Consider the following 68,819-nt stretch of genomic DNA (forward strand, 5'->3'; position numbering starts at 1 on the left):
TTCTGTCAAAAATCCTCAGCACTTGGTTTTCCGAGCTTGCGAGGGGGCAGTGAAGGCACCAACAGGGCTCCGTCACCAAACTATTTAATTTCTTTACAAAATTTTCACGTAATTTTTTTCAACGTAAGAAATCTAAACAAACACCATACCATAAAATAAAATAAAATAAAAAATATTAAACTAAAAAAAAAAGTGTAATTTAAAATAACGTTTTACACAGTTGGTCACGTGAGCTTTACGTCATCGTGTCACAAGGTAAACATCATGGCCGCTTCCTTCGCTTTATATTTTCACTCGTAGCTGTTGTCAGCTGTTAAACGCTCAGTTTCAATGTTTACTGACTTAAAACAGGCGCAGACCGTTTCACTCCTTTTCTGTAATTGTCTGTTTATTATGTGAGTCTGGAGATAAACGTGTTTCAAAAGCTGCATCGCGTAAAATCCGAGTCACGTCTCCTGTTAAAACCATGGCCTCGTCATTTGTCGTCGGTGATCGGTTCAGAAAGAAAGCGACACATTTACTGGAAAATAAAAACTCGTCTCTGCCTCAAAGTCTGAGAGAAGAACTGGAGCAGGTTCTGGAAAAACAGGAACCAGCAACTCTGTCGTTCAGTACAGCGAGAAAGCTCAAGAAATACCTACAGGATGAAGGTAAATATTAAATAGCCTACTGAGAAAGAGAAACAGACTGTAAAGATGCTGTGACTCTGTCTGCAACGAATTTATTGATATTAATCGATATTAATCTGATTAAAACACTGCGCAAACCACAGGTGTTGTGGTGCATTCAGGGACAATTGTGTCATTCAAGTGTCGTAAAGGCTTGTAGACCTTGTTTTTGATCATTTGAGCTGTATTATTTAAATTCATTTACCCGGTACGTAATATTTAAAGTTGACTTGTTGTCTTTTTAAGTAAATGCTGCTCATCATTTATATGTATGGTTTGTTTATATTTCCTAAAATATATATTTTTTAATGGCAATGGTAACTTATGGTACTGCACAATGTACTTCCTCCCGTTCTTTGTCAGTTAATTTTCTTAATTGTCATTTGGATTATGTGTCTGAAATAAAGGCTTATTATTAGGCCTATTACTGTGTTAAAATGTTTTTGTTTTTTTTGTTTTTTTTAGGACATCCCTTCTACCTACATGAGCTGCTGGAGGACAGTTCACTGCACCTGCCTGAGGTTGTGAAACCTCCCAGGGTAAGTGAACATATCCGCCCTCATATTTGTATGTTTACTGTTGGATATTTAATTTCACAAAATGCGAGTAAGTGTTCAGTATTATGTGTGTCTTATTTGTTATTGTTGCAAAATCCTTGTATTTTAGTAGATACAAATACATATCAGCTTTATTTATTTATTTACTTATTTATTCATTGGCTATCAGCTGTTCTGCCCTTTAAATAATAATTGTCCTACATAATAAACACATTTTTATCCATGATTTAACTCTGGAGTCTTACGGTTCAAATCTAATCAGTCTCAGGCCACATGTGAAGGTTTTTACTGTCCAGTCCAGGTCTGATACTAGTGCTGTTAAATCCTGGTAAACTCAGGGAGAGGGAACATCAGGAGCACAGCTGGAAGCAGGTAACAGTAGATCCAGATGTTTTCTGTCTCACCTCAGAACCCGCAACTGGTCGCACGTCTGGAGAAGATCAAAGCCAAACTGGCCAATGAGGAATACAACAGGATCACACGTAACGTCAACACTCAGGTAAACACACACATTTATTTTGTTGATTATATTTATTTACTATTATAATAACTGCTCTTTTTGAATATTTCTGATATTTATATCCATATTTACTTATTTTATATTTCATACACTTGATACGGTAGCAAGACATTGCTGCTAAACAAAGTTTCGTTGTATCTTGTGCAGTGACAATAAAGCTTCTTCTTTTTCTTCATATCTTTTTTTAAATGAAGGACAATCTGCTTAAACCAAAACACAAATAGAATAATTTTCATGCTTTTTTTTCTCATAAATTTGTCACTTTAAACTTTATAATTTCTTTATTTTAAACTCAGAAATGTATTTTGTGTGTTTTTTTGTACGTTTCATGTGTATAAGTTCAGATCTTTATGACTAAATTTTCCGTCAGACACAATAAAGATCTGCTCATATAATAACAAAGTGATAATAAAAAAAATAATAATAACAAAGTGTTGTTTTTCTTTGTCTCCAGGAAATAAACAGAAGTGGAACATTAGCAGATTTTGGACGAGAAGGTTCGTCACATGTCCAGATTCATAACAAACACCTGAGAACGTTTTGTGTTTCTATATCTAATCATACGTCATATTGATCTCTTCTCCTCCTCCTGCTCTTGCTGCAGTTCGATCGGTCAAAGCCGTCGTAGTGACCATATTCAACTTCCTGGTCACGGTGGTGGCTGCGTTCGCCTGCTCCTACATGGGCAGCCAGTATCTGTTCACAGAGGTCACAGCGGTAAGAGAGCGTTTTTTTTGTTTTGTTTTGTTTTTGGTTTAACTCTGTGCCACTTTATTAGGAACACCGGCAGCCAGGTGGTTAAATCTGTGTTTTTCCAGCATAATTAAAGATAATTTTAATTATTGTGTCATTTAAAGGACAATTCTAGGCAAATTCAACGTGGGGCTGTATGTTCCTAACATTTTAGGTCTAAAAGAAGGAATCTGAAGATTTTCAGTTTAATCGCTCCTGTTTTGCGGTAGTTGTGTCTGTCCCTGCATCGCCACGGCAGCGATGAATGGGAGTGGATGCAAGTTCTGCTGTTTAGGCTGTTTCCAGCCCTCAAAGCCGCAATTTTTTTTCCACAGACAGTGTTAGGTGGCTACTCAAACATGCACCGAGAAGTTTATTTACTTCAAGCAAGCCGACATGTTTGTAAAACTAGATCTAATTCAAAGTCTCCCAGAGTCTCGCGCGAGACCCAAGTTGACGTGCTCGGTGTGTTCACGTGCAGTCGGAAGCTCCTGTTTGTGTCATAAACACAGGAATATCAACTCTTGACTTGCTTGAAGTAAACAAACTTCTCGGTACATCTTTGAGTAGACGCTGTCTGTGGAAAGAAATCACGGTTTTGAGGGATGTAAACAGCCTAAGCAGCGGAACTTCCGTCCGCTCCCATTCATCGCTGCCGTGGCGACACGCGGACAGACACAACTAGCGTAAAACAGGAGCAATTAAACTGAAAATCTTCAGATTCCTTCTTTTAGACCTAAAATGTTGGGAAAATGCTGAGTTGAATTTGCCCAGAATTGCCCTTTAACTTTGTTTTGTGTGTGTGTTTCTGATGCAGCGTGTGATCTCGGCCGTGATCGCTGCCTCTGTGGTCGGCCTCGCTGAGCTCTATGTGCTGGTTCGGACCATGGAGGGGGAACTAGGGGAACCGTAGCAACCATACACACACAACAACAACAACAACAACAATGAGGGAACTAAACAGAAGCAGAACTTCCATCGTCACTACTGATCCAAGACAAAGATCTCACTTTGCAATGAAACAAACAAACAAACAAACACTTTTTGCCTTTAATTTGTCAGAAAAACAAGTGGAACATATTTAAAATGACTGAATTTACAAATGAACGATGAATTAAATGGAAGCTGGATCTTTAAACAAAAAAGTGTAAAATGACTGTATGTCTGACGTTCCACCAGTTCAGTTTCTTTTTGATTATTTATTGACAGTTATTTTGTATTTCACCAGACTCTTCAGCCTCCAGTGTTTCCCTCCTCTTCCTCTTTGTCTCCATCACTGCACTATTAATACATGATGTTGGTCATTTTCTTATGATTTCCTACAACTGTTCTCAGGTGTAATTATATTTTTGTGTTCAATAAAATTGTCTGTGCTGACTTAAGATGATCCATTTAGTTCACTACAAAACTTAAAAAAAAAAAAAAGGGGGTAATTTTAGATCCCTAATCTCTGATCTTTTAACTTCTGTTTACACATTTTAATTGATTCTTTTTTTCTTTTTTTTAATTTGATGCCCTGGTTTGTTTGTTTTGTATTTTAACAATCTACTCAACATCATGAGGACTTCAAATCTATAATCTCTTGTTTTACTGATTTTTAACTGCATAAAAACAGCCAAATCCACTAATTCCTACTGAAGTTGTAAATGTCAAAATGTACATTAATTAATATATATATTGTATTAAATACACGTCCCTCTGGTTGAGACTGAAAATGTAAATTGAAACAGATCCACGATCCTGTGGTGATCGATGAGGAGGAGCTTGACTTGTTTACACATCAGCCAGATCACTTTAGTTTAATTATCCAGTTAAGCAGCACATAAAAACTAATAAACAGTTATTATATCTACAGACCAATAAGACCTTATTTCTTATTTATGAATAACTACAGGACACAGACACAGACGCTCGCTGGTCTGATCCCTCCTCCTCCTCCATCATCTATGAATTCATATTTTATGTAAACCATCCTCATCCTCCTCTTGTCAGCTCCCGTCATATCAGTGGAAGGATTAAAAGATGTAACTACATCTGGAATACACAATAAAAAAGTATCGTCCTAAGATCTGAGATTTGACACCCGGATTAAAGGTTTATTGAAAGATTATTTGGTATTAAAGATGATTATGATATGCAGAGATCTCTGTCCAGCGCTGGACGAACAGTGGGCGCTGCCTGTGTATTATACCTCTCATGTAATATTTCAAAAAACTTAAATCCAGGCAGAATTACAGAGCCTGTAAGCTGATAGACCCTGAGCTCTGGTTTTAATTTACTTCTTATTTTTCAATTTTATTTATTTTTTCCCCCTTCCCCTCTGTCCAGCTAACCCGGCTGATACTTAACATGAAGGGAGATATGAAAATATATATATATATTTTGACTTAGAAAATAATTATTCCTGTCATGGTATCTTATCCCACAAGGAATCATTTTAATCAGGATGTTTTGAAGGATAATACTTGCGGGGTCGCAGCATTAAACATGCAGCCGTTCAGCTCAGAGCTGCAAAAACAAGAAACCAGGAACATGAAGCAGAGAGTTTCCACAGAGGAGGAGGAGGAAAGGATGCAATATTAGTCACTTATTTAACTGACTAATCATCATCATGAGACTTAAACATGTCACCATGCGCACAGACCCAGTCTTCACTAACAGAAATAACCACCAAGTTAAGTATTTAAGGAGCATTAGTCCTGTTCATGTTCATTTTTTTTTGTTACATTATGCACCACACTACTGCGGGATATTGGGCCTACTGTAGAAATGCACTAAAACCTTTACAGGTGAACTTAATTTGACCTTCTCTAAACTTTTGAGTGCACATGTCCAACTGTTCAGTGTGTCAGTACTTATAACGTAACATGCTGTTCTCTAACAAGGTGATCAACCACAAAAATCACAACAAGAAATTGTCTGATCCATTGTGTTAATATAAGTCTTAAATAGTTATATCTTCCGACAGCAATCACTTACATAGAGTGTTTGGACCAAAACACGGGTCTGTCAGTCACTCTGCTCTGCTCTGAGCCGAGGAGAAAACTTTTCTCGTATCCTACAAGTTTTATCCAATGAGGAGAGAGAACGGCATGAAGGGCTGTGTGTGCAGCCAAGGGATGCGCGTGAATGTGGTGACGTAGGGACGAGGACCAATAGATCCATGATGAGGGCGGGGGCTGCTAATTCCATCGTCTGACAAGACGTTATGGTGCATTCAAGGCAACCCGTAACTCGTGTTTTTCCGACCTGTGAAGTCGTACCAGTTCGATCTGGTACGAGTTCACGGGGCAGAAGTTACGAGTGGCCGTTATAGTGACTTTCACCGGTAAAACAGGTCGGAAAAACACGAGTGGGTTGCCTGGAACGCTACAAAGTCGTAAGTTGTGATGTGAAGCTGTAATTTACGGTTTCAAAAGCCGGCCTGGAACGCAGCATTAGCCAAAACGACCAAATTGCTTACTTCTGCTTTAAGTTAATTTAAGGTCTAACAGTGGTCTTCATCCTGCTGTTCACATTCTGACATCATGAGACCAAGACCACTGTATAACAACCCATCAACGACAGGACCTGGAGGCTTCAGATGATGGGATGTCGCCAGAGGGAAATATCCACTGAGCTCAGGGCGTCATCAGCAGGTTGGGCAGAGACACAGAGAGACTGGAAGAGACGTGGACGTCCTCTGGTCACACGACAACTTATTGACACATGGACATGTTTTTGTTGTTGGTAAATACACCACTGTTGTTAGCTTTGGTTTCAATTCATTGTTGGAGATGAAGAAAGGACTTTTCCATAGTTCTACTTTAAAATGTTATATTTTCATGACGTAATATCACTATAGCATCAACTTTTTACATTTTACATAAATTTCATATCCCTAACTTTTTGTGAGTAGTGTAGGTATCTGCTTCTACTCTGGTGATTTCCCACCATGCACCTGTGCCCAAATGGACTGTAACTGAAACTAAAGTTAGCTAACGATATAAAAAGGCGAAACATTTAGCAGAAACATGGCTAAAAATCACAAATAGAGGATTGAATTTGAAAACGACTGATGAATAAATGGTTAGAAAGTAATGAATGAATGGATGAAACGTCCAGTGTTGAAAGCAGAGAAAGTTGTGGATCAACGTAGCTAACTGATGTTAAAAGTTTAGCATTTTACTCTGCACATTTCACTTTGCAAAATGCTCCTCAAACCATGATTAAAGCAGAAGTAAGCGATCCGGTCGTTTTGGCTAATGCTGCGTTCCAGGTAGGCTTTTGAAACCGTAAATTACAGCTTCAAGTCACAACTTACGACTTTGTAGCGTTTCAGGCAACCCACTCGTGTTTTTCCGACCTGTTTTACCTGTGAAAGTGCACTATAACGGCCACTCGTAACTTCCGACCCGTGAACTCGTACCAGATTGAACTGGTACGACTTCACAGGTCGGAAAAACACGAGTTATGAGTTTCCTTGAACGCACCATAACAGTCCTTGTCCCTACGTCACCACATTCACGGCGTCCCTTGGCTGCACACACAGCCCTGCATGCCATTCTCTCTCCTCATTGGATAAAAACTGTAGGATACGATAAATGTTTTCTCCTCGGCTCAGAGCAGAGCAGAGGGACTGAGAGACCCGTGATTAGACCAAACACTCTATGTAAGTGATTGCTGTCGGAAGATATAACTATTTAAGACTTATATTAACACAAATATATCACTTACTTCTGCTTTAATGTAAAAAAAAAATATGAGTCTAATAAAACAATCCATTGAAAATGATCAGATACTCAGAGCTGCGATGAAATAAATCATTTTATTCACAAAAATGCGCAACACAAAGACAAAGACGAGCCGCCAACATCAACAACATTGTGACAACATTTGTATTTTACAAGGTTGGTTGACACACACAGGGGGTCCATGACCAAAATATTTGGTTGATAAGACGATTATTAAATTATTAATAATTATTTAATTTCCACATTTATCTTATAACGTCCGTTTGAATGCCATTGGCAGACATTGGCGATATTAGCATTGGTATCAGTGAACCAGGTCTGTTTATAGCAGTGGGACAGCCGCTCTATTTGGCCTCCATGTTTAAAATAAAAACATGGATATATGAACTTGTGTATTATGTGAACAGCTTAGTATCCAATGCACAAACCCATGCACAGTTTAATTTAAAACTCAATTTCATACAATCTAGTTGGGGGTCTCCGTTCCATCTCTTCATCAGTTTGGGGGTCCTTTGGCATAAAAAAACGTTGAAGACCCCCGGTATAAAGTGTAAAAAGGGAAACACACACACACACACACACATGATGTGAGACAGAGGTTTAAAGGGATAGTTCAACATTTTGGCAAACTGGCCCACTGCCATAATCCCTATAGTTTCAGCAGTAGGTTCGTTACCTTTAATTGTCGGTGCAAGCTATTTTTAGAACGGCAGAGCAGAGCCGCGAGCTGCTCAGAGCTACGCTACAGAGGCTAATGGGATTTCTTGGTTTCCTCATCAAACTCATCAAATACACAATCCAACAACTCCAAAACGCTCTGGTGGACAAGTTGTGACGTTCACCACGCTGAGATAATAACAGAACGTTACAACGAGACAGAGTCATTTTAGAGGCAAATTCATGCAAAACCGCTGATGCGCGTTCCCGACGGAGGTTGTTTTTCAGCAAACAGTCTCTGCATTTGCCTTGAAAACAACTCTGTCTGGTAACGATCTGTTATTATCTCATAGTGTGGTGAATGTGCAGGTCACAACTTGTCCACCAGAGCGTTTTGGAGTTGTATTGTGTATTTGATGAGTTTGATGAGGGAAACCCAGAAATCCCATTAGCCTCCGTAGCGTAGCTCTGAGCAGCTCACGGCTCTGCTCCGCCGTTCTAAAAATAGCTTGCACCAACAATTAAAGGTAACGAACCTACTCATAAAACTATAGGGATTATGGCAATAATAATAATAATGGGCTAATTTACCAAAATGTTGAACTATCCCTTGAAGTCCAGTTTTGTCAGAACTCGAGGAAGTTGGTGACGATGGCAGCGTTGTAGATCAGGTCTGAGATGTAGCCCATGGACGTCTGAGGGCCCATCTGTGGGTGGTGGGTGTGGTGGTGTCCTTGCCCCTGCGTTACCTCCCAGTAAACCGGCTGATGAGGGTGTGAGGGAACCACCTGGTCCACGCCTCCGCCTCCGGAGCCGACCTGATGGGCCAAACTCTGGGGCTTGAAGTTCCTGAAGGCCTGGTAGGAGCGGGAGGAGGCCGGGTGGGGGGTCACGGTCTGGGAGAAGGAGCCGGGGAGGAAACCAGGCGGCCGCGGCGGACCGAGGTGCTGCTGCTGCTGCCGGTGGCGGTGGTGGTGGTGGTGAGGACGGAGATGCTGCTGCTGCTCCTCCTCCCAGGGACGAGTCTCTGAGGCTTTAGAGATGGAGCCCAGTGGAGGAGGCTGGTGGAGCAAAGAGGAGGAGGAGGAGGAGGAGGGAGGAGGTGATGACACCGGGTGGTTACTGTAGATCTGGATCCAGTCGGAGTAAAGCTGCGGAGCGTCGTCATGGTGATGGTGGTGGTGGTGGTGGCTCTGCTCCGGCCTGAACAGGTCCTGCAGGGCAGCAGGGGTGGGGAAGGAGGAGGAGGAGGAGGAGGTGATGGGTCCAGGACAGGACTCCACCACCACCGAGCCCCGGACCCCCAGGACCGACTTGGGGGACTTGGTGGGGAGTCGGCCGGTCTTGATGCTCCTGGCTCTCCTGTTCTGGAACCAAACCTGTGGAGAACAAATAGTTTTCAAGGCGAGAAAACAATGTTTTTTTTTGTGCACTGATTTTGAGATTTTGGGCTATTTTGGTTCATTAAAGCAGAAGTAGCCTAAGCGATCCGGTCGTTTTGGCTAACTTCTTGTCAGCCGATGGAGTTAGCAGTCCCCGCCCTCGTCCCTACGTCACCACATTCACGCGCATCCCTTGGCTGCACACACAGAGAGGACCGGCCCTTTATGCCGTTCTCTCTCCTCATTGGATAAAGGTTGTAGGATACAAGGAACGTTTTCTCCTCGGCTTACAGCAGAGGATAATAATGATTGCCGTCAGAAGATATAACTATTTAAGACTTATATTAACACAAATATTCCGCTTACTTCTGCTTTAACATTTCTTCTTTCAGTCTAGTGGAAAGAAATGGTAGAAAATCCACACTAAGGTTTTTCTTATCTGTAGATTTCTCCTAAATTCACTAAAAGTTACCATCCATCCTAACCCATGTCATATCAGGTATCATTATAAAACTCTCTCTCCTGAACAATGATCTGGGCTCCACAAATTGCCATTTCCTTTGTATCAGCAACAAATCCTAAAAGTATGGAATTTTACAAGTCTTTAAATGCCGTTTTCACAAAATGAGTTTTTCCTTACAGACACCAAACCTTCCAGTTTGATCCCTTTCTATATTCTGAAGGTTTTTACAGAGGGGTTTGTTGATATATCATTCACAGCCTGATTTATACAACATTTTATTCCTAAAAACATGGCGAAACTTGATTTTTTTTTTAGGGCTGGTGACAGTATTTTCTCATTTACAGAGTGATAAAAAGAGATATCCAAAGTCCACAAAACTTCTGACTCTAACATGTCAACAAAATAAAACAAGAATTTTATCCATTGTTCAGATTTCTGTTCTGGAAATGCATGCAAATTAGAGCATATTCCTCATTTACATATTTAAACATAAACTTTGACAAAACTTGTGAGTGATAAACCTGGGAAGTTTCATGGTGGTATCTGTTAGTTAACAGTTTTCACCCTACAGTGTCTCACCTTAATGCACTTTTCTTTTTGTTTTGTTGTTTGTTTGTTTTGTGTTGTGTATCCTCAGATTCTTTAAATATTTTTAACTTTTTCTTTCAATACCATGATATGATCATGATAATTGTAGTGCGGTTTTAGTTTGTTTTTTCATGTTTTATACTTGTAGACTAATTGTAGCCTATGTGTGGGACCCCAGGAGGAAGAATAGCCACTGCTGCTATAATGAAGGATTGGCTAATGAGGATAATAAATCAACAATAATCTATAAATCAATATCTAATCTAATCAATAGAGTAGATATTGATTTATAGATTATAAAGATCTCCTGGACTCACCTGGATCTTGCTCTCGGGCAGGTGTGTGTGTGCGGCCAGCCGCTCGCGCAGCGTGATGTCCGGGTACGGAGTGACGGCGAAGGCCTGCTCCAGCTCCGACAGCTGCGCGCGGCTGAAGATCGTCCTCTTCCTCTTCCTCTGCCCCTCCATCAGCCCCGGCCCGGCCCGCTCCGGCTCCGGCTCCGGGGAGGACACGGCGCTCTCACCGCGGGGGTCTGAGCACAACACACAACCGGGGGAGGGGGAGAAACTTTCAAAATAAAAATCATAAAAGCATAAAATGAATGAATTAGAAGGAGGAGAAGAGATGAAGGCGAGGAAAGATAAAACAAACAAACATTTATTTAGAAAACTAGTCTCAAAAGCACCATGTGTGTCTGTTTTGGTTATTTATCTTTTTATTTTATCTTATTTTATTTCATTAACATGTTCTTGGTCGTTAGAATAAAATCACACAGGTCACTATAAAAATGTTGTTGTTGTTGTTTTTTCATTTAATCATTTATATTTTATTTTATAAACACACCAAGACACAATTCGTATTAATTTATGTTTTCAAATACTATTTTTTATTTACAGTAGAATAATATTAGCATTTACTCATTTGATTTTTGATTTTGAAATCATTTTGACTTTAATTTCAAACTGAAGTTATTTCCCCCCATTATTTATTTGAATGAACAAAATCAAACGAATAATAGAATTTAATAAGGACATAAATATTAAATAAATATCGAACTCACCTTTACAGTGATCCTGTTCTCCAAACAACGCTCTGAAGTCCATCAGGTCTTTGTGCTGGTTCTGCTTCAGTAAAGTGAAATCCGAGTCCATGAACAGAGCCATAACCCCAACACACTCTGATACACACTCATATATGTTTATAACACACACACACACACACACGTACACACACAGAGATGCGCTGATCGGCCTTCACTGATGCTGAGGAGGAGTTTCCACCTCTTATACTCCAGATGAGACGGGACACCCCCTCCCACACCCGCCGCCCCCCACCCCACCCCGGCAAATCCAGGTGTTTGTTCACCTCTGGATTGGATCTAATCCTACAGTTCACTGAGAGCAGAGATGTTTTCATGCTGTGAAATATATGGCGTGATCTGACTTTAACGACCTTTAAGGAAATAACTTCATGTTTATTTATTTTTTATAACAGAATAAAGATCAGGGGAAAATAACAAAAATATAATAATATAAAAATCTGTATAAATATAATTAATTGATATTATTTTTATTTATTCATTCATTCATTCATTCATTTATATATATTAAATAATTTAGTCCCATTTTTATATAATAAATAGATAATAGAAACAATAGGCTAAATAAATAGATATATACTATACGTACAGTATATCACTATAGCTGAATAGCTCAGGCTAACACATACAGTATAACCAATAACCTACAATATATATATAAAATTTTATGTACTTAGGCATAAAGGCATAAAATGGACCAGATGCTGCAGTGAATAAAACAGCAGTAATAATATCTCTTATGGAAGTTGTAGTTTCCGTGTCTGTTTAAGCCAAATGCCCTGATGACACAGAACAATTATCCCTTTATTCATAACTCAGCCTGCCTCTCTGAACATGTGTAACTGTTCTTGAACGCACCACGCAGTTAATGTTCCTGCAATAAACTTACAAGTAGGTCATAGAGCTATTTAATCTCATACAGCACAGTTCATGCAGAGAGAGAGAGATTATCACACTCTGTTCCTTGGTGCAGAGAAACTGCATCACGACAGTGACTGTTACAAAAATACCTGCGGTGACGTCAGAGGCAGGGGGCGTGGCCTCAGCAGTGCAGCATCAGTGTTTTGTTTTTAACATTAGTCACTAAATGGATTGAAGCTTCAATTAGGCTTCACATGCATGAGATAAACAGTCTGAAGCTGCACATGTTGATGTTTACATCGTTCTTTTTCATTTTTTTCTTCTTGTTTATTGTGTTTTTTTTAATGTTAGAGTTACATTTTTTTCTCTTTTTTTGTTTTATCCTCTGTAATAAACTCAGTCTCTATGTTTAGGTGTCAAACAGCAATATTTATTGGGTTTATTTCCAACTTCTCACTCTCAAAAACACAATATTACAGCATTTGTGGGTGTAAATATCACTCATCAGCTCATCATCCTGTATTTGTGGCTGTAATGTTATCACATATTCAGGCTCATGGCCTCATTGGTTTATGAAGGTGAGCATCAATCACACAAATAGTTCCTCAGTGACATTCTGGTGCAATAAATTCATGGTGATAATGAAGATTTAAGATTTAACACAACACGACGGCAACATGTCCAATATATCTCAACTACAAACACACACTGACAAAAAAACAATTGCTGACAGACCAGCCCTGATGAATGTGTGTCAATAGCACAACAATGTCTGAGCTGTGAGCACTTCTCCTGCAGCGTTCGAGCAGTAATCCACCACCAGGGGGCAGCAAAGTCTTTTTCAAAGTGCCACCAGGTCAGTCGGGTCGGCTGTGAGTCAGTTTGCACACAAACAGTGAAGAACCTGCCGAACACCTGGACACAGCAAAAATAAAAATCTTCTGAGTCTGAAAGCAGAAACTCATCGATCCCAGATGTTTGAGCTTCACTCGAACTTGCGCAGGTGGTTGTAGAGGGACTGGACGTAGGTGAAAACACACATGGGGTCTGGTTTACGGCCCATAATCATCATGTCGTCCACCTCGATCAGCCGATCACAGCCGGCCTTCACCCTGGAGACACAGACAGAGAAACACTGATCAGGAGAGAAGACCTACAGACCCACAGCTACAAAATCCATAAATTCATTGTTGTGAGGGCTGAAATAAAGACTTTATGGACAATGAAAGAGCAAATACTCATGCAGACTTGTCTGTAATGGATCTGAAGAATGTGTGTAGGCTACTATTTATCAATCGATAAAACATGAGGAATGCTGTTTTTTCCCTTTAAAAATGCAAAAAAATTCATTTTATCATCATATATAGCCTAAACACAGAAAACCCAGTAAAGTATAGGTGAGAAACTGGAACCAGAAAATACATTGTATTACGTAATTAGTCACAAAGGCTGCTGATTGATTGATTCATTGCACCTTGGAGAGCTCTGATGAAAACATAGCTTCTATATTTCCTTTACATTCAAACAAACATGTTTTGAGGAGTTCAGGGAGGTTTCTATATGTAATAAATATCATATATTTATTGTCCTATAAGTCTCGGCTCTGTGATCTCCTTAAGAGGTCACATCTAAAGCTGCCACTGAAGCTATAGAAAGGATTGATTCTGTGACCAAGTGAATATTGTTTTTCACTCAAATCAGCTTAATTCTGCAGCAGTGTCGTGAAGAATAACACGTTCATAAATCAAGTGGTGACTTTAAGCCCTCTGCGCGCCGCTATAATGTCTGATGTAGCCTATAGCTGTAGGTGCAGCATGTGTCTGAGGAAACAAGAAGAAGCATAAGAAGACAGACAAGGCCTATAAAATGTGTATGGTGTCTTGTGTAAAATAACAACTTCACAAGACGACAGTAAAAATCAAAGCATAAAAGAAAACAAATTAAGAAACACTGAGCCACAACAAAGTAAAGACTTTTCATTGTTAATGCTGTCGAGGCTCATAAATCTTCTGAGGCCGATTCAGCAGATTTTCAGAAACCACAACTAACTCCCTGTTGATTAACGTCTGTTTGTGTTGTTGCATAATGAGTCTGAACAAGGAGAGGTGAAAGGACTAGTTTGACATTTTTGAATTATGGAAAGCATTATTCACTTTAAGATTGATACAACTCTTTTTCTGTGTTTTTTAACCACAAAACGACGCACAGTAGCGGGCAATTAGCGTAACATAGCCTGCTCAAAGACAGGAAACAGCTATTTTAGCAGCTATCCACAAATTTAACACTTCCGACTACCAGCATGTGTTAAGTATCACTTAATGAACAAACTGTCTAATTTGTTAAATTTGCACAAAAAAAAGAAAGAAAAAAAAGGTTGTTTGTCCCTGTTACATTAGCATAACAACAGGAAGGCTAACTCTTTTTTAGCTAAAAAACTATGCTCATTAGTCATTTTAAAACACACAAACACAGATCTCTTCACACCTCAATCACAAAAAGAAAATAAATATGTGAATTTCGTAAATTTATAGAAAAATAATCATGTTAAATCATCGTATTTGCATGCTACCGTCCGCTAATTAGCATAGGCTACCAGCTAACATTTACGGCGGAAAATACGGGAGATCTTTGACTTTGTGGTGTTTTCTCATTAGATGTGACTTAAACTTAAACTTGTCTGTTAAACTTGTTGATTTAACGATGATGATTAATTAAAGAGCTGCTGCACCACCACCACACCACTTCAATTTGTTTCTGGGTTTCCAAACTGTGGTGACAGATTGGTTGCAGTTGTTGGTACATGTGTGGACTGTGTGTTTATTTCGTGTTGCATAACCTGGTAACTTGGAAAACATCAGGTAAACATACAAAATATATGGATGTGGATGTTTATGCTGATTATTTAATGATCTTTTCATTTTAACTAGGCTACTGTAGCTCCGAAATTATGTAGACGCCCTATTTAAGCTCCACTTAACACTTATTTTAAATGCTTTGTATTGCTCCTACTTTTTTAAAGGTTTAGGCCTATGTAATTACTTATTTTATGTGTTATTACAATTGATTTTAATATTTTTCATTTCACAGGAATTTCTTTTTATAGATCTTTTTGTGTGATGGTGCATGTCATTCTTTGTTGTAAAGCACTTAATGCTACACTTCTGGTTTGAAAGGTGCTATACAAATAAAGTTTAATTATGATTAATGTTGAGGGCCATACAAAGAGCTTTCCAGTAAAGACAACAAGATGTCATGTGATCATCTGGAAATATGGGAAACTCCCTGGTGTGAATTGCACAAAAATCAACAGTCAACGGGCCGGTAGGAGTGTCATTAGTTTTGCAGATGTTTGATAAGAAAACATTAGGAAACACAAGAACTGGACAAATAAAAACTCTATGTATTACGCAAGAAAACAAAAATGTCAAAGTAGTGGTGCACATTATCGTGGGCCCTGACTGTCTGTTCAAAACTTCTTAGCAATCCAGATGATGTATGAAAAACAAGCGCTGCTTTTAAAATTGTGACATCACCACCACTCACTCTGCCGTCCCAAAGGCGAGCTCGAAGTTGTGTTTGCGGTTGGCGGGCGACAGGGTGGTGTAGTCGAACTCGGTGGGGAAGAAGGAGTGGACGAGAGCACAGAACGCCATCCCATCACTCCAGCTGGACGAGAAGTTCTGGATGTCGATGTTCTGCAAGGAAACAAAGAAAAAGACGTGTGTTTGAGTGAGTCGTTGTCAGACAGACGAAGGTTAGGTTAGGTAGACGAACACGACTTGTAAAAAACTGACCGGCAGCTTCATAAAGTCATCTCCACAATTTACTGTCTAGCCCATAATTATGATGCACAAAACAGACTTTCCCCTCCGCTCTCCTGCTCTTTGGTCTCTCTCATACATGCTTTTGAAATCATGTCATTTCGAGGTTGCCCTTTATTAGATTGGAGTTCGCCCTTGAATGAAACGCAACATGTGAAGCCAGCGGACGAGTGTGTGAGAGCGTGTTTGCTCCCAGTTAATAAGAGACTGTCGGCTCTGAGTGTAATCAGAGCCACATGGAGCAGCTGGCACCAGAGGCCGCGGAGAAAACAGTCCCAGAGAGCAGCGATGTGTCGGGGGGTACTCACCCATGACCTGAGCCAACCCCCCCCCACACACACACACCTTCACATATACACACTTATATACACACTTCCATATAGCTCTGAGAGGTAGATAATTAACACATTAGCACTGAGCTGTGTGCTGACAGGTTAAAGCTGAGAAGGACAGCAGCTACGCTAATTTATAACAGATTCCTTGTTATCTCTCATCCAAACACATGAAGCAGTGTCCTAATGTAGCAGTAATATATTGTTTATATTGTGTTATAATTACACAAAATCTATGTATATAGTTATAACCTGGCATGTTAGCTTGAGTCAATATTTCTTAGTCCCTGCGTGCACTGTCTCCTGCCCTGACCTCACCCCATGTGTGAGCAATGACACTGTGGTCTGAAATATGTTCATGCGTTAGCCTTTCTGCAGGCTAACATGCTGCTGGCTTAGTGCAGAGTTTATGTTTTTGCAGTTGACCTCTTTTTTAATAAGTCGAGATCACAACCAAAGGTCTTGACCTCTTCATCAAACATGACACACAAACTGGTTACATATGGGATATTTACAGTAGCATCATTAGCCCAACTGCAAACATTTAATCACTGCTAGCCACTTCAAAAAGCTTGTTTGTTTAAAATGTTTTTCCAACTGCAACACATTTATGCAAATGTTATGCAGATTTTTTTTCAGATTTTAGCATAACAGGGAGAATTACTGTAAGGGGAAACAGCTTCATTTGCACTATGAGAGCTCCATAAATTACATTCATCTTTGTAGGATTTAACCTTTTTACTGAAGAAAGTTAGAAAGGCTAAAGTTTGTGATTTTAGAAGGATAGTCGGTTATTGGTGAGCAACAACTAAGCATGCATTACTGTACTTTCACTGTTTTCATTCATAGGCCTATATGATTATAATTAATGAGATATAATTGAGTTTTCAGGATGATGATTGGATTTATTTTTCCTACGTTGAGTCAGGCTAGCTAGTTTCCTCTGCTTTTAGTCGAATGCTCTAGGCTATAAATTCCTTATTGCATGTGAAATCTAAAAAAAGAAGAAGCAAAAAGCAAATAAGTTTTCAAAATATTTCTTAAGATCAATCAATCACTATCTACAAGACAGCTACTTAGACAATGTCTCTACAGTATACAACGCAAATCAAGTTGGTCAACATCGATCGCTAAACTTTTAACCTTCAACCCTCTGATTTATCCATTCTTGTCGGGGCGGCACAGTTAAGCCACAGCACTGTGGTTGGAAACCCACACAGGACTAACAGCTGGAAGACATCTGGAGGAGCATAACATGGATTTATTATCTTCTTGCATTAACATGGATGCTGCTGTTGTATCACTGGGTTTCAAACTTCCGGGCAGGACACGAACACACTGTCAGTTTTTCCGCTACATTACCACCTGACAATAACACTTTGACGGTGACTACAATAGAAGCAGACACGCTGGGTTACCTTCCTGAAGCAAGTCTGTGCCAGTTGATTTTCATACTATTGTGGAATGAAAACACTTGGATGAACTGGCACAAAGGTGATAAACTATGATCTGTTATGGAAAGCACTGCAGTGGCGTAATGTTTATGGAGTTTGTGGGAAAAACTTTGAACATATTTGGATCTTACATTAAGACCATATGTTAGAAAATATGGATCTATGCCATTTTATATTGTATTGTCTTGAAATATTTGTAATAAAATGGCCAAGAAAACGTACCTGGTAGCCTATGGTCTTGGAGCGGCACCATTCAAGAAGGATCTGTTTGATGCTGCTGGCGCTGGACACACCGAAACTCTGAGAGCGCTTCAGTTTGGGTTTGGAGTCCACTGGTTTGGGACAACTGCACAGGAGAAGGTAAGACAGATGTATAAGAACAGCTGTATCCACTGGTGTTTCAATTGTTACCCAAATGCAGCATTAAATTGCATTTACCTGTTGGTTGCTTCACTGTCGAGTCTTTCAAAGATGGACCGACGAGCCTGAGCGCCAATGTTGCGAGGCAGAGTCTGGGACCTCACCAGCTCCCGCCTCCTCTCTCCTACTGGCCCGAAGGACCTGCCACTGTTTGTATCAGCATCTCTGTAGTAGGACCGGAGCACACAAGGGTAAGACTTACAAAACGTACTCAACCTGTCCAAATAGACGTCTTCCCTCTGTCAGTCTACACTCACCTGTCATGGTGCTGCAGCCCTGAGTAGGTGACAGACTTCCCAGGGGCTGAATTGGCCTTTTCTGCAAGAGATTAACATTCAGAGTAAGTTAAGATGAAGCTGCAAGTAGGATCATGAGGAATTGTGACTTTTAAAGTGTTGCTCACCCTGAAGGCGGGGGGATCCCATGGCTCTGATAGGTGTAGGGGTCCATGTCTTCACAGAAGATACTGGCAACAAAGACAAAGGAGGCTTTAGGTTAAAGGGACAACGAGGGGTTTTGGAAAAGCAAAGTGTTTTACACTACATTTATGAGCCTCCGCGCGCACCATGAAATTCTTTGACCGATGCAAGACAGACTCATGTTTTCATTCATCAAGAATTAAAGTCAGAGGTTCAAAGAGGTTCAGATACTGTCATAGTTCCGACCATAAATGGCGATTCGGCTGCGTTATTCTCATGAGCGTCCGCGAAACCGAAAGTAAGGAAACGCTGGTCGGCTCGCCACCACTAATAATAACAAAATAACGATAGAGACAAAACGATATATTTATCGAAAATGGTCCCATTAACAAGTGTGGGTAACATAGATTCATCCACATTAATATGAGACCTTTTTATTGTCGCAGAATTTTTCGTTCTGCCGATGGAGAAACTCCTTGTTGTCCCTTTAAGTTTCCAAAACAATTCAAATATACATTATAGTTTACTAGAGAAACTCGTTAGTTAGCTACCTGACTGAATTGGAGACTCCTCTGTTGGTTGGTTGATGTTTGAGGGAGGAGAAGTCTCTGCAATGATAGAGGTCCGAGAACCATTGGGACTGCTCGGGGAGTCCGGAGAGCTCTTCATCTCGGCCGTCTTGGTTGTGGCCGTGATGGGGAGGTGGGGCATCCGCATGGCAACAGGGGCGATGTGCTCATGTGGGAAGTCGTTGGGTGGAGAGATTTTACCGTGGACCAACACTGAGTGCTCTGGTTGGAAACAAAGATTTACAATCACATTAATTGAGATGCTTGGTTTTTCTTTTTTTGAGGCCTTTAAGGTCAGTGCTTTGGTTTGTCGTCCTACTCTCAAATTACTCTCATTTTAATCTCTCGGGACTCTCTGTACTTGGTGGATTCTTGGTGGTTTTAATGGGTTTGAAAGGTACTTAAAACCCCATTTCTTCTTTTTCTGTGCTTCATTTTGAAGTGTTGACTGATAGGGAGGTCTACTTTTGGTTTCAAGAACCATCTCAGTGTAGTGTATCTCTCTTCTCTCTGGAGCTCTAGTAACAACAGGTCGATGTCAGCCAATGAGAAGAGAGGAGGCTCTGAGCCCCTCTTCTGATTGGCTGATTGAGTGATCCAATAAAAACAGAGCAGATTTCAGAATAAAACACTCAGAGAAACCAAATCCTGAAGTGTTTGATGGATGGTGGGTCCAGGTGGTGAGGGGGCGGGGCTTTGGTTGACTGCTCTGTTGTGACATCACAAAGTGACAGGAAGTCCTGACGGCTGGTTTTAAGGCTCAGTATCTGAATACAGGCTGTGTGTATTTCTCTGTGGACTGAGGCTTAGATACTTTCACAGTATTAATATAGAACTTAGAGCTGCTTTATAATCACACTACACATGGGCATCTACCTTTATACTGTATGGAGCTTTAACACAAATGTCTACCTTTATACTGTATGGAGCTTTAATAGAAACATCTACCTTGATACTGTATGGGACCTGACCTTAGCTCCTAATGTGGGTCAAGCTCAGTTAAGAACAATGGATCCTACATTTCCCATACTGCAACCAAAGGGCCTGTTTTTATTAGACCCTCCCTGTCTGAGAGTTTAACGTAAGTCTTTCAAAATCCAGACTTTAAGATTGTAACACAGGCTTCCCGTTAAAGATTTACAGTCTCTGAGCCCAGACTAACCAAACCAGCCCATAATCCCTGATGACATCAACAGGGTTGTTTTGTCAGACCTGACAAATCTCTTCCAGAGCCACAGAAGACAATATACCACTGTTCTCACAGTGAGAGAACTGATCTTCAAGTGTGAAATCGGTGGACTTCCCCTCAAGGAAGAAAAAAAACCCTGTGAGGCTGCAAACAACCCAGGACACAGTTATAATGTGGTTACCTGTTGCAGCAGCATGCCCGTTCTCCTGCCCAGCATGTGTCGGGGCGGGGTCCACCTCTATTGGCTCCTCTCGCTCAATGCTCTGCAACACACACACACACAGTCATGGTTAACGACACACACTTCAACAACAGCCTTCACTGCTTTTAAAGGAGCATGAAGTCATATTTGACCTTCAGTGGAGAGCGGCAGGAGGCTGGGAGGAGCAGGAACGAGCTGGAAAAGAAGCTCCGAGAGCCAGAGACTTACCTGGTCCATTAATCACAGTGGCCTTAAACTGTTGTATTGATTAGGGGAATAAAAAGCCTGTTTGTTGCCTCTGTAATTTTGTGCTCAGATGATGAAGCACTAAAATATTGTGTTTGGATCAAAGACAGAGAGTCAGACAATCATGTTCTGTGGGTTTGAGTAGAAACAAAAAAAAAGAAAAAAAAAAAAAATCCAGATGTTCACTGCTCATTGAGTCATCGTTGGACCACGTCACTCTTTTCAGGTTTTGGACGTTTTCTCCAACATCTGTGCTTTTATGACACAGCTTCAGACGAAACAAAACAAAACAAACAACTCGGCCTCAGCAGCACGACTCGACGCGCTTCAAAGTCGGACGTTTGACGCCGGTAGCAACTTCAGAGACGTGTTGTAGGTGTGAGATGAACCAGGGCGTCCTGTTCTGAGAGCCTATCTCCGTGTGATAAGACCTGGGACGTCTTTGTTTTAAATCAGTCACTGCTGCCACTGACAAGCTCGGTGTGATGGGACAGCTGCCAAAATCTGTCCAGCGATCGGGCGGCTGGAAAAACGGAGATCGGGTATAATGTCAAACATCATCAGCATCTGAAGTTCAGTGTCTGTGTGACCTCGCCTGTTTCCTTACGTACGTCTCCTCCGTCCTCTCTCCAAACATAATCAGCCACATGGAAACACAGCTAATCACCGTCCCGCAGCAGCAGCAGCAGCAGCAGATACGCACTTCTATCTCAAACTCTTGACCGCGTGGTGCTGCTGACCCACATAGGTTGTGGGTCAAGCTGTCACTTTCCATGTGGCGCTGACACACTGATAGATGGAGCTTTGGTGTGTGTGTTGATAGTCGCAGAACAACACTACTCGGGTCAACAGTGCAGCGCTGATAGCTGTGCACGTTTTTTTTTTTTTTAACCAGGTCACATGTCACGTTTTGTGTCTGACCGAGCCTCCAGGAGCCGTAACGCAGGAGATCCTCCACAAATCACCGAGCGAACAGCTGGTTGTGTTTGAGACTTGGCTGTTACAGTGGAACTAAACAGACAGGACCGATTCCTGTGCCGTGTTTGACTGAGCACATTATTTCACCACTGATGCATCTGATGCACAGGCTCTGTGTTTAGATAAATTCAACGTGTTTGGAAGCAGGACTGCAGCATCTGGTCGAAAGGCCTCCAAACAAATGTGGAGGCGATTACACAGAAAATCCTGAAGCTGCTAAATGCTCCATTACTCACAAACTGGTCGGTTGCTCAGTCCCATGTTTGATGCTCGACAGGCAAAACAAATTGAAACCAAAACAATGAGCTTAGAGACACTAAAATGCTCCATAAAGTCTCATAATAAGTCCCGATGGAGTCATTATTAAAACACCCTAAGTTTATTCATCAGGAACTGCAAATCAAAACAGATGATTTCAAGAGTTTTTCAACAACAGCAACCAGGAAAATAAGATATTATATAAATTAAAGATGCATAGCTGCTGGGATAACAGCATCCAGCTAATTCCTAACCTTTGGGCCCTAAAAGAAACAATCCTGTCTTTAAAGGGATAGTTCAACATTTTGGCAAATTGGCCCATTGCCATAATCCCTATAGTCATAGCAGTAAGTTCGTTACCTTTAATTGTCGGTGCAAGCTATTTTTTAGAATGGCGTAAATGCAGAGACTGCTCGCTGAAAAACTGTCACTGAAGGCAACATGCATCAGCTGAATTTACCTCTAAAACAACTCTGTCTGGTAACGTTCTGTTATTATGTCATAGCGTGGTGAATGTGCAGGTCACAACTTGTCCACCAGAGCGTTTTGGAGTTGTTGGATTGTGTATTTGATGAGTTTGATGAGGGAAACCAAGAAATCCCATTAGCCTCCGTAGTGTAGCTCTGAGTAGCTTGCGGCTCTGCTCCGCCGTTCTAAAAATAGCTTGCACTGACAATTAAAGATAACGAACCTACTGCTATGGCTGTAGAGATAATGGCAATGGGCCAATTTGCCAAAATGACAAACTATCCCTTTAACTGTGTAACATAAAAAAGAAGAGGTTAAGTAGCTTTGTTTTACATTTTGTTGTTAGGCGACACCTAGTGGCTGTAGTAATTATTGCAGGAGCAAGAAAAAGTGGGTGACGAAGTATGATGAGCGACAGAGTCCATGTTGTCTTTGGAGGAAGTTGTGGTGGATGGATGGGTCAACTAAACACAGGACTATGACATAAACTTGTCCCAAAAAAGACAAGTCGTTTTTGTGAAACCTAAAACTAAACGAGCCACACCTATTGATATTGGTTATATTACGACTTGGAACTATTTTTTTTCGACCATTGAAACCTCCGTATTCCTACGCAGACGTGCACCCACTTGGCTACACACCCAAAGCAAATGTGATAAAGTGGTCTGGATTTCCAAAATAATGCACACACTTATAATGACATTATTAACTAAAAACAGTTTTGAAGATTTACACAGCAGCACGTCACTCCTTAACACACTGACGATAGATATGAACCTCACACGACCCCACGTCTCATAACTTGAACTATGACTCGAAACTATTTGCTTGGCGACACGAACCTACGATGACGTGATTTGGCATCGATCGCTGTGTTTTACAGTGACATCATGAATGTGTTCGATTCACCCAATTTAAAAACAAAAACTTTCCATCACTTCCTTTTAGTAGTACTTGCAGTCATGCAGATGCTTTTGGTTTTTATTTAAGACATCTGCCCCACAACAAAGGAGCTGCATGAATTCTTTTCATTTTAAATCCGGCAACAACGACAAAAAAAACAACATCACATTCCACAAACGAAACAAAAGTCCTGATTTCCTTTGATAATCCACAGCAGATCGACTTTCTGCTGCAGCGAGAGTCCAGGAAGAAATCTGCTGGCAGCGAAGAGATGGAAAAGAGATATTGTCGTTAAGTATTGGATCTAATATTTCATCGCTGAGAGCGGAAAATACCTTTTGCGTTTGACCTTCATTGTTCCGGGTCAGAGGCACTAAAATTTCAGAGATGGACAAATAAAATTAAAACTAAGTGTGGTGAGACCTCAGGTTTCCTCCTGCACTGAGATACAATCTGTAGCAATGCAGAAACTAAAACTAGGGCTGTATCCACACACACACACACACACGCAGTCGAGGAACAATATGCTGGTCTTTGCAGTGAGATAGCATGCTGAGAAAATAACTGGCAGTGTGTAAATGTGTGTGCATTCGGCTGAGGTCACCATATAGGAATGCTGCTGGAGTGCATGTGTGTGTGTGTGTGTGTGTTCATGCGTGTCGGGGGTTGAGGGGTTGTCAATTCATAAAGTGGCTCAGGCACCTGGAGGGAAGAGGCTCGGACTTCTGGAGAAAATATCATTATGCATGAAAAGGTGCGTTGGGCCGAGGGGGAGCAGTTTTGCGTATCGTATGATGAGCAGAGGGAACGCAGCGGCGAGGTGGAAACAGCTGGTTATCCTGCAGGAGGAGGGAGACAAATTGCAGAAGGCCTGGCTGAGACGGGAGAGGAGGGGATGGGAGGGGAGGGGGAGATCATCAGACGTCCACTGTGGGTCAGAGGGTGGAAACATGATCGCTGCTGAGCTGCCGAGGCTCCCGTAAACTCTCTGCTATCTCGAGGTCTCATTTTCTGGCAGAACAAACCGGCGCACTCTCTCTCAGCGTGGCACAGCACCGACCAGGGACCTGAGAACACGATATCGCTCCAACACACACTTTGGCTCAAGAAGAAGCACACGAGCATCGCACGTAAACCTAAAGCAAGGCCTGCTGGGTTTACTCTGCAGCCGATGAGCTGATTTACTGTTGAGTTGAGTGACTGATATTGAACCTCGAGCTGCTTCCTCACTTTGACCAAAGTTCAGATGTTATATTCCTCCAGCCGTGCTTTATCACTTCACCCACTCCCTTCCTTCATTGACGCCGAGTGGGGAAAGAAAACATTGTTTCCTCATGTGCACAGGAGCCACTGATAAAGACCAGAGCTGCATTGATCGGCATCATATCGTAACCAAGAAGCTACTGAGAACAATGTTTGTCCCACAGGTCGATGGAGCTGCTGCAGCCACACAGTAAATACTTATACACTGAGAAGCTGTGAGTCTGAAGCTGCTTTACAAACCTGTGTAGATATAAAGCTGCTCTACAGTGAATCAGTGTTAATAGTGACTTTTATTAACTATCTTTACTATCCCAAAAAAGAATAATTATCCTCAGTAGCATCACTAGCATTGCTTTGATATTGAGAAAACATGTTAATTAACTGTATTTTGGGTATTTTGTTCCCTTAGTTTCCTCACAGTCATGCTAGCATGCTAACGCTAAGGCTAAATGGGCTGGATTGCACCAACAAATCCTAAAGATTAAGGTTTAATTTCATCTCAGATTAGCTCTAATATAATCAGAGTTTAGTAAAACCAACCCAGTTAATCCAGGTTTAAAATTAAGATGAGCACTGTTGCATCCTTTCAATTTCATCTCAGTTTAGTAAAGACAAAGTTCATTTTATCTAAACTTTGAATTTTAATCTGTAGCCTGGTGCAAATCAAAATGAAAACAAACAAAACAAATATGTAAATAATCTGTGGTGTGGCTAAGTAAAGAGCGACTGTTTGCAGCTGCTTTTCCGAAACTAAATGTCACATTGTTGCAAGAGTAATGTAGATAGCCTAAAAAATTTGCTATCTTAACAAGCAAACAAGTTTTTTCGTCTGGTGAGAGAAATTTATTGGTGGCCATGTTTAACAGTTTGAAAAAGTTCTCATTCATTTTAGCTCAGCACCTGCACAATTTTGTTTATGATGTGCATGCTTTCTACTGCTTCAGTTTAACAGCTCCAAAATAGCGATACATAAATTAAACTTAAATTAAAATAAATTGAGTCGATTTTGGTCAAATCCATCTTAAAAACACACGTGTTGTAAATGCTCACCCTCCTCAACTGGCAGTATAAAGTTAACCCTTGATCACAGTTTAAAATTTAGGTGCAATAGAATTAAATTTAATCTTATAGTTTGTAGTAAAACAGCAACAACAACAACAAAACAAAACTGATTCAAAGAGGTTTGAATTGAATCTTTCTTAATAATAAACTACTTTGGTGCAACAGCCTTTAATCTTATCCAGCCTCAGATTGATACTGGATAAATCCCGGATAGTCCATCTGAAACCACATGACATCATTCCCAAAGGAAAGAACCAGCGCCACGAGTCCTGGTCCGGATGAAACCCTGTATCCTTGTAAATTAGGGATCAGATTTTAAAGAGCTCATCGTCTCAGCGTTATCAGCTGGTGGCACCTCCACAAACCCAGACTCAGACTCAGCTCCACGATACGAGTCACGTTTGTCTTCATAGGCCGACACGTGTCAGTGATAAGTGTCTAAATGTAGGAACCATCACGTCCAGATGAAGCTAAAATAAACCGAGCTGAGACACAGTTTACATTTATCGTCCCTGACTTCCACTGAGTCAATCAGATCAGTTGCATGGTCTGTTTTTTTTCCCTATTAGCAGCTGTCACACACACTCATATACAAAGTCTGTCTCCCATAACAGCCTCATTATGGAGCGACAAAAGTGTAATCAGCTTCCTTTTCTTCCCCTCAAGCTGTTGCACCACGATTGGGAAACTGTAAAAAGAAATTCAGAGGAAACGAATGAAACTGAGCAGAAAATGTGGGTCAGAGAGGAAGAAGAGGATAAAAGATGATGAAGAAGAAGCTTTACAGTACAACACGTCCTATGACATCGGACAAATGTCTCGTCCCTGCAGATTCCAGCTTGAATACAAATCTGGCAACATGAGAAAACACTCGTCACCAACCGAAATCAACTAAACAGCTGCTGGGGTAGCTTCACATCTGGATTTAGAAGCAACGGTAGAAGATGTCTTTTAGCTTTAGTGCTCAGAGATGAGTCAGCGAAACAATGAAATTTTATATTTAATGACCTTATGAGACGTTTCTGTCCTGACACGGTTTCCTCAGTGGGAGTTTGTCAGAATATTTGCAGATGCCACCGACCGGATCATCGTCTGGTAACAGCGTAGCAGCGGGTCGTCTGTTTGGTCAGTGGAGGTTTTGTTGAACTGTCTTCATCACTGACACTTTAATAAAGACTTTGCAGGGGTGAGGATGAGGAGGGGAAAAGTGTTTGATGAGGGCTGCTGGGAAAACACACAGAGCCAGCGCTTCTTCTCTGAGGCTTCATCCACACTGATATATATACTTTTAAATTTAAGGCTGTATTTTAAACTGAAACTTATCTCCGTCCATACTGACACATTATCACTCACGTATGATTTTGCATCTGATAACTTCATCCTTTTTGACTCATTCTGCAGCTGCAACTCAAAGACAGAGCTGGAAAACAATCAGTCCTGGATGATGCAGACTATTGCATATTGTGCATGCACTGGTGTTTATCATGTTGTCAACTATCATAATGATCAATGAAAAATATGTGACGTTCTGCTACACCAGTGAAGAAAAGTGACACTATTCTCAACAGATTAGTTGCACAAAACACTATGAACGAGGAGCAGTGAAGAAGTTGTAGCTTCATCATGCATCATGCAAGACGAGGTCAGTGACACAACTGTAGCCTAACAGATTGAATATAGAAGAGACCTGAACGTACACAAATAACATAATTAAAACTATTTCTACAGGATGTAAAATACAAATACAAAATCCTAAATGTAACAAAAGAAATGTACTGTACACTGATGCCAATATTATGAAAATACAAACACCAGGCTTGTTAGTTAAAACATAATTGGGTACATTAATCCTCACTTTATCACCATAGTGAACTATTGAAGGAGTATAATGAGTGAAATCAGACACAGTCTCGATTAAAAAGAATATAAAAAAGTAAAGTGTACCTGTTTATTTATTCATTTTTTAAAAGAAGGTTCAACTTGTGTGACCTTCATCTCATTAAACTCTGGCTCTGTTTACACCTCACAGGAACAACAGATGGAGGCTGGCAGCCGTCCAGTAATTACCAGTGTAGGTGTGTGTGTGTGTGTGTGTGTGTTGGTGTGTCACGCCATTACAGACACCTAAAACTTTATTGCTCATTGTAATTTGCATAAACAAACTCACCAACACCGAGTCGTCCACCAGTTGAACAGTGGAGCCTTTGTGCTGATCAGCCAATAAAACTCTTATCAATATTTACAGAGTGTCCGGTGTTCTCTAAAGAGACACAGATCATTCACAGAGCCTGCGTTGTATGTGCAAATGTAACATAATGAAACATGAAGCGTGTTCCTGTGCACATGTGACAGGTGACTCGGCTCTGTAATTTCCTGCCGAGTCTTTAGAGGAGAAAAAGAAGATCGACGCTCTCTAAAACACCTGTTCTTCAAACACACGCTGTTTACGCTGTAAACGCTGCAATTTCAACGCTGGAGAAATCTCAAGGAAAAAGAACTGGAAAATATGCTCCACGCCTTTGAACTGAGAAGATATTAAAAAAAAAACATAATTGCAGGTGCGAGCGGCTCAGAGGGGGGAAACGTTTTCCCCTTAAATACAGCATGTGTGAACGTCAGGGCCGGTGACAAGCTATGATTTCACCTGCTGTGGCTGACTGCAGCGCTCACAATAAAGGGGTTAATTCATGCTTTTGAGGTCTGTAACAACCTGCTGTTATGATTTTTAAAAAGCATTTTCCGCCCTGGTTGGTGGTGACAGACAGGTTCTCCTCCTCCACTCTCGTCCAAACAAACTCTCCTCATGTCCAGAAATAGTTAAAAACCTAATGTTGTGTTCAGGATCCAGGAAACACACTAAAATATACTTAACGTCATTTTATCTTTCTTTTTTTTCTTTTTTTTATTAGATGAGAAGTCCTTTTTATAAATGACTTCAGACCTAGCAGCAACATCCAGGCCTGAAAACATGAAACCAAAAAGCTGCAGTTCCTCTCCTGACCACTAGAGGCAGCGAGTCAGCTCCCATAGACTTCTATGTTAAAATGTCTCTGTTTACATTCAATCTCTGCAGCTAATTTCCTACTTAATGACGACTGCACGGCGCGTATATTTTTATGTAGCTCTTGTTTTTTTAGTTTTATTAAGTCTTATAATAAGTTATGTATCATTTAAGCGCGTGGCCTCAGACAGTGACAGAGTGCAGCCGCCTCAAAGTCTCACACTCGCTCCACCTTGTATTGCGATTCATTGCAACGTCCCATGATGCCGTCGTTTTTTATTCACGATCTATGGTTTGAGCATGTTTCAAAAATGTGTTTTTGTGCCCCAGCTGGTAAAATATTTAAAGGATTTCATTCATCTAAATGGTGACACCACCCAAAAATATCCATAAACAACCATAACTAATGTCACCAAGCAGGATAATAAGCTGCTAAGTCTTTGTCAGTGAGTGAATTTTTGGCAAACAAAAACGTATATATATTCAGTTTGTGTTCATGCTCAGCACGTATATCATATGCGATTTGAAATATTTCATTATCCAGGGAGTTTTCTCATTTCTAACTCGTCTGTTGTTGGTTATAGATGTTTAAGAAGAACAGAACAGTCTCAGTTTTTGATGAGGAATCGGTCCCGTTCGCTGTCGAATAGAGGGAAAAGATCATTTTTCACTTCAACATCCAGCTCTAACATATGGGAACAATAGAGAGCGACTCTCCCCCCTTGTCCTCCTTCCATCCTCCTCTCCTATACCTTCACTTCTGGCAGTGAGACGACATGGGGGGGTTCGACATGTTGATCCTCCAACAGGAAATAGGTCAGGTAAAAAAGATCTTCTCTATCACCACTATCTTTCACAATAAAAACACTCAGAGAAATTAAATCCTGCAGGTTGTTGGATGGATGATGGGTCCAGGTGGGTGGGGCTTAGTGACTGTTTTGTTGTGACATCACAAAGTGACAGAAAGTCCTGACAGCTGGTTTTAAGGCTCAGTTTCTGACTACAGGCTGTGTGCATTTCTCTGTGGACTGAGGCTTTGATACTTTCACAGTATAAATATAGAACCTATAATCACACTACACATTGACATCTACCTTTATACTGTATGGAGCTTTAACACAAACATCTACCTTTATACTGTATGGAGTTTTAACACAAACATCTACTTTAATACTGTATAGAGCTTTAACACAAACATCTACCTTTATTTTGAAGGAGCTTTAATACAAACATTTCACACTCCATCCATGTCTCTCTCTCTGAGCTCTTGTTTTGTTTGGCTGCACTTGAAATCCTGCAGAATCTGAGTCCTGATCAGACGTCATCTGGACAAAACATCACTATTATCACCATCTCCATCACTCTGACGAACCCTCGACTGCCCACGTCAGGGCCTGTATCGCGTTTATCCTTGGCCGCGGGGCCGGTCTGACTGCAGCACGGCACAGAAACACCCACATGAACCAGAAAAAAACACACACTTACACACACACAGCTGGCAGATCTCATCACCCAGAGATGTTAGATTTTCTGGAAGAGCAGGAGAATAAAAACACCTAACCTTCTTGTCTTTACAGAATCTAAAGCATCTGTTGTGAAGATTTTATTTACACGCAAGTTTTCATTCCCTCCCTGACAGTGTCACAGACACACTGTGGGGTCTGATATTGTCCCTTTCTTGTAGTGGAAACATGCTCTGTGGGAATACTCCTCTGCCCTCCTGCTCACCTCTGACCCTCCGTCACAATCCTCTGCAGCGTTTACGTTTTAAAATTTCATCCTCTCGGTGATTGACAGGCAGATAAATTAACTCCAGCTCCTGCTTCTCCTGAGTCCCCCCCCCACCTCCTAACCACAAGCACACACACAAAAATTGCCCAAGGTAGCAGTTATATCTGGGTCACGGTGGGAGACTCGCTGTCTGAGAGAAGCCTGGAGCCCCTGCTCTCTGAGCCGTGACCCCGGCCCAGTGTCACCAAACCTCTGCAGCCCCAGTTTCCTCAAAGTGCACTCTGGGCTCCGGTCCAGAAAAACACTGGACTGGAACTAAACGCAGCTAAATTAATTTCTTTCTTCTCTCTTTTTTTTTGGGAGGAGGTATTTCCCAGGCGGGGGATCGAGCTCAGCTGACGTAGCTAAAAGTGAACTTCCAGTACGGCTTACTGGTTTCAGAGTGGAAGGAGAAGGGTGAGGAAGGGGTGAGGAAGGGGTGAGGAGCTGCGCCACCAGCCAGTCAGTTATTAACCTGTTTCCACAGAGATGATGACGGGAACACGGTCTATTGTCTGGAAGTCATTAAGAGCACCAGGGGCAGCCAGGGAGTGGCCGCATACCTCTGTTAAACCCCCCGCATGTGCGCACACACACACACACACACACACACATACGCACACTCTCTCTCTCTCTCTCTTCAGCTGTGCTCGCTTTTCACTTCTTCTCTTCTATTTCAGTCCGGAGCGGTTCAGCCTCTCACTGACAACACGTCTTCATCAGAGTGAGTTCAAATAAGCCGCGATAAGTCGTTTACATCACTAATTAATTATGTAAATGAATTTACAGCGAGACAAACAAACACAGAGATGATTTTGTTGTGATGTGTAAAAATAAAAAAAAAACTATGATGTGAGTTTGTTTCACATGATTTTCCTGATTCACCTGAAGCTCATCTGCCGTTACGTCCTCACTGAGAAACCAGGTTCAGGCCTTGAGGCTCCGCCCACCACTGACACCTGTGTTCAGCCACTTGCAGCAGATGTGTCTCTTATACGTTTATGTTGTGTATAAACCCAGTGGTTGATTCAGTGCCCCGTCCCCCTGTACCCACAATTTGATGTGATCCTCAGGTCCTCAGGTTTTATGAAGTTAAAGGTGGAAACACTCTCATTCGTAGTGTTGATGATTATTAATTTAATATATATTTGCAATGTAATATATAAAATGACACTATAACAGGGGTGTCAAACTCTTTTTAGTTCAGGGGCCACAACAGGGCTGACGCCAAAACCCAGAAGTTTATCATGGCGCTGGTTTAGCATGGCGCTGAATGGGATTTTTGCGTTGCATTTTGGATAATGAGCTCTGTGACTAAAACACAAGTTTATGATACTTACAAGTTTAGTTCAGTGAGATAATCTTCACATATGAACTCCTTTTCTACTGTATCTGAAGCTTAATGCGATGCAGAAGTAAAAAGCTAACGTTGGACTTTAACAGACGACTACTTTGGACTGGACCCTCTGCCAGCCCAGTTTTGGCTGCATGTTCGACACCCCTGCACTATGAAGATGTTGACGAGGTTAAAAACTTAATTTCCACCAGATTTATTTGACTGTTTTCTCTATATATTGTTTATATAATATAATATCATGTGTGTTTATGTGATTCATCATGAAAACACACTTGACCTGAAACTCTGTTTTGTGTCTCACTCATGTATTAATAGTCACAGAGGGTGGAGGTGGGTCGGTGCCAGGAATCCAGCTTTAAAATGAAGCAGAGCTCCGAGGGGGAGGGGAGGGGGTCACAGAGAGGTGTGCATGGATGGACGGATGGACGGATGGACGGACGGACACAGAGTCTCAGTTATCAGAGTTGGCTCGGCTCAGGGAGTCTCCACAGAGCGAGTAAATGTCAAATGTGTTTGTCATGGAGATAAACAACAACACAACACAACTACACAACATTACACAGTGCAGTGTATCATATCTGTATAAATGAATCCAGTCTTTTGTTTCTTCTCAGACTGAAGAGTTAAAAACGGTCGAACCAGCTCGTCCTAATAAAAACGTTTTTCTCGTCCTCGACAACAAGATGTGACACAATAATTTCTACATAAAATAATAGTTTGAATATTTTCCATCTGAAACATGTTGGTGCACGTGAGCAGCTCTGCCTTTAAAAACCTGACACAGAGAGTTCAGGCCAACACTGTCTGTCTGTCTGCAGCTGCTCCCCTTCCTCCTCCTCCTCCTCTTCTTTATTCGTTATATTTTTGATTCTGTTGATTTAACTTGAATTTAATCTTCATAATTAGCTCTGGTTTCTTTGAGCCTCCTGAATCTGAACCGTGAAACCAAATCAAAGCCGTACAATCAAATAAAAACTTTGCTCTTTCTGACTCAGTGCATGAAATTACAGGCTCAACTTCAGCTCCGTGTGTGTTTGTACCCACCTTTTCTGTTCTCGCTGAGATATCCAAGAAACTCAAACATGTCTGAAAGCTGCGTCTGTGTTTTCTTTTTCTTTTCTTTTTTTTTTTACTTTATTCAGCTTGTGAGAAAGTTCAGCCTCAAGTCTGCTGCTGAAAATCATTAACTTCACATATCATTGCTTCAATTTGTGTCATAAATTTGGATTTAAAGCCATAGTCGGTTACATGCACTTCTGCAAAAACTATTTGCAAAGTTTTCTTTTCTTTTTCAGTGACTCACATTCACAGGTGCAGCTCATAAAATCAGAATATGATGGGAAAGTTTGTTTTGTTCTGTTATTCATTGGTAGTTAAACTCACATTTATTCTAGACTCATTAGACAGATGACTGCGTGAAATATGTCATCCTTTTTTGTGTTTTAATATGAATGATTACAGCTCATGAAAATCCTTTATTTTAAAATATTAGAGCATTTAATTGAGAGTTTGGTTAAATTTCTGTTCAGGACGGTCACAGAGTTGACGGTTCAGATCATCGGAGGCCGAGTCGTGGATGAAATGTTTGTTAAATGGATAGTTCAACATTTTGGCAAATTGGCCCATTGCCATAATCCCTATAGTCATAGCAGTAGGTTTGTTACCTTTAATTGTCGGTGCAAGCTATTTTTGGAACGGCAGAGCAGAGCCGTGAGCTGCTCAGAGCTACGCTACGGAGGCTAATGGGATTTCTTGATTTCCCTCATCAAACTTATCAAACACACAATCTAACAACTCCAAAACAGTCTGGTGGACAAGTTGTGACCTGCACATTCACCACGCTATGAGATAATAACGAAATGTTACCAGACAGAGTTGTTTTAGAGGTAAATACAGAGAGTGCTTGATGAAAAACTGCCCCTGAAGGCAACACGCGTCAGCGGTTTTGCATGAATTTACCTCTAAAACAACTCTGTCTCGTAACGTTCCGTTATTATCTCGTAGCGTGGTGAATGTGCAGGTCACAACTTGTCCACCAGAGCGTTTTGGAGTTGTTGGATTGTGTATTTGATGAGTTTGATGAGGGAAATCAAGAAATCCCATTAGCCTCCGTAGCGTAGCTCTGAGCAGCTCACGGCTCTGCTCCACCGTTCTAAAAATAGCTTGCACCCACAATTAAAGGTAACAAACCTACTGCTATGACTATAGGGATTATGGCAATGGGCCAATTTGCCAAAATGTTGAACTATCCCTTTAAGGGGTGGAAAGTGTTGCTCAGTTTTTAATCAAATTACAAAATTAAATTAAACTTTTCCAACAATATTCAAATCTTATGATCTGAATCTCTAAAAAAAAAGAAAAAGAAAAATTAAGACAAAGCACAGTGAAGCTGCTGTATCAGTACCAGTGTGTGTGTGTGTGTGTGTGTGTGTGTGTGTGACGTCGTGATGTGTTCAAGGACAGTCTGGACTCCTGACTCCTGTTCACCATCTGTATCACAGAGTTCCCACCGTGAGCCTGAGCAGATCACACTGATGTAATTTATATGTAATTAGTGCAACAATGAGTTCACACTGCAGCATGGCACACACACACACACACACACACACACACACACACACACACACATAGAGTGACATCATGTTATATTCTAGTAAAAATAACAGAAATATGAACTTAACCAAACACATATAGAGTGTGGAGGATGTCATCGAACACACACACACACGTATCAGTGTTTTCCATAGCGTCGCTCTGCACGCCGACCTGGTGCATGTGGCCGCCGTGCACCAGTAATCACAGAGTAATTCACGTTTGGACTGGGATCAGTACATCTAAGTGCTCTGAATGGACAATCTATCCATCAGCTGCTCTCAGACTGTGACTAACCTAAAACACTGCAGGCTGGAGGCTGCACTGGTCTGGCTGCTCCCGTGTGTGTGTGTGTGTGTGTGTGTGTGTGTGTGTGTGTCTCTGTGTCTGTGTGTGTAGATAAGAAACAGATAGCATCAAGGCTGAGTTGTGTAACGTTAGTTCGGGGGAGATGGAGCCGGTGGGCGCACAGGGAGGGACGGAGGAGAGAGTGTGTGTGGAGGAGTTCACGCACCGACACAAAGCTCCAGTGTGAACGTGACTCTGCTCATTAACGGACATGTTTTATTATCACTGTCTGACGAGCTTTAACAGTCCAGAGGTGTAATTAAGACAGGAGTGATGATGATGATGATGATGATGGAGCAGATGTTCCTCCAGATTAAAAACACATTTCTAATAAAATCTGTTGATTTTGTCTTCTACTCTCCACAACCACAGGGCACAAGTTCCTATACATTAGTTATTAGTTACAATTACTGGTTATTTCTACTAATAAGTAATTGAATTACTTTACAAATTAGGCTAGTGGTCATAAAAGTAATTAGTTACTGAGGAAAGTAACTGTTGTGTTACTTTTTTCTTCTTCAGCTCTCTTATTAGTGTTCACACAGGCTTTTATTTTGGAGTTTCCTGTGGCTCAGTGTGGGACATGACAACTGTCAGACTCCATCTATCACTGATCTATTATCAGTGGATCAGTAGAACCTAATAGCTGCGGCAGGCCTTCAAAACAAGTGTCCAGTAGCAAATAAGTCAATATGTGTACAGTGCTAATATTGTAGACATGTTTCCATTTTCCCAAAATGTTTAAAATAAATAAGAAATATAGCCTATATATGACAAAATAGAATGTCCATAAATCTATTGAATAAATAAAGCAAATATCATATATCATTGCAAAATCGTATACCAAATATAAAATAATCATATAGATATTTTAGTTTATATATATTCTGACCAAAGGATGTTTATATTATTGTAAAAAAAAAAAAAAAAAAAGTGATATAGATAGGGCAATATCAGTTTTGATAATAGGAATAGGAATATATTTGTTTTACTTTCTCATAAAAGCTTCACTTTCATTTTCCTTCTTACTCACAGATAACCACACCTGTACTCAGCCACAGGACGTTCCTGCAGTGTGTGTGTGTGTGTGTGTGTGTGTTCCTCGCAGATCAGATTGTCACGGAGAGGTCAGATGGTCGTCTACTGTTCTCCATCAACGCTCAGACTGAGACTGAGGGTGCATTTGATTTATGGCCCAGTGCTGCACTTGCATCACATGTTACATAACCGTTGTTTTCTGGAGAAGAAGTCGAGTTCTGGTTCATTTATATTACACACAGACTAAAAGAACAAGACTCACCTCACATACCATAATATATCAATTATCTATTGATCGGAAAACTTCCATCAATGTTTGATTGATGCGGTTTTAGTCATTAGTTTAAAACTGATCAATAATACACTTGTTGTCTGTTGATTTCATGGTTAAAATCATTAGAAGCTAAAGTGTTCTGGATCCTACATCCCATAATGCAACGCATCACTGTCTTTTACTTTAGACATTTATGCCAACATATGAAATATGTGTTATGTTTCCATTTCTAATGCACATGTTTTTATTTCATATGTAGATATAGGCCTATGTCATACATTGAAATTCATTATATGTACATGTGTTATACTGGTGTGTGGGGACAACAGAACAGTCTCCATGGCAACAGAGGAGACGACAGTGGTCGATAAAATGAGGAAAAGACTGAATGGGCTTTAAGTTTAGTTGAGTTTAGTTTAGTTTCCTGGCTTTAAGTTGAGTTGAGTTGAGTTGAGTTGAGTTGAGTTTTAGTTTAGTTTAGTTAGATATTCTTTGATCAAACTACTTTCTTAGATTTCAGAGTCTACAGACTAATTGATCAACCCCAGTGGTTCTCAGAGTGGTTCTCCTTCTGCGGGCCCCTGGGGGTCTCCACTCACTATTATAACCACATCCATCGCTCACACAGTGACAGAACACGTGACCGTTCTGGTCGACGGCTCCGAACACTTCACTGAAACCTCATAAGACAGAGTTTCAGATCAACTGAGTCGAATCTGCACAAAATATTTAATAGGATCTAATAAGTTGAGAATAACTGAGATGCGAAAGAGGAGGAAGAAAAAGAAGAAGAAGAAGAAGGAGGAGGAGGAGGAGGAGGAGGAGGAGGGCTGAGTGAAGGAATGAAGGAGTGGAGGTTCGATCCTCTGAGCAGGAACCGACACAAAGGCCCATTGAGATGCTGCTGAGGCGCCGTAACGGGCAACAGCAGTGTTGTCTGCAGACGTACAGTATGTGTGTGTCTGTGTGTGTGTGTGTGTGTCTGTGTGTCTGTGTGTGTGTGTGTGTGTGTAGGCACAAAGGAGGCAGAGGAGACGTTGTGTAGCAGCTTTAGGTCTTCGTCCTAATCCTAATCTCAACTAATTCCTGTTGCACAGAACCATTAGAGGATAGAAAAAGAGCCACACAGCTGCTTCTTAACACACACGCCCGAAACCGTCCAGATGGGAACACACACACACACACACACACACACACACACAACACACGTACACACACACGTACGTACAGACACACACACACAGCTGGGTTTCCATTCAAGTATTTTTATACGAATTCCAAAGAGCTGAATCAGAAAAGTGGGACAGAGTCGATAAACGATGACAGAGCTTCTCAAATATTGCAAAATATTAATCATCATCTGAAGAAGCAGAGAGAATGAGGAGTATAACACACACACACACACACACACACACACAGGCACGCACGCACACACACAACACACACAGACACACACACGTTTAAACTCTGATATATATTCTCATATGTTCCATATAGTTTACACTGTACGTGGCGTTCACAGGTGCGTTTTCATCATGAACGAGGTCGTGCTGACATGCTGCAGGTGTGTTTCAAAGGTGAGTGTGTGTGTAGATGTGTGTGGGTGTAGGTGTGTGTGTGTGTGTGTGTGTGTGTGTGTGTGTGTATGTAGTCTTGTGTTGCTTTGGCAGGTCACAGTGGGGATGCACAGTAACAGCTGGAGAGCAGCAGCAGAACTGACACGCCTATACACATCTCTCTGGCACCGACAACCTGAGTGTGTGTGCGTGTGTGTTGTTTAGGTGTGTGTGTGTGTGTGTGTAACTGTCAGTCAGGCCTGTTTGAACAGCCAACTGTTCTCTCTGTGCTGCAGCAGCTCCCTCACACAGGTGAGGATGTGGCAATTATAATCCAAACAGCAGCGAGTCGACATCAGGACTACGTGGAGAAACATCCCATCATGCTCAGTGTGTACGTGTGTGTGTGTGTGTGTGTGTGTGTGTGTGTGTGTGTGTGTTTGGCTGACAGTGGGGGATCTCCCACAGCAGACACACACACACACAAACACACACAGTCACACAAACAAAGGCGGCCTTGTGTTGTTGTGTTGTTTGGCTCTGACCACATCGTTACAGAAACATGAGGAGCAGCTTTTTGTTTTTGTTTTACATGATGTGAAACTACGACTTTGAAACTTTCAGTGACTCGGCACTTTTAGAGACGATGTGTTCATGAACCCCACAGATGTTGGAAAACAGAGTGACAGCCTGAAGACAGCACTGGTGTCTGTATGTTCCCATGTATGTGAACTAACAGGATATATCATCAGCACATATGTATAAATAAACGTTTATAACATTGATGAAAACCTACAGTAAAGCGCAAGTTTATTAAAGTTCTGTATGTTCATATGTGGTTTTCTTATCTATTTCTAATTCTATCTTTATGGACAGATATATGTAATACAGACACACTGTATATTGACAGACTCTGTATTAGATATCTACAGCACTATAAGCATACATTGAAATACATGTTTGTATTGGCTAACATATATTATTAGTTATTATTAATATTATTAGTATGTTATTGTTATTACATATATTATTAGAAATTATGGTTCATTGTCCAATTTTAGATACATATGTTATATATACTGTATATACATTAATGCACATATATTATTCTATTTTATCCTAATCTTTGTGTATTTTGATTGAAGCGCTGTAACAAATGAAGAGTTTGATGGATAAAAATTCAAATTTTGATCTATTATTTACATTATATGTTCATATTATATATATTATATTGGTTTTTAATTGTGTTTTAATGCTTCATTTAGCCGTTTTAAAGACTAATCTCTGTTTTTACTCGAGACAGACAATAAAGAAGCTATCTATCTATCTATCTATCTATCTATCTATCTATCTATCTATCTATCTATCTATCTATCTATCTATCTATCTATCTATCTATCATAGTCAATATGTGACTGTATTATGTAGAAAGGTTGGGACTAAGATCAGTTCAAACCCAGCACATCATGAAACTATTGATTTAATATTGTCATGTCATCAAATCAAATACATTATTAATTAGCTCTATCATTTATGTAACGTGGCATCATCGAATCCTGCAGCTCCAACATCAGAATGAGGAAACTAATTTAAACTCTCACACTGAACCACTTCCTCCTGACGTCACTCCGCTGCCGTCTGCAGACTGTGATGAAGATCTACAACTGCTGCTAAAGTGCAGCCAACGACGTGCACGCAGTCTCTTGTTACGTACGAGCGAACGTGTTACAGTAAGAGAGCGACGTACAAAAAGAAAACAGACACACAAACGTTTGTGAGCGACGAACAGATGGAGAATCATGTTTTCCGGCCTCGAGGGATGGATGGAAGCACGGCGTTGAAAATGATCGCGAGGGAGACGACTTGATGGTTTCTGATCACAGCGTGGGCGAATTCACCGCCGCTGGTTCATCAGACTGAGGATCAACACACGGACACTAAATCACAGCGCGATCATGGAAACAGAAGAAAAAACATGTTGATTGTGTTCAGCTGGTGTCTCCTCTCCCCGTCGCCCCCTAAATATTTAGACAAAGGAAATTCTGACATATGACAGAATTTCCTCTCGGCTCCGAGGAACCAATAAATCAGAGACGGGGAGAAGGTCCAGGAAAAGTGCACGGTCGTCTCCGACTGACGAGACGCTGTGGCCGCCAAGGAGGAGGAGGAGGAGGAGGAGGAGGAGGAGGAGGAGGAGGAGGATGATGAAGAGGAGGAAGAGGAGGAGGAGAAGAAGGAGGAGGAGGAAGAGGAGAACAATAAGGAGGACAAAGAGGAAGAGAAGAAGGAGGACGCAGAGGAGAAGAAGAAGGAGAAGAAGAAGGAGGAAGAGGAGAAGGAGGAGGAGAAGAAGGAGGAGGAGGAGAAGAAGGAGGAGGAGGAGGAGGAGAACAAGAAGGAGGAGGAGGAGGAGAATAAGGAGGAGGAAGAGGAGAAGAAGAAGGAGAAGGAGAAGGAGGAGGAGGAGAAGGAAGAGGAGGGGGAGGAGGAAGAGGAGGACAGTGAAGGAGAGACACTGAGCTGTCTGTCAAACTGATGATGAACTATGATGTCACTCTGATAGTACGGAGGCCCTGAGGGCTCAAAACAGTCTGCAGCTTAGCAAAACACACACACACACACACACACACACACACACACATAGTAGTTAAGAAGGTGTGTTAATTAATCTGACAACACATGTGCTGCAGAAACGCAACACAACAAAATACACTATCCCTGCAGATACACACAACACACATAAACACACTATACACACAATATGACAAATGGACAAACAGGCTGACAGATACACACAACACAACAAAATACACAATCACTGTGCAGATACAAAACCACACTATGAATAATACACACAACACATTAAAAGGACAAAGGCACGACAAACAACACAATGGAAAACACAAAGACGCCACAGATAAACACAACCCAACCAGATACACTATCGCACACACAAAACCCAACAAATACAGAAAACACGCTGTAAACAAACTCAACAACAATCAAATACACAACCACACTACAAATAAACACAACACCACAGAAAACACAACAAAACATGCAGCAAATAGCCTACACACAAAACATCCAAAAAGACAAACAAACGAGCTACACAAACACACACACACAAAACCGAACCAAATTACAAACACAGAACACAGCGAATGCAAAAAAATAAATAAAAGAAAAGTTGTGTGTGTTGTCATACTGCTGAAGATGTTTTCTGGATTTGTGTGTGTTGAGCCCTCAGGGCCACCGTACTGATGCTGACATGATGGTTTCCAGGAGTTTAGAAAGAAACTTTGACAGAAACTTCTACTTCTTCTCCTTCTCCTTGTGATCGTTCAGGTGAAGCCTCAAACGTCCAGAACTCGACGAACCACAGCCTCCGTTTCACAACAACGATTTCACATATTTGACTCGTGTGTCTGAAAAAAGCCCACACGACCACAGTAACCTCACCTCCCAGGAGGCCGCTCTGCTCCTGTTACTGTACTGTTCATAAATCTTTGAGCGCAGCACGGCCCCGGACGGTTATTGTGCAATGGAGGCCATGCAGCGCTTCGTCTGACACGTCGTCCACCACGCAGCCGCGACCGACGCCGACGGCTTCAGGCGAGCTCGTATTCCGCCTCGTTTCCCCAAACCCTCGAAAATTACATAGCAATTACTGAATTACCTCCTCTCTCTTTTTTATATTAAGTTTCCGTCCATGTTACAGAGTTATGCAGCTCTGGGCTGAGAGGTGGTGGCTCAGCACAAAATACGTCCAGAGCTTCTGTTTTCTGGATGAGATCATCTGATTCTTTAGATTCAGGCTGTAACATGTGAAACTGGGACCTCTACACTGGCTAGCTATCTGTTAGCTTAGCTACATCTGCAGCTGACAGGAAGTACATGGACATTTAGTGTAAAAAATAAAATTTCACGGGAAAAATACATATCCAGATGTTTCACAAAGCTTGTAGCCTATGTGTTGGACGTTAAAGTGCATGAAAATTAACTGGTGAGAACAAGGTTTAAACGTGATGCTCAAGAAAGATAGGCCTAGTTGAGATGAGGAGCAGAAAGTAGCGGATAAATGATAACAACTTAAAACTTAGTTGAAATAACAGACGTATTGTTCAACTAGGCAGCAAAAGGTGATGCGTAATTTAAATTAGCTAATAGTACAATACAGTTAAAGAGGAACAATGCAGGATTTCTAGCTTAACTGTGCACCATTTGTCCTAGTGCTGGTTTACAATGACTTGTAGCTTGTTCCAGGGAGAATGGAGGCTCTAACATTATCCATCGCTCCATGGATTGATTTCTCACCAGCTTTGTTGGAAACAAATGCACATGGAGGAGAGGAGGGTGAGCAACACACAGGAGGAGAGACTAGACTTGTATAGTTCCCCTTTAAGTAAAAGACGGAGGGTTGAAATATCTACTGTTGCTCCAAACAGTTTTACAACAGAAGAACGCCCACAATTCAATTTTATAAAAACACTCAGGATCACAAACCACCTGTCGACATGTTGACAACCCAGTTTTAGTACAAAAAAAAGTGCAGTTCTTTCACCGACCACTAGGTGAGTCATAGAGACTGAACATGTCCAAAAAAAACAATAAACAATTTTGGTTTCTATATTTAACTTCCTCCTTCATGACGACTGTTTATAAACCTCACCTGTTTTACACTTTATCATTTAAAGTTTAAACTGCTGCATAATAGAGACCGTGGCCTCTTTGAGTGACAGGTGGGTCAGCGCATGTGTAACGGAGGGTCCAGCTAGGTGCACTCACTCACCCATAAAGGACGTGCAAGCCCAACTGCCAAGCGGTTACTGACCTCTTGGCACAACGGTTTGCTTCGTCGCCCACCATGCGGGAGACCAGGGTTCGAACCCCATCTGGGGCAGTCCGTACCGAAACACAACACAGAGGGCCAGATAACACTGGCTACACCTACACATGCATCAACATCCCTTAACCCCCCCAACCAACCCAACATCTGGGTGATGTCACAAAGGCTACAACTATAGCTTAGAGACGACACAATCTTCATCTTCACTTAGATCCCAGTCACACACCTGGACAGTTGCAGGTTGTGATTAATCTGAAGACGGACGAACGGACGGACGGACGGACGTATAACCACCTGTCAAACTCAAAGGTTCCTATGAATGCAGAAACCTCCAGCAACACATTCATTGTAGTGACTCACACACAGACTCACAAGGTGGAGATGATTTGCTATAATCAATCAGGATAGGATAGGTTTTTTTTTTCATTCTTGTGTGTCACATAAAAATGAAATGCAGTGCAGTTAATTTAAACAATAAATAAGTAAAACGTGGATAAATAAAAAACAACAACAGATAAAAAAGGTCAGTGGAAAAAAGTAATAAATAAATAAAGTTTAGTTCAGAAACTCACGTTTGTCTTGCTGGACACGGCGAACGTAGCCCGGCTGGAGAAGCGGGCGGTGGAGGGGCTGCTGCTGGACACCATGGAGGAGACCCTGGAGCCGGCCGGGGGGCTGCAGGAGCTGAGGGGCGGAGGGGGGGAGGAGGAGGAGGTGAAGGCGGCCGGGGGGGAGGACGGACTGGACTGTCCACCCAGGCTGCTGCAGGTCTGGGCCGGACTCTGGATGTGGAGCAGCGCCTGGCTCTGGGTGTGGGCCTGACCCTTCCCGTACACCACCTCCTTCAGCTCCTGGTGGTTCTCCTGAATGTCACTGAGGAGGTTCTTGTGGTTCTGGCCGTGGTAGCCGTGGTGATGGTGGCTGCTGCTGCTAGTGTTGTTGTTGTTGTTCATCACGGTGCTCCTGCTGCTGTCGCACGTCCTCCCGCTCAGCAGCAGCAGCTCCACCTGTTGGCTCAGCGCCTCCAGCTGACTCCTCAGCTGCCGGTTCTCCTGCTGCAGCTGGGCCACCGCGCGGCCGAGGGGTCCGCTCAGGCTGGCCGTCTCCTCCAGCCGCCGCTCCATGCCCAGCTTGAAGGCGCTGACGTCCATGTGGATCTCCCTGATGGCGTCCCGCAGCGTGTGCTCGTACCGGGCCAGGGCCGCGCACACCGTCTCCCCCTCGGGGGAGGAGGACCGGGGGTGACACAGGTCTCCCATCTGCTCCGCGAGGGTCGGGGCTTCCATCATCGGCGGTGACCCTCCGAGGACGGGGTCAGACGGCGCTCTGGTCCTCTGTGACGCTCGGACGGGGGCAGGGAGGCAGATGGACGAGGGCTGGGAGGTGAAAGTTTACAGGAGCAAAGGGGCAAAGGTCTGGTCTGGTTTATCCACTACTCCCTCAGCTCCGTCCCGGTCCTGGTTGGTAGAGACAAGACTTGACCTTTAGTCCTTCAGTCGCAGCTCTGGTCCTGCAGCAGAAAACGAAGAGACAGCATTTTAAAATAAAAAATAAATGATTTCATTCAGAAACACGATGCACCGAGCCGAGCTGCTGCTGCTGCTGCTGCTGCTGTTTCCCACTGACAGACAGAAAACACACTTCTCCTTAAAGCAGCTTTAGTTTCATAAGAGCCATAAAACACAGCAGCAGTGAGGTAATGTTCAGTCACAGCTGCGACAAACCCACCTCAGCGTGGAGTTCCCTCAGCGCCGAACAGCTGTACGAGTGTGTGTGTGTGAGAGAGAGGGAGAGGGAGAGAGTGAGTTGAGTGTGTGAGAGCTCTGCCTCTTCTGGTTTGTTTAAACTCTCAGGTTGATCGCTCCTCTCCCTGGGAGGAGGGAGAGAGGGAGGAGGAAAGAAAGGGAGGGAGGGAGGAAGGAAGGAGGAGGAGTGGTGGAGTGAGGAACAACATGGAAAGAGTAGTAAATGTGGGAGGAGGAGGAGGGGAGGAAAGAGGGAGGCGGACCGGAGAGCTTTTACATCCCTGCGCTGTGTAAACTATTGGATGACGTCTCCTCCTCTTCCTCCTCCTCCTCCTCCTCTTCTGTCTGTCACTCAGTGTCTCTCACCGATTCAACTGAAACACATGAAGAAGAAGAAGATTAAATAATCATATTGTGTCTTTAAATCTGTTATTTGAATGAACTTTTGCACATTTATCCCATTAAAGCTGCAGATAATAACATTTTTATATCAACAGTAAACAGTTAAATGTTTGTTCTTCTGCCTCCAAGTGGACAAATATATATCAGCGCATCTTTAAACTTATGTTACTGCCTTTAACTGTTTCTAAGTTATATTAATACAGTTTTAAACGTATTATTAAACTTTTAATTGTTCAAACATTAATGTCGAGAACAGCAGGTTACTGTTGTGTTACCACTAGTGTGGCTTCTGATGTAAACTCAGTCAGTCAGTCACGTGTTTTCAATGGACAATGTAGGCTATATGTAATATGTATAAGTAATATTAGGTCACAGGTGGTATATATCTATAATATAAAGATATAAGCTGTGTCATATAATAAAACTACACTGTACAGAGACTTTAAAACAAGACAAATTAGTGAAATCAAAGAAAACATGTTAAATTGAAAATAAATGAATGAAATGATAGAAAGTCAGAAGTAAACTCGTACTTGTCGATAAAAACAATTGTGTACCTGTAGAAGGCATGTAAACAACAATATTGTAAATATATTACACAGTTTCCAGTCCAATTAAAGTGATTCATGCACTAAAAATCCTATTGAATTGAGTGGGATCTATTTCTCCACCACATATCAATAGAAAACATTTGAGATCCATCCTGCAGCCTGAACATGGAGAGAGTTAAAGAAACAGAGACTTAAAATTAGTCAAATGAATTAGACACATTGCATACTCTATCTAATTTTATTTTATTTACAGAGTGATCGAGTCTGTTTTAGTTGTATAATTCACATATTGTCCATCTGTCCTTCACTGGACTCCATCTGTAATTCCTTATCTCTCTCTCTCTCTCTCTTTATCTTTCCATCCCCTCGTTCTAATGGTATTTTGTTGAGATAAACAGTGCAACAGGTCAAGGGTCAACTTTTCTTGGTGTTAGTTGTTATAGCCTCTGATGTAATGTTGTGTAAAAATATACACAGTGGAAAACAAGCGCAGGTAAATACAAAAGTTCAACTATAGAAAAGAGGTATTACGCAATTTTTACAATAATATTAAACTTTATATTCTTTGTTTACATACGCTGGTTTAACTTCCATACGTCCACATTTTTCTATTCAGTTCTGCGCGCGCGTGTGTGTGTGCGTGTGTGGTGGCAGCAGAGACAGAGAGACCACCACCCTCCCCCTTGTAACAGGACCCCAACAGAGCAAACATTCCTCACTAGATAGCAATTGTGTGTGTGTGTGTGTGCGCGCGTACGTGCACGTGTGAACGCACAACAGACTCATGCAAATACTTCAACATTCCTGCCTCCTGCTTACCGTCAACAGTATGAGTGTGTGTGTGTGTGTGTGTGTTAAGAAGTGTGTGTGAGGAGTGTGTGTGTGAGGAGGGGGCTCTCTGTGGTGATTTACTGGAAGATTGTGCCCCCTCCTCTCTCTCTCTCTCTCTGTCTCTCTCATACAGTCACACACTAAACAGCCCTTCAGGGTTTAATGTGAGTCTGCTGGGGGCAGCGCAGGACACATGTGGCAACAAACCGCTGTAGAGGTCAGAGGTCACAGGTATCAGCGTCATCACTCATCTGAGGGTTTTTTTTTTTTTCTTTTAAAGAAAAAAGTTCACTGTTGTTGTATCTTAACCTCATGAAGCAACTGGAGTTCATCCGTCTTTACCAGACTCCACGCTGCTGGTCTGTGGCCGAACCATAGAGGTTTGGACCAATCAGAGTCCGTTACGGGAGTAGCTAACGCTGGCTACGCTCACACAACGATGGCTGCTATAGCATCATTTACATCGAGTTTGATTCATCCAATCATCTGCACAACAAGTTTCAAACAAAATCTGGTTAGGTATCTTGATAAATCTGTTAAGGTATCAGGCGTCACATAGATTATTTTACCTTGACGTTAGCATCATGCTAGCTCTCACCAAACAGCGAACAGAATTTTTTTTACAATGTTTTTTGTACCACTGCAAGAAATAAACAAATATTAATGATACTGATACATACTATCCCACAGTGTTTCTGTACAAGCCAACGAGACCCCCTGCCAGGCCAAAAAAAATTGTCAAAAATAAGCAACGTATCCATTCATCCAGAAATCAATAATCATTTCCATTTGGGAGCCTCTGTGCATCGCTGTTCTACAACGCGAGTCAAACTGCTTAGTAGCAATGCGAGTACCACTGCTGAGCGCGTGAGCATATCATGGGATGTTGAAGGTTTGTAGCAAGCTAACTATGGCGCCGTCATAAAAACAAAAAATGTTGCAGGTGATGGACAACTTACCCACACACAGGCCAAGGCCTCCTGGATGATTTTGGCCGCCGCCTTGATTAAAGCGTGTGTACATGGGGGCCATTGAGAAGTAGCGTCTTTTGCGCGCATTACTTACAATTTAGATGCACGCCATGCACGATCACGACCTGGTCTCTCCTACTGTTTCACACAGAGCTCTGCCCCGTTTGAAAAGTGAAGGAAGCGATATGTGGAAAGACGTCGCCTCCGAGATGTAGAATGTGTGTTATAGAAGAGAAACAGACATTTCAGGACCGTTGACTTGTATCATCAGAACAGACAGCTTTTCAGGTTTTTACTGTGGCTACCACCGGGCCTGAAAAACACTGTCCCATCTACCGTACATCTCTTTGTTACTTGTTCAGTCCACAAACACTTGTAACACCCGTTCAAGTAACTGGTTGCAATTGGAAAACCTCAAAATCTGTACTGAGCTAGGTCTGCCTCCTCTCAAGCTAAACTCACTTGTCCCCTTCAGTAACTTCAAATCATTAATCACTGATTTCCTGTCCTCCGTTTGTACTTGTTTCTCTGATCTTTTCTGTTTCTGTCTTTAATTGTGTCCTATGATCTGTATTTTATTTTAATCGTTTTGCGTTGTACTCTGTCACTGCTCATCTGCACTGTAAATGAAGCTTGCCTCAGTCTACTCACAAGTTTAAATAAATGTAACTAACTATACTATCAATAGTAAGTGTTATACTGTGTAGTCTCATTTGGCCACCGGGTAGCAACGTTAGCTTATTTTATGGGCCATAGAATATAATATAAATCTCAACTGAGGTAGATATAGTTATTTCATGTACTAAAGTATATTGTGAAAGCATTTTGAGCATGCTGGGTCTTGAATACAGATGATGATTTCAGTCATCTAACCAAAACCACCTAGATTGCAGGATGAGTAAGCAGGAAGTGCTAAAATATCAACTACTTTCCAGGTAGCCTATTAGGGCTCAAGGGCTATTGGGGCTTCTGAAAGTTTAGCTTTTTGAAAATGTCGAAATAACCTCTGGCCTTACTCACGCTGACACTGTTGCTGTCGACCTTGCACAGGCACGTCTCCGTGTAGCAGCGGCAACATTACAAAAGCCAACTTCCTGTTAGCGACTAATTTCTGACAGGAACAGCTTATAACTTGGAATCAGGTTCCGATCTAACATGGTACAGTCACACCTGCCAACACAAACAGGAAGACACGTCAGAGTGAATACCTTCAATGTGTGATTGTTAGTTTCAAAACATAAATCAAGATGTCACGGAGAGTCAGTCTCATGTTTGAATAAGCCCCGAGCCAAATGTCTGCAGGAGTCATGAGGAGGTAACCTGTCTGACACAGCCTACACCTGTCCGCAAAGGTAACAAATCACCTCTGCACCTGCATGCCGTTGTTTGTCAGACTGATATTACACAATATTACCAATAAATGATGTATGTTTCGTTCATGATTTTCATTTAACATTTCCTGTGCAATAAGATATTATTTGTGGTTTTAAACACACAAAAAACCCTCAGTGTAGTTTTCCATCTCCTCTCTCAGCTTCTCTCTGGAGTTCTAGCAACAACAAGTTGGTGTCAGCCAATCAGAAGAGAGGAGGAGGCTCTACCTCTCTGCTGATTGGCTGACTGTTTTCTGAATTATCCCATAAAAATAGAGCAGATTTCAGAATAAAACACTCAGAGAAAGCAAATCCTGCAAAGTGTTGGATGGTGGTGGGGGGTGGGGCTTTGGGTGACTGCTTTGTTGTGACATCACAAAGTGACAGGAAGTCCTGACGGCTGGTTTTAAGGCTCAGTTTCTGAATACAGGCTGTGTGCATTTCTCTGTGGACTGAGGCTTTGATACTTTCACAAAACCTCCTGTAATCCAGAGTCCCCCATATGGGGGACTTGAAGACATGCATAACAATAACAAAGCCCCCACTGCACTGATTATGAAAGAATATGGTCATATTATACGTCAAATTAAACAGCAGAAGCTGGGCTACAACGTGTAAAAACCATGTTTATATGACCCAAACACTACTCAAACAAACAACTAGACATCAAACTTCATAAAGCACCTCTGTGTGGACCCAGTCGCCACATTTCTGGCTCGTATACTACTGTACATTATGCAAAACACATCAGCGACCTCTCATCTGAACGTGAACATCGGGGCGTCCCCCAGCAACAGCAGCTAGCAGCAGCAGCTAGCAGCAGCACGGCAGAGGGAGAAGACAACAACCAGCAAAGTCGAGCAAAAACAGACACTGCGTGGCCAAAACATGGTCGTACATTTGCTCTTACCTTTGCTGTTTTGCCGTGAAAAGGTTGTGTTATGGGTAAATCCACAATATTTCCAGACAGTTGAACTCTGCCTAGTGTGTACATCTGAACTAGCCGGGCCGAAACCCGACGGCGCTAGGACCCTACACGGAAGCCTGCACGGAAGCCTGGTGCGCGCGCATACAACCCCACGTTGGCCTGCACGTGGATCTGCTGATCTGACTGGTTCATGGCTGTCACATGGCTGCCAGTGCGGCCAATCACATCGACCTGGGTCTAGCGTCATTCCTCTCTCTCTATTGGTTAAAATGAGCCGCCCCTCACTCGAATCGACCACTCCGCTGCAGAGATAGAGGCTGAAAGCCAAACCCACCCAGAAGCTGCTCTGAGAGTGCAGCAGTACGCAGAGAGACTGAATCCACTTATGTTAGTTATTTCCAATCGGTTCCAGTAGATTTATTTTCAGTTAGTTTATCCAAATTGTGTGAAAATAAAGATTAAACAATAGTTTATAGTAGCAGGTGGTTCCAAGCTGTGCCAAAATGGACATTTTGGAAAGTTCGCCTGGATATTTTGTAGTAAAATCTCAATCATTTTGTCCTGCTTCAATTAATCAGAATCAACCACTGCAGAGACAATGTTCACATGTTGTACAATGATTTTATAGAGAGTTTGAGGTTCATCAGCATTATTCTAAAGGGCACTCATCAAAAATATGATATTTTTTTTAGGCGAATATTAATTTTATTAATTTTTTTCTGTGTGTCATCTTCATTTACTCTTCACCAGTAACAGATATACTGAAATTTACACATTTCAGCAATTCCTCATTTTTTTCCCTTTACTATGACACCAAAAGTATTCAAATAGACCTTGTGGTTGCAGAGATATACTCATTTTATTATGGATATGCAATTTTCGAGAAAAGGCCTAAAAAATAGGCTGGATTTATATAGAACCTAGAGCTGCTTTATAATCTCACTACACATGGACATCTACCTTTATACTGTATGGAGCTTTAATACAAACATCTACCTTTATACCGTATGAAGCTTTAATACAAACATCTACCTTTATACTGTATGGAGCTTTAATACAAACATCTAGGCCTACCTTTATTTTGAAGGAGCTTTAATACAAACATCTACCATTTGTACTGTAGCCTACAGTATGAGACCTTTAAATTCTGACATGAATTTTATGCTGTAGCTCCTCATCCAAACATGTTTTGTCAAAATTTCTGTTTCATCCAACTTGATGGCAGCATTGAAATCTTTGCCAAATCCCATTAATTTAAACAGTAAGTAAACCTCATTTAATGGTTTTCTGTGTGGGCAGCTTCAGTATGAATGGGGCCCCAGTTTGACAAGTCTCAGATTTACTGCCGTCTGTATCATGACAGACAGAAACCAGACTAAATGCTAACGTTGCGTCACGTCTGCTGGATGAATAATCAGGTGATACACGTACTGTATGTCAATGTTGTGTTTACCATGTGTGTCATTGTCCCAAGATGGTTTAATAAAAATAATCAATTAACACGGTGTTGTGAGAATCCAAGCTGCTGTGTTTGTTGAGCCGGATCGTGATTCATCCGCCGTCATAATTATGTGGCTCATTAAATTATAGCTTTAAAATTGAATTATAAGCTTGTTTACAGTTAAGTAAAACTATTGCTCGGTTTCGCTCGCGGCACGCTGGTTCCTTATAGACCCCACTCTGAGAACCAGTGCTTTCCAGTAACAGTGACTCAGCAGGTGATGCGGTATGACCTGCATGAATCAGAGTGGTATGAAATGAAATACTTCAGCTGTCAGCACAACAATACATCTCTGCCTCTCTCTCCCCGTCTCTCTCTCTCTCTCTGCTCAGCCTCCCACGATCCCAGTCCAGCTTTTTCATTGTTTTGACAATGACCACATATGTTTTACTTCTCCGACTCCGGCTCCCTCTGTGCAGAGCTGGTGGTTGTAAACGTCCAGTGCGATTTTACTGAAGAGGGAGAGGTCACACACTTCTCTCTTCTCATCTGTTCCTCCAACCAATAAAACTATTTGTTGATACTACAGAGACATTTGCAAACACGGCTTCTTCCTCTGAGCAGAGGGGAGCTTCGCCTCGAATGATGAAGTGTGGGCTCGGTCACCCGGCGGTGGGCTGGGAGAGGCGTGGGGTTTACGATATATGGCGCACTTACGGTCTGAAATGTATCACGGCTCCCAGGGGCCAAACATCTGCAAAAAGTCAAGAGCAATAAGAGAAGAGACAATTCTTTTCCTTTCTGATACCTTTGGATTTTTAACACATATCTGAGGGTCTTAAACACCACAGGACCAGACTGTGAGGAGAAAGTACTGTAAATGTGAAAACATAGGTTAATAAAGTTTTAAATAAAGCGGTACCTGCTAAGGCGAGTTGAAACCTTCATAAGTTGAGCAAAGTTTGCTTTTGTAATAGTTAATGTTAGCATTAACAGCTGTTTACATACAGTAAAAGAAATGTTTTACATTCAACACCGAACCTAATACACTTACAGCAGCGGAAAACAACCTTCTTATTTTGGTTTTATTCTATTTTGGTCCATCACTTCCTCTGAAGTTAGCATGCTCACCAATTGTCTTTTCACTCTCTGATAACGAGTCGCTGTTCAGAAGACGTATTAAAGACACATTAATGGTTAAAGTCCTTTTTCACACTTGTAGGTAATTAGCTGTTAATGATAATATATTAACAATGTAGCAACAGAATGATTCACATATAGTAAAATTTTAATTATTCTACAGGTTTATGAAGTATGGTGATCAACAATTGTGTTGTCCTGGAGTCACAAAATAAAAAAAAACAAAGACTTTTATGACATTATATTAATTTACATGAATTATATCGATAGGAATAAACCCTTCAGATGTGCCTTCTAGTTTTCATGAAGTCTCCAAACAACATTAATACAATTCAGTAATTTCGGCACAACATCACATACAGTATGATGCCGAAACTGAATAATTACATAACAACAACTAGGAAAACCCACCTTTCTAGATAAATTATAAATTAGTATCAAGAGTTTAGAGATATTATGATTATTAGTGACATAGCTGTAGCTGTAATGGACGTAACTGGTTGATCCCACAGTGATTATCTAAATTAATTATTGATTCGCTGTATGTAGGACATACAGACTGTAATAATACTGGCAGTTCATAATCATACAGATGTTTACCTCCAAGCTATTCCATACTTCAAGTTTTCAGGTTCCCATACTCATCACGAGAGAGGGTTTCGGTGAACGTTATAACAGGGAAGCAAAACTGGAAGAAAAATCTGAGATGCGATCAGCCCAGACACAGATCTCTGGCTGTGATAACGGCCTTCAGGTGCACGTAATGTTGCACAATAAAGTCATAACAAGGACAGACGCACAGTGCCAACGGATGACACATTCTGATGTAATGAAGATTCTCGCAGGAAAACAGGCCGACTGAAAAGTTACAGTGCATAAAATGTCAACATGTGAAGACAAAACAAAGTCAGTCTATTTTGAAATGAATTAAATGAATGAAAGGATTATTCAGTGTAGTAAAAGAACAACACTCCTTTCTTTGCTCTTTGTAAATGTAAATATATTGTGTACACTTTGTACTTTTTCCGCTGTTATTGAACTGACTGACAGCTGCTTTGGGTTTATTATTAGATTGTTCAAATGCAGACCAGGAAACATGGAAATGCCACATGCAAATCTTTATTCAAATCTGTTATTTTTCTAGGAAGAAGGAAGAACTGGTTTCTGTCCCGGTGCGGCTCTTCAGAAAAGGTCACCAGTGGTTTTAATTTCAACACATTTTTTGCAGCTGGCAAGATGAAAGGAGGAATGAGTGCTGCACTTAACGGGATAATGTTTGATAGACGGTCATTAGGGAACACGCTGTTTATAATTAAGCTGTTAATTATAGCTTTGTTTGCAAGAACGCAGTGAAACTGTATAGCAACAAAAATGCCAAATTTAACCACATACCCCCTTAATCTCAACTCTGTCATCATCCACATCGTCCTATACGCTGTCTAATGAGGTTAGAGTATGTACACACCACACACACATATGCACAGAGTCAAACACACAAATACAATTATTGCGTCAATCGTATCCTCATATCACCAAAATCCATCTAATTCTCACACACACACACACATATACACATACACACACTGACTGCTGGTTACAGACTGTAAACATTAACAAGAGGGCTCTGAGTTCACCCACAGGGAACAGTGTACGTCACCACCACTTTAAACAGAACGCAAATATGTCTGTGCTCCCTCAAACTCCTATAAACACACACACACTTACAGATGCAACCATCACATGCAGCATCCCAGAAAACTGACCTTAGTCTAAACATCAAAAATGAGTCAGGCCACGAGCGGCGGGTTAGTCTGAAATGACTCCATGACCGATCACCACTCAGCCATTCATTCAGGGATCAGACTTAATACAGTGTCACGGTGCTAAAGCATGAACTGGGTGTAAAAGTGAATGTATGGACTGTAAAAAAGTATAATGGCCCCTAAGGATAAAACTCGTAAAAGAAAAACTGCACAAGCAAATGCAACAAACTGAAAAACACATGTACAAGGAGGAGTGACGTGGTCAATTTGAATAAATAGTGATATTACAGACGCTTATACATCTTGTCAAAAGATAATCGACATTTATGTAAATAATCTTTTATCAAATGCTGAGTTTTTTTCATGTTAGAGGAGGTAACATTATTGAAAAGTAGAAGATTTGATCTCATGTACAATTAACCTGTTAACTAATTAGCCATAACAAACTAGGATTAAGGTTTCAAATAATAATAATGAAACTGCAAATTATTTTTACATCATCATACAGTAGGTAATATATCTTATATACAGTTAGTCTCTTACTCACACATGTCAATTAATTGGAAACTTGTAGCTATACAGTAGCAGAAGTTGAACGTGTTTTGAGTACTGCAACCAACAAACAAGCTGGAAACAGCTGTGAGCGTATTCTTCTAAAAATGGTTGATTTATAGTGAAAATACGTAGAAGTTACTGTATTTTTATTGACACGTTGACATTGTTTGATTGTTTTCTGAGTGCTGCTTTTGGAAAACTCTCAATCCCTGAACCTGAACGCCGTCCAACATTCCAGCGTGAGTTAACACAAACCTTATGCATTTTTGTTAAAGGCGTGATTCCAACAAATTGTTGTGTTCACAGTGTGAAGTCAAGCATCGCTCCGAGGTAATGTCAGCAACATCTGCGACCAACATGCACGCAAACACTTAAAGGACCTGTTTATCTCCAGGAGACATCAAAAACACAGTGATGGACGAGCATGCTGCGTTCAACATTAACACACGTGACGTCACTGCTGAGTAATTATTTAGACACATAAAATTTTCCTGCAAAATTATTGAACTGATTAATCATGTCATTAATTGATGATACTATAGCCTATATTTAGATAAACTGGTTTCTTTAAAGAAATCCATGACATTTCTCATAACCAAGCAGCTAATTAGCAGTTTGCTAAAGATCTGCATTACTGTTTCATTCCCAGTGCCATTACCCTGCTAAACACAAGCATGCAATAGTCCCCACCTCCTACAGTCAATGTTACTTGTCCTTCAATGCTTTTTTATTTTTTTTTATCTACCTTGTGTATTATTATATTTTTATTATTATTTCCTAGTATTTAATTGAAATGCACTTTTATGGAGGGTTATTTAAATCTTGTTGCATGACAAATAAACGTTTAATCCTGAATAAGCACTAACTGTGCATTCACACAACAGCTTCACACAAAACGCTGGAAGTCAATTCATTTTCAATGAGAGCCAGGCGACAGTGAGCAACCAAAGCGTCAACTGGCGTCACCACGCTTCCAAAGCGTCCAAAGCGTCACCAGACGAGAAGTTGAGCCCTGGTTAACTTTAGGTTAATTAGCTATAACGCAGTTCGGCGGCAACTTGTCAGAATAGAGATGTCCTTTGGGTCCCTTTTTTTTGTCCTTTGGCTCCCCAATGACCAGTGCGATCGAACTTTGACGTCAGTCATGTGACGAGCGACCAAAGCCGTTTTGGAACAGTAAGACTTGGATTGTAATTCCTACAGATTTATCAATACATCAGATTGACATTTTAATAAATGTGCTTATGAACGTTCTTGAGGATCAATATGACTGTGGTGTGTAAGAGGCAACAGCTAGCGGACAGTTAGCTCAGCTTAATGCCTGTGAACAAAGGGAAGCTGCTGGCCTGGTTCTGGCCCTGCAAGGGTAACAAAACACAACATTCAGTTAACCCTAATTAATGTTATATAACAAACAGAGACCAGTAGATTTTCTATTTTACTCGATGTACGGAAACAAATTGTATAACATGCTATATCACGTTAACTAGCGAGTTTACTGAGTCTTTGCTACATCATCTGATCAACTCCAAATGGAAGTGTATGAGGTTTTAATGTTTTTTATCTCATTTTTTGTAAGAAAAGAAATCAGTGTATTTCCCAAAATGTCTAAATGTTCCTTTATTTAAAAAAAAAAAAAAAGAGTTGAAAGTTTTGCCGAGAACCACACACCATGTTTTAAAAGCACATCTTGACAGTGTCGTCGTGAGCACTTTGTAAAAAGGGTGGATTTTTCCTATTTATGGCCTGTTCTCCCGGGGTCGTCCCTCGACTTTACATCAGCCTGTAACTCACACTCTGTAAATTCATGACAGCTTGGCTCTGACGTTCCTGCCTGGAGAACAACACTGAGACACGGCAGTAACACGTGGGGGGAGACGCCGGTGCCGTGCCGGGCGGTGACGTCGCACCAGTGGTCCGGCTGACGGACTGGCTACCTGCCGGCTTTGATCCAACACTGGGGCGTTCCTGCCTGTCCGCGTTTAGAGCAAAAATCACATTTCACCCCGAAAAACAGGCCTGAAAACATCATCGGCTCTGACTCGCCTCACCCTTCTCACCCCTATGACATCAGAGTTTCCATGGGAACCTGTGGTGTCTAAACAAGGCCACGGGGACGGCAGCCAAGTCATGATGTCATTGACACTTCAAAGCATGACTTTAATTATCTGCATGTGGAGCCGAGAGAGAGAAACAGAAAGAAATGTATTGTTTTTTCTGAGCAATTAGTATGAATTAGCCGTTACTGTGTGTCACGGATGTACTGAATCTTATTAAAGTAGCGTCAGTGCTGCTAATAAGGCCACCCAACGCTTTGAACTGAAGGCACCGGACTGAATGAAGAGGAGGATAAAGTCGGTGCACGTATCTTTTTATACCTCAAATGCAGTGATAGATAATGTGTAACAGACGCATGACAACCTGCACAGTCTATAGGATTTTAAAGGACCCTGATGAACCCATGTGGGCCGTCCTACAGACACAGCGTCTGGCCAACACCAGGCACTGCTCATCACCTGGCTGCGTGAGCCTCCGGTGGGGAGGGAGGGAGGACGGTTGAGGCATCGCAGGCGAAGGGAGCCGCCGGAGCAGCGATGATAGAAATTTGAGATGTGAGCCGATCCAGGCAGAGGAGGAGGAGGAGGTGTGTCTGATATACATTTTAGAGCAACAGGATGTGATTTGTTTATTCCAGGAATATCAAACGATCACGCATGGAAATTTCAAGAGTCAACATTTGGTTTGTTTTCACGGCATCGTTCGTCTTCGACCTTCAAAAGCACAGCGAAGCCTCAGCTGTCTGCCAACGTCTGCTTCGTATTAATCATCCTGCCGTCTCAACTCAAGTCAAGAGGCTTCATTACTTCATTGTTATAATAAGAGATGTGGATGAAATTACCGAACATGAACCGTGAAGCCTCTCCTAATATCTCTGTGTGTGGATCATACAGGAAGTGTAACTGAAGCCAGAAGTGAAGTGTGCTACGTCTGCAAGTCGCCCCTGAGCCGCGCTGTGGACACTACAGGTGTATAAATGTTAGCATTAGTATCGTGTTTTTATATTATACAAGACATAATGATGAATGTTTCACCTTTAATTGCAGTGAACCAATGACAGACAGACAGAGTTTCCTATGTCACAAATAGGAATCCAGCCTGTTAACTTGTTGGGGCGAGGCTACAAGCCTGAAACTAGGTGTGAATTATACGCAAAAATCCATCATGATTGTGATGGGTTTTTGGCCCCATGTTGACCACTGCTACAAGCTAACAAACAGCATAAACAAATAAAGTCACTAAAGTCACCTGTCACAAAAAACTTATCGTGCAGTGAGTAAACTTTGTCACAATTCAATACTTCCATGAGTACACTGTCATGTAGTATACTAGTACACTTTGTAGTGCGCAAATTTCAACAGTTAGTTAATCTACCAGCTTGTTTTGTCTGTAAAAGCAATAATGAACACCTTACTTGTACTTTTTTGTTTGTTTGTATGTATGTTTGTGTGTGCCACCTGTTGAATGCGAAGTGGAGATTACGCCGCCACGTCAGCCGGCTCCTCTTTTTGGCGGAAAATATTGGGCTCCCACTATGTTGATTTACGGCAATCATTGAGGGTGGGAAATGTCCGTCGTTGCACACTCGACTTTTTGACTGTTATGAGTGCGCCACCCGCGTTTTTGCAGTAGCTACTAGGGGTGGGAGAAGAAAATCGATGCACGTAAATATCGCGATAGCCTTTTTGACGATTTTTAAATCGTTTTTTTTTTTTCAAAAAAGTTTTTTTTTTTAAATATTGTGCAATGTGCATTTGTTAGCCTATAGAGAGAGTACAGGTTTTGAAAAGGGTTTAAGTTCACTTTATAATGGAGTATGTTAATTTATAGGCTCCTACAGTATTTGTGTGCAGATAAATGTTAAAAATGCAGACTAAAAATCGAGAGAATCTGCAATATCGTAGAATCGCAATTTAAATCGAATTGCCATCCAAAAAATTGTAGAAGAATTGAATCGGGAGAAAAGCATATCGTCCCAGCCCTAGTAGCTACACTGTGTTTTCACATACAGTCAGTGTGAACGCACTACCACACTCAAAATACTTACAGTAAGTATGGAAGTATAAGCTCGCATTAGCACAACCGCTAACACTGTGACACAGTTTTTGTACAGATTAATATTTTATCTATTTAAACATTCATATTAACAAGTTTGAATATTTACACGTGCATCTTTAAGAGTTATAGTAACCTCTTAATAATAAAGTAATCTCTTATTGAGCTATGTCAGTCTTTAGTTCTCGTTCAGGTCATGTGACTCATACAGACAGGAAGCATTGTGGTTTGTACTAGTGATGTAAAACTACTGTTTGAAACATTAATTCATGTCCATCCAGCTGTTTCTTTTGTCAACAGTTTTATAGTTTCAGCGGCAGTGAACCTGTATCAGCTTGATTCAAGAGCACGGTTAAAGGCGACAATGTTTTTGTTGTTGAGCAGCTGATGTGTTTCTTGTGGATGTGGTTTTTTATCTGTGGTGAAGTGTGAATCGCTTGATGGTGCACAGGTGTGTTTGGGTGTGACCTCCAGTCACACAGTAGATATGTTCAGGTACAGACGTTAATGCTTCTGTTTTATTTGTTTCGTAACGATGCATGCGCAGTGTGAGGTTTGTGATGGTTTGGTTGACGTCCTTAGCTTCATCATCTTAGTTTTAGCTTCTCCTTTTCCAAGTAAAAGTCCATGAATAAGGGTTTCCTTTGCTTTACTCTGGTTGATTCTGATTTGGAGATTTTATTCTTCTTTGTGCAGAAATTATTCCCAGTTACATAACTTGACACTTTTTGGATTATGTGCTTGTGAGTCTGTTTTAATCATTACATGGCAATGTAGTGTAATAATGTTTTCTTTTTTATTCTGGCAACACCCATCCGTCCGTCTGTCTGTCCCATTCTCGTGGAAATGATATCTTGGTAACGCCTAAATGGAACGCATTCAGATTTGGCACAAACATTCATAGGGACTCAAGGACTCGATTTTTGTGGTCAGAGGTCAAAGGTCAAGGTCACAACACACGGTTTTAGCCTTTTCGGAACAAAATCTCTGCAACGCTTTAAGGAAATTTCTTCAAATTTGATAGAAATGTTGGACTCATCAACACACTGATTAGATTTTGGTAGGTAAAGGTCAGTGTGACCTCACGAAACACTTTTTAACCATAATCAAGTCATCATGCAGCAATTATGACTATAAAAACAAATTTCCTATGACTGTATGTCATGGAAACTAGTCTGGACCTGAAACTAGTTTGGTGGAAACAGAAAACCACAAGTAGATTATATCAGTCCTATTATTGCTCTGCCTCTAAATGACTTCATCAGTTTTTGTCCTTATAATCTTATATTATTGTTTAGAGTAACCTCAACATAAGAGATGTCAAATAACCTATTGACCAACTCATTTTCACCAATGTCTTGTGCACTGTTCTTATAAAATCAACAAGTTAGATTTAAAAAAAAAAAATAGAAGTGAATGCACCAGTGAGTCTGATTGTGAGTAGTTTGTATTGGCAGTAGTTCCTATGAAAACCATTGACAGCATGTTCTGTGGATTAGTCACTGTATCCAGATTATCTCTCCTTTTTGTCCAAGTCCAACTTCTGATTTCAATTTACTGACATCACCTCAGAAAGAAGAAGAAGAAGAAAGTCCAGCTCATGCACTTTCTCTCTGTCTCTGGTCGAGTGATGCTCCCTCCACAGTGGAGAGTGATACCAGAGACACTGAGTCGAGGCGTCCACTATGGGGACGGAGTCAGGATTAGATAGGTGTGGAAGTGGACATGCCCATAATGTCAACAGCAGAGAGGATGCTGGGAAACGGCTGCGAGGATGTGGCCTCAAGAACGGACGGTACTTAGGGAAGTTTACGTATAGATAAACAAGAAAAGACAGAAAGAGAGAGAGAGAGGACACACACATGGGGTTGTTTTATATGAAGGATAGTTCTTCTTGGGATTGCTCAAGGGAAGTGTTGACCAATGCAACAGTAAACACACACACACACACACACGCAGCGGACAAATGCATTTTTTCCCAGCAGCCAAACTGTTCAATCACTAAGCCACTTTGAACACACACACTGATTGCTGATGACTGATTGGTAAGCTACAGCGTGTGTGTGTGCGTAAGTTCACGATGATGTCATTCACACAGAGTCAGCCAAAAACATCTCAGTCGTATCCATCAATTGTTCTTTCCACACACACAGAGACACACAGAGAGACACACACTGTTGCATAGTATCAAACCTCAGTGTTACCAGATCAGCCAGTCGCCGTGGCAGCGAGGCCCTGATTCAGCATTACATCACCTTTTCCTCGTCCAGGCCCTAGAGCCAAACACACACGCACACATACACACACATATGCACAGTGAACCACACACACACACACACACACTCATACATGAACAAAACTAATTAGCAGGATTGTTATTAGACAACATCCATCAAGCTGAAGTTTGGACAAACAACGTCATGTGTTGACAGAAACATGTGACCTGGGGTCACGTCCAGGGTTTTATCAGCAGGTCATTTTAAGGCCGAGACCAAATCTCTGTATTTTAGTTGTTTTGTTTTTTTTTGTGAAAGGAAACACATGGAAACTTTTGAGAATATAACACGTTTATATAGGAACATGTAAAATATGAAATATACCGTATGTTTTTGTAGGTTAAATGAAAACATAAATATTGTCACTTTGAATTATGGGAAATAAATAGCTTTGACTCACTCCAAACTGTAAGAACCATCTGCACACTGTATATTGTGTCAACTTAGATGTAAATTACATTTAAATGTGAATTATTTTATATTATTTTAATAATTAATTCAATTTCAGAAAATATTTATCTATCTTTGCTCCCTCAAACTCTTATGTACTGTATATAACACTTTTCATTGCTATCATTTCCTGTTCATCATTTCCTATTCAGGGGCTTCGTATCAGTGAACTTCCCTCTGGGGATCAATAATAATAATAATAATAATAATAATAATAATAATAATAATAATAATAATAATAATAGTTTATTTGTATAGCACCTTTCATGCACAAAGTGCAGCCCAAAGTGCTTTACAGTTTAAAAGAATGGTACAGTAAAAGGCAATACAGACGAGATACTAACATTAAAACATAGTGCATCTGGTTTTTGTTAAAACTGTAGCTGCCGCATTTTGTACAAGTTGTAGCTTATCAATACTTTTCTTTGGGAGACCAGTAAAAAGACCATTACAATAATCTAGGCGAGAGAAAACAAATGCATGCATCAATTTTTTGACATCATCCATAGAAAGATAGGGCCTAACCCTAGCAATGTTTCTGAGGTGAAAATAGGCTGTCCTAGTTACACCGTTAATATGACTTTCAAAGTCCAACTCGGAGTCAATAATGAAACCTAGGTTTTTCACCTTAGCCCTATTTTGTACGACCAGAGCACCAAGTCTACTTGAGACCATTTGCCTCTGTGTGCTAGTGCCGACTATGAGGATTTCTGTTTTTTCTTCATTTAGTTTGAGGAAATTTTCGCTCATCCACCGTCTAATGGCAAACAAACATTCAATTAAGGGATCAAGTGCCTTTGGGTCGCCTGGTGCCGCAGACAGGTAAAGCTGAGTATCGTCAGCATAAAAATGGAAATTGACTCCGTAGTCACCGATTATTTTTCCAAGTGGTAGCATACAGGCTGAAGAGCAGAGGTCCAAGGATGGAGCCCTGTGGAACACCAGAGAAGATGGGGCGTTTTGTTGAGATATGCTCAGAGAGTTTGACCTGATAACTTTACTAAAGTAAATCCTGATTCTGATTTCAGCTTGTGTTATGAGTTGAATCCAACCATTTTAACGTCCAGATACCTCCATATTTCCACTTTTTAATGCCTCTGCTCTGGTGTTGGTCAGGTGACCCCAACTAGGCTTTTCACTAAATGTAATGGTTTCAGTTTCGGCCTCTTTAAATGTTAGCGGAGCCCCAACATTTTGGAGCCGATGAACCACAAGTGGTGAATTTTTATTGTATTTCATTCTGTCTGTTATTTCAACATTTCATATTATTGCACAAATTTACCTCAATAAATCATTCCTAATTAAAGCTGCTTCTCATTAGACCTGTTCAGTGAAACTCCAGCTCGTATCCACCTGTGGTTAAATTAAATTCACCTCATGGTGTTAATTTAAAATTGGGCTCTACATGTCAAAGAGTGTCAAAGTGTTTATATCCATAAAATAAAATAAATTACCTATTATTTTTGTGTGAAAGTAGATGATGTGACGTTACCAGTGGGAATAAAGGGAGTGTTAAATATATGCAAATCAAATTCCACCTGGAGCCTCCTGTCTGAGATGGTGATGATTATAAAACTTTATCGTGCAAGTACTTTTTTTTTTTTCTTTTTTTTTTAAATATCTGGAGATCTGGAGATAAAAAGAAAAAACAACATGCTGTTTGACACGGAGTAACCTTGAGTTCTGGAGAAACTTGTAGAGAGCTGCTGGCGAGCGCCGACGCAGCCACAGATGGAAGTGATGGAGCTGATGTGTCGTGATTTGTTCGCCGTCGGTGGATGTTTGCCACCAGACTCTGACTGAAGTGTTCAAACATGTCGCTCATGCCAACTTTAATAAAAACACCCTCTCATATACTTTTATGGGCAATGTTTTTCATATTATTGTTATTATAATAATTTTACTTTTATGTGCTAAATGTGTGGTCATGGCTTCACTTGTGTGTTGAAAAAAGCAGCACTATACAGGTCGTCTGCATGTCTTTAACACATATTTCCTTTCTGCTGTTTGTAAAAGACCAAAGAAGAAACCAACATCAAATTAATGACGTGTTAATTTTTTTGTTTTCATGTGTCTTACACGAGAATCCATCGCTCACATTTGGGAAAATCAAACCGGGTCTTTCCAAGTTTTGTCCAATGATACGCATCACCTCAGAGATGAGAGGAGAATTTAGTTTTTTCAGCCGAAGGATATGAGGATTTAAAATGAAAAAAAAAACAAACAAACAGGAAACAACAGCAAAGACAAACATGAAAGAGGTGAAGGAAAAAAATTACATTTGTCACAGCAAAACCTGATGGGTAATATATTCATCATCAAATTAAAAATACCAAGTGAACTAAAGTGTGAGAGAAAATAAAAATGTTATCTGTAAAACACATTATAAACGAGATTGACTGACCCTTCATATAAAAAATGAGCTCAATTGCCTTACTGTGCGTTCACACCAAAAACTGGGTAAAACATTAAAGCAGAAGTAAGTGGTCCGGTCGTTTTCGCTAATGCTGCGTTCCAGGCAGGCTTTTGAAATCGTAAATTACAGCTTCAAGTCACAACTTACGACTTTGTAGCGTTCCAGGCAACCCACTCGTGTTTTTCCGACCTGTTTTACCGGTGAAAGTCACTATAACGGCCACTCGTAACTTCCGACCGGTGAACTCGTACCAGATCGAGCTCCACTTCACGGTCGGAAAAATACGAGTTTCCATGAACGCACCATAACAGTCCTCGTCCCTACGTCGCCACATTCACGGCGTTCCTTGGCTGCACACACAGCCCTGCATGCCGTTCTCTCTCCTCATTGGATAAAAACTGTAGGATACGATAAATGTTTTCTCTTCGGCTCAGAGCAGAGCAGAGTGACTGAGAGACCCGTGTTTCAGTCCAAACACTCTATGTAAGTGATTGCTGTCGGAAGATATAACTATTTAAGACTTATATTAACACAAATATATCACTTACTTCTGCTTTAAGTATCAAAAGAAAATTGAGGTCAGAAAGACTGGTTATCACAGCCGATCAATCGGAAAAAAAAATTCCCCGCTCGAGTAAATTTACTTTCCGTCATTAAAAACAGGTTCTTGAATGTAACTTGGTCGATGTAAGAAGTATCTTCAAGATGTTTTTTTAGTTCTGTTAGGTCATGCTAGTGTGGCAAGGTGAAGAGGGCCCAGGCAGGGATTGAACCCACACCTCCCGGGTAAGAGTCGTGCGCACTTGCCAGTCACCCAAAGGGACATCCCTTTGGCCAAGTAGCCAGGACGCATGATCAATTGGGGGCATAGTGACAGGACCACCACTGTCACATCTCTCCCCCTCTTTTCACAAGCACGTCCTCATGCTTCTGCGCAGGCTGCCACACATTAGGAATCCACGGACCCACCACTAGTGCTACATGGATCCTGCCAACAACGCCAGAATGTGGCAAGGTGAAGAGGGCGGGTTTGAACCCACACCTCCCGTGTAAGAGAGGTGTGGGTTCAATCCCCGCCCGGGCCCTCTTCACCTTGCCACACTAGCCTACATGCTGACGAAGTTAGACATTTCAGACTTAGGCCTTGTCCACACGAACACGGGTATTTTTGAAACCAAACTTTTATGGACCCCGGTTAAAAAAAGATTTGCGTCCACACCACCGGTGTGATAAAAAATAACTCCGTCCAGGCGTCCACATGAAACCACAAATCCGTCTCAAACAATGTCATGTGCATTCCAAAGCAGTAGGTGGTGATATCACTCCTAACAGGAAAGCAGCTGTAACTTGTACAGAGAGAGTGGAGGCTCAAACAGCTCAAACTGACCGGCACCGCGAGACGAGTCCGCGCTACTAACACACCCCGCCCGTAATCTCTTGTTTATGACAGATACGAAAATACACAAATACACACATCGTAACGATAATCCATCGATCCACTGATTGATTCTGAAAGGCTTCATTGAAAACAAATGTACAGGACGGGAGGATGCAAAGCAGTGGGGAAGTGACCACAATTTACAATTTGATAAAAGCCAATTTTTGCCATATCAGCATTATGTTTACATATGGTGACCACGCGATTTTGTATTAGTGTCCGCATGTTTAGTGATTATATTCACAGTAGCGTCTGAGTGGTCAGCGCATGGTCAGCGTCGGGAACTTGACGTGCTAGCAACAGTAACTAAGGGGGGGCGGGGATTTATGAACAATGTCCGGTTTTCCTGTCGACACATGAAGCTGAAACTGGAGTTTTAGAAAAAGTTCACCCTGGACTCCGGTTACAAAATACTCCGGTTTCAGGAGCCACAACTGCGGTTACGTGTGGACGAAAGAACAAACCGTGTAGAGAAACACACGGTTTCAAAAATACCTCGGTTCGTGTGGACGGGGCCTTATATGGGCTCAGAGAAAATTGCTTTGTTACTTTCGTCGATTTTAAATTTTGGCGGCTCTGCCACTCGTCTTTTTGCGCAGCGACTTCTGAGTACCATGACGTCACGTCTTTACCCTTTAGAGATACAGACCTCATTGGGAGCAGATGGATGGATCAACATGGGTCCAATCGCCACGTGAAACTGATTGCACGATAACCATGGCAACGAGAGCAGCGTAATGTCGATGAAGAACTAATACAGTTGTAAGCTGCTTTTTGCTGTGGCTGGTATTTCAGTAACCATTGGTAACACATCACACATGTAGGCAGACAGTACACCACTGCTGATATAGCCTTTGTGTTTATTACTGTAACCATGACAACGGAGGCCAGGTAGTACTGTACGTCTGCCGCCGTAGGGTCTTCATCTCTTCCTCGCTCTCTCTCTCTGTACATTTTATTCCCATGTTCCCTTGAACGCCTCGCACCAGCTAGGCCCCCGAGCTGTAAAACACAAACGTCTCTAGGAAACATCTTTAAACAACTGTCCAGCACCTGCTTATTACCACGACAACCCAGACATTAACATGATGAAGTGACGTTTCCTTCGGCCACAGTAAATATAACTCACTGTTACTGTCACATTATGTAACAATCATTTTCTGCAGAGAAATACATAGGCCTACCTAGATCATCATACATCTAGTGTATTTTATTTTTTTAACACTTATTGCAGTATTTAAGCGTGTCATTTCTAGTGCAACAAAATAATAATAATTGTATTTTTCAGATTTATATTTACAGGATTCATTTATTATCAGTTTTTTGTGTTGTTGTTTTTATCTTCATTTAGATGCTTGTAATTTTGTTCTGCTAACAAGTTGCAAAAGATCGTCGTGTTACGAGATTCAGTCAAAATGCTCCTGCTTTCTCCTGCTGATATCTCATTATCTCTGAATAATGAGTTTTCTTATCTTGAGGTAACTGGATGAAATTCAGAAGTATGACCAATTTCCCAGCCTCCGTACTTAACCATAAAATTGCCTGGACTTTAATCTTTCTTAAAGTTTCGGTTATTTACATCAATTTATACAGACGACAGGTCAGAGCCAAAGCATGCTGCATAAAAATGTTAATAAGTTTGTGTTTTCTTTTCCATTTTTACACCTTGTATCGGTCAGTTGTATTAAACTAAAAATAAATTTACTTTTGGAGAATGCGACCTGGGTATTTCCAAGTTTTAAATTTGGAAAATAATAAGATCCAGACCTAAATTTGTTGTGCTCCTCTTGGGAAGCTCAACTTTATTATGTGCAAAAACACGATCAGTGATAAACATAATCTCATAGAGGGGAGAAAAAAAATTGTTTATGTTGATTAGATAGAGTTAAACCAAAACCACATAAAGCAGCCAAAGAGTTTGAGGACACAAAACTGTAAATAACAGATGAGACAAGAGGAGGAAGAGGAGGAGGAGGAAGAGAAGGAGTGAAACCAACATGTCAGTAGCAGAAAACACAGATTTACAGTCTTATAACAATGAGTTGTGTCATTTCTAAATTAACCACAACAGACGTGTTGAGAAAGCCCGTGTGTATCTGTTCTGTCTTCTCGCAGCACAAATGAGGTAATTCAGGATGAGTTTTATCACGACCCTGGAGAGCTAATAAATCAAGAGTGTGTTGTCTTTGCACTGTGCATGTGTGTGTGTGTGTGTGTGTGTGTGTGTAGTGTAGACATGCAGAGAGGGAACGAAACGATTGTATTTCCCTGAACGTCCCCCCCTTTTTTTTTTTTTTTTTTGCTGTTTAACAGTCTGGGAATCTGTCCTGCTGACCTTTCCCGTGTTACGCTGCTGGGGAACTGCACTGAAACACACACACAGGCACACACACATCTGGCCTCCTCATTACAAATTAAGACTGAGCCTAATCCCGGTGTCAGCAGCAACTTATGCTGTGGTTGGAACAAGCAGAAACGCCACAATGTTTTTCTTCTTCTCTGAACCTTGAAGTTATTTCGATCGCGTCTCAGTATGGATCCATCCTGACGACCAGCTCATCATATAATCATGAAATCAGAGATGGATTCCACTGAAGCGACAGTTGGACGTCTCCGTTTTTTAAATTACAGTGGAGAGACGAGCGTCTGTCATCCTCGTCTTTTTGTGGACATCCGTCGTCCTGCTGACGAGGCGGATTCAGTCATTTAATCTAAGAAATGTTGGAGTCAGGGAGGTTTCCACACAAGTCAGGTCAGTCGGTCATTGTTAAGAGACTCTGTATACTCTTTGTTGCAATAAACTAATAATATGGTGAACACTCACTGTATGAAATACTAAACAGTGGTGTGTATACCATGTAATAAATCAAAATGAGGAAAGCCTTATTTTGATCTCTTTGTCTTCATAACCAACATCACGTTACATCACAGTTTTCTCTTCTTCAACCATACCAACCTTCACCCTTTCATTATTTGTTTTAATCCCAATACGTCCTATGCTGCGTTTGAGACAACTCGCAACTCGGAATGAAAACTCTGAGGTCAAGACGCGCCAAAATAACCAAAAACATTGACAGTTTGGTTCTGCACGGATGCAGATCGTTGTGTGATATCAGACAACTGATTCTCGAAGAAGTCCGGGTAGATTTTTTTTCTCTGATTTCACAGAGTATAGGAGCTCCGACTTGAGGTGGCGTTTGATTGCACTTTTTCAAGTAGGGGGTGTGAACGATCCGAGTTCCAAGTTGTCTCGAACGCAGCACTAGATTCATGGTTTACTTTACCTCCCTTCTACTCATTCCTCTCATCCGTTAGCCACAAGGTTGAGCTAAATTTCCTAACAGTCTGGAAACAGATTACCGGCAGGAAACTTGGCGTGAAAAATCTCTGTACCTTCAAAATTCAGTGTCTGGCCCTCTGCGTTGTGTTTCTCACGGCCTGCCCTACGTGGGGTTCTTGCCATTTATTTTTCACATGGACTGACCTGGGAGAGGAATCAACATTACAGTCAGTCCAGTTCTTCTTCTCACACACACACACACACACACACATACACGGCTGAAAAATGTAAAATAAAAAGAAAGTGCAGCAGGTTAGCTTAGACGTGTAACCCTAGCCATTTTGTAAACAAAAATAAGAGAAAAACACTGTCAACTTTTTATGCAAAAGGACGTGCTCGACTGTTTGGGAGCAACTTAATACAACTTAAACCACCCCTTAGTATTGAAATTAAAGTAATTAATGTGAAACAATGGTGGAGCTCGTACCTTGTGCACCTACCACGGAGACAGCGAGGT

General features: G+C 41.2%; 3 protein-coding genes across 3 annotated transcripts; 1 reads left to right on the top strand and 2 right to left on the bottom strand.

Annotated features, from left to right (window-relative positions):
* Positions 1 to 247: 247 nt before the first annotated feature.
* On the top strand, positions 248 to 3,854 carry vma12 (vacuolar ATPase assembly factor VMA12). Its single transcript, XM_085795034.1, has 6 exons — positions 248 to 650; positions 1,134 to 1,207; positions 1,635 to 1,724; positions 2,200 to 2,242; positions 2,350 to 2,462; positions 3,295 to 3,854. Exons 1-6 carry the CDS (start codon positions 467 to 469, stop codon positions 3,388 to 3,390), a joined length of 600 nt encoding a protein of 199 aa, XP_085651160.1. The 5' UTR covers positions 248 to 466; the 3' UTR covers positions 3,391 to 3,854.
* A 4,639-nt stretch (positions 3,855 to 8,493) lies between these two features.
* Positions 8,494 to 11,463, bottom strand: sebox (SEBOX homeobox). Its single transcript, XM_085794428.1, has 3 exons — positions 11,361 to 11,463; positions 10,618 to 10,832; positions 8,494 to 9,246 (listed from the first exon to the last, which is right to left on the bottom strand). Exons 1-3 carry the CDS (start codon positions 11,461 to 11,463, stop codon positions 8,494 to 8,496), a joined length of 1,071 nt encoding a protein of 356 aa, XP_085650554.1.
* Positions 11,464 to 12,668: 1,205 nt separating this feature from the next.
* On the bottom strand, positions 12,669 to 43,941 carry smtnl2 (smoothelin like 2). The gene is made up of 9 exons (XM_085795060.1): positions 43,202 to 43,941; positions 20,646 to 20,727; positions 19,258 to 19,497; positions 18,691 to 18,753; positions 18,545 to 18,605; positions 18,306 to 18,452; positions 18,090 to 18,213; positions 15,804 to 15,955; positions 12,669 to 13,372 (listed from the first exon to the last, which is right to left on the bottom strand). Exons 1-9 carry the CDS (start codon positions 43,916 to 43,918, stop codon positions 13,246 to 13,248), a joined length of 1,713 nt encoding a protein of 570 aa, XP_085651186.1. The 5' UTR covers positions 43,919 to 43,941; the 3' UTR covers positions 12,669 to 13,245.
* Positions 43,942 to 68,819: the final 24,878 nt, after the last annotated feature.

Source organism: Trachurus japonicus, chromosome 13 (genome assembly GCF_045865225.1).
Source record: "Trachurus japonicus isolate A0001 chromosome 13, Traja_1.0".
NCBI classification, from domain to species: domain Eukaryota; kingdom Metazoa; phylum Chordata; class Actinopteri; order Carangiformes; family Carangidae; genus Trachurus; species Trachurus japonicus.

Excerpts from the sequence above, each read along its gene's own strand:
- sebox (XM_085794428.1), bottom strand. The coding sequence starts at position 11,463 with ATGGCTCTGTTCATGGACTCGGATTTCACTTTACTGAAGCAGAACCAG. Across the intron at positions 10,833-11,360 it reads AGAACAGGATCACTGTAAAG|ACCCCCGCGGTGAGAGCGCC; the intron begins GTGAGTTCGATA and ends TGTTGTGCTCAG. Across the intron at positions 9,247-10,617 it reads TGCCCGAGAGCAAGATCCAG|GTTTGGTTCCAGAACAGGAG; the intron begins GTGAGTCCAGGA and ends TGTTCTCCACAG.
- vma12 (XM_085795034.1), top strand. The coding sequence starts at position 467 with ATGGCCTCGTCATTTGTCGTCGGTGATCGGTTCAGAAAGAAAGCGACA. Across the intron at positions 1,208-1,634 it reads AGGTTGTGAAACCTCCCAGG|AACCCGCAACTGGTCGCACG; the intron begins GTAAGTGAACAT and ends GTCTCACCTCAG. Across the intron at positions 1,725-2,199 it reads CACGTAACGTCAACACTCAG|GAAATAAACAGAAGTGGAAC; the intron begins GTAAACACACAC and ends CTTTGTCTCCAG.
- smtnl2 (XM_085795060.1), bottom strand. The coding sequence starts at position 43,918 with ATGATGGAAGCCCCGACCCTCGCGGAGCAGATGGGAGACCTGTGTCAC. Across the intron at positions 19,498-20,645 it reads CGGGCATGCTGCTGCAACAG|AGCACTCAGTGTTGGTCCAC; the intron begins GTAACCACATTA and ends GTTTCCAACCAG. Across the intron at positions 18,453-18,544 it reads GGGCTGCAGCACCATGACAG|AGATGCTGATACAAACAGTG; the intron begins GTGAGTGTAGAC and ends GTCCTACTACAG.